Consider the following 64108-nt stretch of genomic DNA (forward strand, 5'->3'; position numbering starts at 1 on the left):
GTGTCGATGGCACCGTATCGTATGTCGCCGTCTGAATTGGCTGAACTGAAGAAGCAGTTAGAGGAATTGCTTGAGAAGAAATTTATTCGTCCTAGTGTTTCGCCGTGGGGTGCGCCTGTGTTGTTGGTAAAGAAGAAAGAGGGTTCAATGAGGCTGTGTGTAGATTACAGACAATTGAACAAGGTTACTATCAAGAATCGGTATCCATTGCCGAGGATTGATGATTTGATGGATCAGTTGGTTGGGGCATGTGTATTTAGTAAAATTGATCTGAGGTCTGGATATCATCAGATTCGTGTGAAAGACGACGATATTCAGAAGACTGCCTTTAGAACGAGGTATGGACATTATGAGTATTCTGTAATGCCGTTTGGAGTTACTAATGCACCTGGTGTTTTTATGGAATATATGAACAGGATTTTTCATCCGTATCTCGATAAGTTTGTGGTGGTATTTATAGATGATATCCTGATATATTCTAAGAGTGAGAAAGAACATGCGGAACATCTCAGAACTGTGTTAGAGCTGTTGAAAGAGAAGCAACTTTTTGCCAAACTGTCGAAGTGTGAATTCTGGTTGGAAGAAGTCAGTTTTCTTGGACATGTGATTTCTAAGAATGGTATTGCTGTTGATCCTACAAAGATAGCAGCTGTGTCTCAATGGGAAGCTCCGAAGTCAGTGTCGGAGATTCGTAGTTTTCTTGGTCTTGCAGGTTACTACCGAAAGTTCATTGAAGGGTTTTCAAAGTTAGCATTACCGTTAACTAAATTAACCAGGAAGGGACAAGCTTTTATTTGGGATGCAAAGTGTGAAGAAGGATTCCAAGAGCTGAAGAGGAGGTTGACTAGTGCTCCTATTTTGATTTTGCCGAATCCGACAGAATCATTTGTGGTTTATTGTGATGCGTCACTGATGGGTTTAGGTGGTGTATTGATGCAGAATCAACAAGTGGTCGCTTATGCGTCGAGACAACTCAAAGTGCATGAAAGGAATTATCCGACTCATGATTTGGAGTTAGCAGCTGTGGTTTTTGTGTTGAAGTTGTGGCGACACTATTTGTATGGTTCGAGATTTGAGGTGTTCAGTGATCATAAGAGCCTGAAGTATCTCTTTGATCAGAAAGAGTTGAACATGAGGCAGAGAAGGTGGTTAGAATTTCTGAAGGATTATGATTTTGGTTTGAATTACCATCCGGGTAAGGCAAACGTGGTTACTGATGCTTTGAGTAGGAAGACCTTGCATATGTCTATGCTAATGGTGAAGGAATTGGATTTGATTGAACAATTCAGAGACTTGAGTTTGGTATGTGAAGGTACTCCTACTAGTGTCAAATTGGGTATGCTGAAGCTGACTAGTGGTATTCTTGAAGAAATCAGAGAAGGTCAGAAAGTTGATGTGGAATTGATTGATAAGTTGACTTTGATTAATCAAGGCAAGAGTAGTGAATTCAGAGTCGACGAGAATGGTATACTGAGGTTTGGTGACCGAGTTTGTGTTCCTGATATTGATGAACTCCGAAAGCGTATTTTAGAAGAAGGACACCGTAGTGGATTGAGTATTCATCCTGGTGCTACCAAGATGTACCATGATTTGAGGAAGTTGTTTTGGTGGCCGGGAATGAAGAAGGAAATTGCTGAGTTTGTGTATTCTTGTTTGACTTGCCAGAAGTCAAAGATTGAGCATCAGAAACCGTCTGGGTTGATGCAACCGATGTATATTCCTGAGTGGAAGTGGGATAGCATCTCAATGGATTTCGTGTCGGGTTTACCGAGGACTTTCAGAAATTGTGAAGCTATCTGGGTCGTGGTAGACAGGTTGACGAAGTCTGCACATTTTATACCGGTGAGAATGGATTATCCGATGGAGAAGCTGGCTCAATTGTATATTGAGAAGATAGTGAGTCTCATGGTATTCCTTCAAGTATTGTGTCAGACAGAGATCCGCGGTTTACGTCTAAGTTCTGGGAAGGTTTGCAGAAAGCTTTGGGTACTAAGCTAAGATTGAGTTCTGCTTATCATCCGCAGACTGATGGACAGACTGAGAGGACAATTCAGTCATTAGAGGATTTGTTACGGGCTTGTGTGTTGGAAAAAGGAGGTACTTGGGATAGTTATCTGCCTTTGATTGAGTTTACCTACAACAACAGTTATCATTCGAGTATCGGTATGGCTCCGTTTGAGGCTTTGTATGGTAGGAGGTGTAGGACGCCGTTGTGTTGGTACGAATCTGGCGAGAGTGCTGTGATTGGTCCAGAAATTGTACAACAGACTACAGAGAAGATTAAAATGATTCAGGAGAAGATGAAGGCTTCTCAGAGTCGTCAGAAGAGTTATCACGACAAAAGGAGGAAAACACTTGAGTTCCAAGAGGGAGATCATGTGTTTATGAGAGTTACTCCTATGACGGGGATTGGTCGAGCATTGAAGTCAAAGAAGTTGACTCCGCGTTTTATTGGACCATTCCAAATTTCTGAAAGAGTGGGAGAAGTGGCTTATCGTATCGCTCTACCGCCGATGCTTGCAAATTTGCATGATGTGTTTCATGTATCTCAGTTGAGGAAATACATTTCGGATCCGTCCCATGTGATCCAAGTAGATGATGTACAGGTGAAAGATAACTTGACGGTTGAGACTTTACCTGTGAGGATAGAGGACCGAAGGCTGAAGCAATTGCGAGGCAAGGAAATAGCTTTGGTCAGAGTAGCTTGGGGAGGACCATCTGAAGGGAATGTTACCTGGGAGCTAGAGAGTCAGATGAAGGACTCTTACCCAGAACTTTTTACCTGAGGTATGTTTTCGAGGACGAAAACTCTTTTAGTGGGGGAGAGTTGTAACACCCGTATAATTTTAATATTAATTTAATTGGAATATTGAATTGATAATTAGAATTATAAAGATTTTGTGAAAATAATGAATAAATAATGGTTTATGGTATTTGGGCCATATGAGTAAATAGTAAAAGGGGGAGGGCGATTTTATAATCCTTTTACTAAATTATTATTATTTTTCATAAAACAATTGGATTTGGGAAGGAAGAAAGAACGTGAAAGAACAGAGGTTTGGAACGAGGAACGTGAAGGAGAACTGTAGAGGGAGAGATCAAGGATCAAGAACAATTGTCTAAGGTAAGGGGAGACTCTCCATTTAACCTCTATTATCGTGTTATGGATAGTGATGTCGATTAGGAGTATTGTTTGGATAATTGATTATGTATTCATGGATTTTCTGTTGTGTTCATCATTTAGATTGGATCTGTGGCTATTAAATCCCTAATAACTGAATAGATTTAGGGTATGATGAATGAATTCGTTCATAGAATCATATACTGTGATTGTTGGGTGAATTGTGTGATGTTATTATGTGAAATTTTCTGGTTTTGAAACCCAAATCGCAGGCTGTACAGGTGAAATCGCGAGGAAGACGAATGGGTAAGTTGCAGGTTTCTGTGAACTGCTGCCCATTTGCGTATGATACGCGTACGGTACGCGTATGGAGGGGATGATACGCGTATGATACGCTCCCCAAGTGTGCATCAGGTTGCACCATCTGCTCATACGCGTATGGTACGCGTATGGTGACTGGCAGGTACGCGTATGGCAGGCTGATACGCGTATGCTTGTGTTTTGTGTGGAAATGTGGTTCTGCCCATACGCGTATGATACGCGTATGGTGTGTGTTTTTGTGAAATTCTGGCTCTGCTGGTACGCGTATGGTACGCGTATGGCCAGCGTGACTTGCAAAGTTTTGCTGTTTTGTGATTTTAGGAGTTCGGTGATGAGTAACTTTTAAAATGCTGATCTGTTTGGAATGATGTTTGATTTATGATGATTAGAATGAAATAAATCGTATGATTGATTGATATATGATTTTATTTGAATGATGCAATTGTACATATATTTGAACATACTTGATGATGATGATGTATGATGATGTATGAGTAAAGATGATGCTACTCATAGTGAGATGATGATGTTGGTATGTTATATATATGTGTTTGCATGCATTCATAATCATAGTTGAGGGCTGTATCCTAAAGATGAGAGGATGCAGTGAAGGGTAGGATTCCCATTGTGTGGAATCTGTGCTGGCAGGGCCGTATCTGGATGATGATAGATCGGTCGGTGGATGATGTCCACTGGTGATGTTGGTACCACATGCATAGTGTCAGTTTCATACATGTGCATGATTGTTTATAACATGATTATATATGTTATATGATGACTTGTCTGTTTATCAGTGGATGTGTGGCTGATGATTGTCTGAATATGAAACAATTGGGTGAATGATATAACTATGAAATGTTATTATTTATGATGCAATAACATCGGTTAACTGTGATGAGACTCACCCTTACTTGTTGTCATTTTCAGATTGAGGATAGCGGCGCGACTTGGTGAGGATTAGCTCATAAGTCGGTTTTTAGTTATAGTGTCGGTGTCATGCTCTGGTAGATGTAACACTGGGAACGCGTTGTTTTGGGTTTGATTATAACTCTATTTTGTTTTGTTATTTGAAGTCTTATACATTAATGATGGATGTTTGACTTGACGAAGTATTTCCGCTGTGTAAAACATGAATTGATTAATGAGTTATGATATCAGGTGTTTTCAGTGAATGCATGATCTATATTGACGCGTGTTTTATTATTTATGTAATTGTGATGCCTCTCTACATGTTTACTCTGATTAATAATTGTTTAAATGCCGCGGGTTATTAGAGGGGTGTTACATCTAACGACCCAGAAAAAGAAGTTCCCTCCTTTGAGAAATTGCCAAATACCTTTTGTGATTCGGAATTATCCGCCATGGGTATAATTGCTTGTCCTATATTATCGTTAATAAGAGAAGGAATATGAGAATTTGAGGATGTCCCCATTGCAGAAGCGAATGAACTTTCAACTTTGGAATCAATCACTAAATCAACTATGTTATTACTCATCCAAACTAAAATATAGGACATGCCAAAGATAAAAGCTCGAGTTAGAATGATACATGACTATGAAATATTAATGATACTCTAAAGGAAGAAGGAACATAGACTTTCTATGGAAAGTAACTGTCAGTTTGAATGTTAAAGGGTGAGACAACTTCCAAATACTCATCTCATCATATTTATAAGCAACAACAATTGAAGGATCAAGACCAACTACAAAAAGAATTCACAAGATCAATGGTTAAATTTCCACTCACAAATACACGCCAACTCGAGTGCACTCAAATACTCTATAAACTACATTATACCACAGTTGGTCACATTACTAAACATGTCAGGAAAGGGTGATAAATCGTTTCAATAATGAAACCGCATTAAATGCACATGTTCCCCGTTACTTTTTCAAAACTGATCTTAGGCGTTTCAGTTCTAGTTTTACATCAGATCACGTCATGGAGGTCGGTCAATGATACTTATGGCTTCCCCTACCTCCTTGAGTGCTCGACAAAGCCTTTGGGCAACTATTCTGGACCGACCAAAAGGCATAATTGACCAAGGTCGAATCCATCTCAAATTTGCTCCATTTGAACCAAGATATAAAATCAGTTCACACACACACACTAAGAACAAGGCACAATCTCTGATTTCCAATTTCATTACACTCATCTTGAATCACGATCTGACTTGGACATTGGAGTGCTAAGGGAAGAATCGCCTTAGGTCAAGAAAGAGTGATGATCCTGCTAAAATAGAGTGATGGTTTAAAATCTTTACCTAAAAAGATATAGCTAAAGGCACAAACTCTCGCTATCTTGTATAAGAGTCTGAAGGATCTGTTTAGAGCTCTCAATTCTCTAAAAAGACTGGAAGGAGAACTAGCTATCCACATTCAAAGATGAATTAGTGAAAACTTCTAACAAGTATTTCAAATATGCGGAGAAACAAAAAGTCTTCCTTCACATTATATACGACCTGAGTCGAATAAACTTATTCAAAATGATCTAATCACTTTTTTATGACTTATCTAATTTCCATAACTCATATTTGGATTCTCTTCGACCTGAGTCGAATAAACTTATTCAAAATGATCTAATCACTTTTTATGACGTATCTAATTTCCATAACTCATATTTAGATTCTCTCCGATTTATTATCTCCTTCTGCCTCTTCTACTTTAATAAAAACCTTTGGATTAATCTTTAAGCCATAAAAAAATTTATTAAAAAAAATTGCATTAAACAATCGACGGAAACGACGGTTAGATTATCTAATGGTCAGTAATGGCACTAAAACGATGGCAGTAGAAGAAAAGCAGGTGGGGATCCGATTCCCCATAAGTCCGTTTCTCTCCCCCACACACAATAGAGTTGTCCCTCTTATCACCATTTCACCATCACTGCGCCCCCACCACTCCGAGTCCATCGCTACCACCGTCCACCTCCGACTTGCGACCACCACGCCTGCTCTCCCAATGACATACAACTCTCATATCTATCGTATTTCGTCTCTCATTTCTTCCTGGTAGCAACTTGCATCGCGCCACCCAGGTATCCACACGTCTCATAGCTTTTAACAAAACCCTAGATGTATGAATGAAGAATCCTGATCTTTTAGGGATGCATGTGATTCTGAATTTGATGGAATGCTATTTTCTTAAGGCCTTTTGATATACATAATATTTATATTCGTAATTGCCTAGTTCAAGAAACATGCAATTTTAGGTGATAGGGTTTGTTCCAGCAACTTCCAAGTGATGTTTGGAAATTGCGCAAGGGTTTTGAGTTCTGTTGAACTGTGAAATGAATTTCATGGCGACCCCTCCTGATGGAAGTGGAAAATAGTTTACTTCAGTTGCCATGTATAATTGGTTTCTTTTTGAGAAATGTTTGTATTATCAATTGAATGTTCTTTTCTTGAGGCCTTTGAAATTTACATAATTTTTTCCCCATACTTGCCTAGCTCTGGCAACATGTGTTTTTAGGTGATAGGTTTGTTCCTTAAACTTCCAAGTGATGTTGGGAAATTGCGCAAGGGTTTTGAGTTCTGTTGAACTGTGAAATGAATTTCATGGTGACCCTTCCTGATGGAAGTGGAAAATAGTTTACCTCAGTTGCCATGTATAATTGGTTTCTTTTTGAGAAATGTTTGTATTATCAATTGAATGCTCTTTTCTTGAGGCCTTTGAAATTTACATAATTTTTTCCCCATACTTGCCTAGCTCTGGCAACATGTGTTTTTAGGTGATAGGTTTGTTCCTTAAACTTCCAAGTGATGTTGGGAAATTGCGCAAGGGTTTTGAGTTCCGTTGAACTGTGAAATGAATTTCATGGTGACCCCTCCTGATGGAAGTGGAAAATAGTTTACTTCAGTTGCCATGTATAATTGGTTTCTTCTTGAGAAATGTTTGTATTATCAATTGAATGCTCTTTTCTTGAGGCCTTTGAAATTTACATAATTTTTTCCCCATACTTGCCTAGCTCTGGCAACATGTGTTTTTAGGTGATAGGTTTGTTCCTTAAACTTCCAAGTGATGTTGGGAAATTGCGCAAGGGTTTTGAGTTCCGTTGAACTGTGAAATGAATTTCATGGTGACCCCTCCTGATGGAAGTGGAAAATAGTTTACTTCAGTTGCCATGTATAATTGGTTTCTTTTTGAGAAATGTTTGTATTATCAATTGAATGCTCTTTTCTTGAGGCCTTTGAAATTTACATAATTTTTTCCCCATACTTGCCTAGCTCTGGCAACATGTGTTTTTAGGTGATATGTTTGTTCCTTAAACTTCCAAGTGATGTTGGGAAATTGCGCAAGGGTTTTGAGTTCCGTTGAACTGTGAAATGAATTTCATGGTGACCCCTCCTGATGGAAGTGGAAAATAGTTTACTTCAGTTTCCATGTATAATTGGTTTCTTCTTGAGTGATGTTTCAATTGATTATTTATTTTGAAATTCTACCTATCATTTTAGTAACGTTGTTGTATTTGCATAATAGAGATTGGAGCCACTGTGACATGTCAATTGTTAACCCATTTTAACTTCAAGGCCATATAATTATAATCTTTTTGAATGATGAATTTGCTATGTGATGTGATAGATGTATGTTATGAGTCGAATTCCATGATCAAATTTAATGGGTTTCTATTTTTTCTTACATTTATTTTCATTTTCGTAATACCTACCTTCATGCTCTTGATTTGTAGGAGCCTCTTTCTTTTGGGTCAAGCGGTACCATATAAGTTTCTCTTTGGAAAAGAAATTCAGAGCTGTAGAATTTGATCAGTTGATAAATATGAATTTAGTCAATCATGCATTTTGCTTGTAAAATCCAAATGATGTTGGGAAACTGCGCAAGGGCTTTGAGTGATATAAACTATCATATTTGTTATTATTAACAATGAAATGAATTTCATGGAAATCCCATCTGATGGCAGCAGCTACAAGAGTCTTTTACTTGAGTTTTTTTTTTTTTTTTTAAATGGAGTCAGTTTCATTAGATCACAACTTTTAGGCTTTGCTTCATAACATATGTATGAGCATTCTGATTTATGTATGACAACTATGTTGTATCTGATATCTAGAAATCCATGATGATGAACGGGTCTTCTGATTCTCCCACGCAGTCCTTCTATTTTCACATTGAATACGCTCCCACATATTTTATTTTTGTGATGAAGCAGTTATTCCCACAAATAGAATCTTCTTTTTTTGTTTGTTTTTGTATTTACACAAACACATTTACACACAAATATTCATATTATTCATCTAATTTCAGATTCATAAATGAAGCATATTGTAAAGATTTTGACGTTGGTAATTGCCATCACTGCTTTATGGATTGGCCTTCTACAAACTTCTATGATTCCACAAAGTCATACTTGGTTGGTAGGTTTCAGTTCATACAAATACTTTACTTTTTAATTTGGTTTTTGGTACAATATTGTTTTGGAGAGGTAAATCTTTTTTGTTTCCTAAGCTATTAAACTATACACCTCAATGAGGACTTATAATGTACTTGTATATAGCCTTTAAAGCGGGGATTTCCAGGAGATGGATTCAAACCTAAGCCTTACAAGAAAAGTTCTCTGATCCTTTCCAGCTTAACCCAATCTTTTGATGTTCTTTTTTTATATTTTGATAGAATTATAAACCTCATAATGCTAACAACCATACTTCTGTCCTTTATGCAGCTACCAATCTATTTTGTCGTGTCTTTAGGATGTTACGGACTATTAATGGTTGGAGTTGGTCTGATGAATTTTCCTACATGTCCTCAAGAAGCTCTGTTGTTGCAAAAGGTATTTCTACCTCTACATTAGTAATTGCATTGTTATATACTTAATAATAAATGCCATGCTATTTATAGTTCATATGGAGTATGTATGTTTGTAGATTTGTGTACTTGAAGTTTACTCTTCTACAATTGTTTGAAATAATTTCAGGACCGGAGTGTTAGACCTCTTATTAAGGAAAACTGATTGTTATGTTCGTGACAATAATTATATTATCATAAGCAGTTTAGTGGAAGTTATTATATCATTAGGACTTAGGAGTAGTCGCATTTTATTAATTTTGTGTGTTTTTGTTTAGAACAAATAGAGGAAGATAGGGGAGAGTTTATGATATTGGGAAGTTATTTAGTGGTTATTAGGAGACCCAACTCTCGGAGAGTTTGGGAAGGGAGTGTTCCAAGACTCTCGAAATCTTGGGAGGAACCGAACTGCTCGCTGTCTTTTTATGTGTGTAGTTTGTGTCAGTTTCTATAAGTTGTAATTGTGAATTGTAACCCTGTTCCAGAGCAGTTGTTGAATTAATAAACCAAAATTTTTCCACAGTTGTCTAACTTGGAGCAACAATTGTTCTTAATTTCCACATACTTAATTTGCATAAAAATTGTCTATTATTGAGGTTCATTCAGTTTCAGAATTATCTATTACTGAGAATAAAATGATTTATTAGAAAAGACAAGATATCCTTGCAATTTTAGAATAGAAGGAAAAAAATATCAGTCTTAAAAATGTGTCCTCCAAAATATGCAAATCACAAATTTCTAAAAATAACATATCGAAGAATTCTCCTCAGACATTCTAGCCTTAGTCTTTATAAGCACACTAATTGTTCTACCTGTCACCAAATTTTTGTTCCTTCATATTTCACTTATTTTTCAGGTTCCTTCTAATATGAGCCTTTTTTAAAGGAGGGACACGCCACAATATTTAGGTTGCAAGCACAGTTAACAATAGTGTTGACTTGTTTGTATTGACAATGGAATAGGAATAGAAGGGGGCATAAATGTTGTGGTGAGAAAAGTAACATGTGTAATGTTGCATAAACTGGGTAGTCCTTGGTAGCAGGCAACTCCTTGAGGTCCCGAGTTATTATTTTGTCACCAATATCCTTTCCCCCTTCCCTCATATTGAACATTTCGATCAGAAAATTTTATTGCAAAATCTGGACTTGACATATGAATACTCTTGCAAATGCAACTTTGGGTTCAATAAATTTTTATTTGTGGACCTAGATTATGATTCAAATCCTTTTTATCGTCTCATGCAAAAATGTCTGTCACAACCTGTAAGGGACCATCATTCTCAGTTTAATGGAATAAGGTTTCTTTACTATTAGAGTTTATCAAATCACAAAATGGAAATTATTCATAAATGAAAACTTAGAGAAAAGCAAGAACTGAATGCTCTGAGTTTTTCAGCTAATGATTTTGATTGAAATGAATTCAGTTACAAGATCAATTGAGGTCAGTCCTATATATAGGTTGCCTTAAGAAGGGGAAACCGGTTGAGGCCGATTAAGTAATTGACAGCTGTCAGTCAGCTAGTTACACTCTTAACAGCGTTAGTTACAAGCTAACAGAATCAATTAGAGGGAAACTATACAATGTGTGACAGTCTACACAAGCTCTCATGAGCTTTGATATAAGTTTACCTTCCTATCCTTTGGAGATGTAGATACAACCATCCGGGGACATATGAGAGGTGGAGTAGCCAATAAGGACACTCTTGAGACCTAAACTGAAGCTTGTTTTTATTGTAATGCTAATGCCTAAGAAGAGGGAAGCAAGAACAACCAAAACACTTACAAACACAAGCTCTCACGAGCTTGAGACAAGTTAACCTTTCTATCCTTTAATATGTATGGCACTGATTTGCAGACTAACTAATTCGATGTCAAGCCCCCAAACTCCTATCTGCAGGAATGGAATAAAAATGTGCGTAGTTCATGTGAATAATTGTGACAGCAAGTGACTGCATTTCGTTCTTTTCAGACCATCAAGGACCCAACTCACAAATATCATTAAAGAGGATCATTTTCTTGTTCCTATATGTCATTGTGCATTTTTGTAGTCTTTGTTTCCTGTGAAAAGTAAATGATATAATCTAATTGCAATCCTATTTCAACCAAGAAAGTGGACCAGTGTCCCCATGTTTCTCTGAACCTATTGAGTACAGACAGATATGCTTTTGCTTCCCCAAATCTTAACTCGGTTAAAAAGTACTCCAATTGTCATATAAATGCCAACCTTTCCTCCTAAATGATCCTTAAGCAGTTAAAGAATGCCAAAGAATGTTGCTTATTTTGTTGCTTATTTTCAGGACATTGTTGAGGCCAAGGAATATTTGAAGCAAAGAGGAGTTGATGTTGGCTCCAGCTGAACTGGTCTATAGATCTTCTCTGAAGTTTAGAATTAGCTGCTACCAGCAATTAATTATCTGATTCAGAGTTGGAAAGGATTTTTGGCATTTTACCTTGTACTCAATAGTAATGTACATGCAGTTTTGAATTTCCACTAATATATGCATATACTCTTTCTGTTACAATCAGTTGCTTTCTTTCTTCTACTAATAATTTGGTAACACACTTGGATTAAATCATTATATTGCTAACATTGGCTCTCATGTCTTAATAGCCATGTTTAGTGTCAACTACAATCTCAAGGTTTTTGCATCAGATTCGTTATTTAGCTCTATAACCCACATACTTAATATGCAAGCATAAAAAATATCATTATCATTGTCCTAGTGGTCTAAACTGAATTTCATTATTTAACTGATCTACAACAATTCTTAGGTTAATATACCTTTTCATCTGTAACTTGTGCTAATTTAGAGGTCAATTCTGGTGCCGTTTGTTTTAACTTTAAAAAAATATATATATTTCTTTGTATTTTAAAAAATGAATTTTTTAAAATTGTTTTTTGAAATATTATTAGTATTTTTTTATTTGTTTTTAAAATTTGAGTTATTAATTTTGGTATCCTATAAAACGAACATATATTATTAAAATATATTATTAAAGATCAAAACAAATTCAAATTGTAATTTTAAAAAAAATTATTTTTATGAAAAATTATTTGAAATAGTTTTAAAATTAAATAATTTTTTTGAAATTTTGATAAATAAAAAAGTTTCAATAAACTAATAAAATAACATTTTAAGAATAACTATTCAAATTAAATTTTATCTGAAATTTTAATAAAAAGTTTATTTGTGAATTTTTTTAACTAAAATTCTGTAACACAATTATTTTTTAAAAAACGAGTTCAACGTATGGCAGTTATAATAGAGGAAGCAGACATAAAATTTTAATCTTCCCCGTAAAAAATTAATAGGCATGTCCGTTTTTTCACCCATATATAATATGGGTCTATTTTCATTGACAAGAAATTAGCATAAATAACTAAATTAAAAGAAATGAATTACTTATTAAAATGCATAAATACAACATATTTTAATAAAAATCAACACAAACAAGCTTGTTATGTTACCAAAAAAAAAATATCAACACAAACAAGCTATTGTCATAAATAATGCATATTGCACTATTGATCATGTGCTACTCATTTTAAGCATTTGTTGCAAGGATGAGTGAGACGAGACCTTCAGATTTTTTTCAAACTCAAAACTTTAGACTGAAGAATCTAATAGTGCATACAATTATTTGTGGTACTATTACCTAATTATCTGAAACTTTAAATTCATACATTTGTACACCATGCAAGGGACACTCATGTTTTGTAACTAATGCCTAGTTGTCTTTTTCATTCATTTATAGTGTCCATTATTTGTTGGTATTGACCTAATGTAGAAAGTAGAAACATCTCATCCACAAATCATGCATTTTTTCAGTTATTGCTATAGGTTGCATTCACATCGTCGGTGCATTGGACCTCAACTTGTTTGTGGTTTTTTAGTTATCACTGCCAACCAAGAAAGGCATGTCTGCACTTGTTTCCGCTTAGGAACATTACATAATAAACATGTCTATTTGTGAGCCACTCTTGGCCTCAAAATAGTATTAATATCGAATGGTGCAAAATAAAAATGTGTAAAACTACATAAATTAAACAGGCAACATTTAGAGTTAAAAGCTAATCATCAAATTTAAATAATTTTAAGATGATTCAAACAACTGATATCAACATGGTTTCGTTTGATGCATGTAGTCACGCTATATATTATACAAAAGGGAATTGTTCAATACACCTCATGAATTACTCATTCACTTTTCCAAAATTCTAAATATAACCCTTAAATTTGGATTCTATAATCCGGACACACTTCATACATAACATCTTCTTTTTAGAACACACCAAAATTAGAGTTAAAAAATTTGAACTTTGGAATCCGTAACAGTAAGTTATGAGGATTGAATTTCGGATGTGCCTTAACACATCACACCTATGTCCAATCTCAAAGCCACACAATTTCAAAATACTTTGGATTTCAATGTCCAAATTTCCTATGGAGACTAAAATCAAGATGCTTCTCTTTAAGTATATGTGTCTTTTCCTCTCCCTTCTCATTTTTATTTCTTCAAACAAAGCAAAACAAAAGTTTCTCCTCATTTGCATTCTCAGAGTTTGTTCCATCATTTTCAAGTAATCTAAGAGTTTTTGCTTCATTGTTTTGAAGCTTAACACTTCTCTGAAGTTGTACTCTATTGTATTGGTAAGTTACTCATTCCATTTCTTTTTTTGATTTGACATGCATGTATTGCCTAAATAGTTAATAAGTATGATACACCAGGCTTAAATGCAATATATACGTCATTTTTGTTTGTCCTAAACTGCCTTTGCTTTAAAAATTTGAACATTAGAACTTAGGGTTTGTGCATGCGCTATTTCTGCATCGTGGTTTCTGGTTCAGTGCAGTCTGAATTTCAAAATCCAAATTTTTATTTCGAAGAATAAAATCCGGAGTTACTTGTTATCTATTTTTTGGATTGGTTTTTCTGTGACGGTTTTGCTCAGTTGTTTTTTGTACTCTATTATGACATAATTTTTCTTATTTAATTGTAGGAAAAGTGTCTGACAATCAAGAAAGACTAAGACATGGAAGAGTGATCCAATATGCTTCCATTTGAAGGAAGAAAGCTATACCTTCGCGTTCTACAGTTGAAGGGCCTTCGTTTGTTTGTGAGGGATTGTCTTCCTGAATTCATGTGTTTTCGGCATTGTCTTCTCGAATTCACATGTCTCATGCTGCCTCAAAAGTCTGTCCTGCTCCATAAGCCCCAAATGCCCCATATACTGTTATGCCCAATGGTTTCTCGAGAGACCCCTCAGAGCTTTCACAACTTCCCCTATATCCATACCATACTGCTTGTTAGGCACGTGTGGAAGGAGAGGTAACATAAATTTTTAATTATTTTTTTAAACATTTGTGTTATAATATTTGAACTATATGACTATGGATGTATTTACTTTTGAAGTATCGTGATACGTTAAAATGTATCATCCGTGGTAGAAAGGTTGCAAAGTTGGCGCAACCTGATGAACCATGGTTTCAAACTGTTGGATTTATGCGGGAGTGTATATGGCTATGTTATCATGGGTTATTGTCTGCTTTTGTGGAGAGATGTCAATCACATTTGAAGGTGTATCGTGCCTCATACATCTTGTGATCATGGAAAAATTATTAAACTACTCTAGAACTAGTAGACTTGACACGCTAGACACAATGGTGACTTATTTGGGAGCTGGTCCAAGAAATGCCCAACATGAGATAGATGAAACTAGAGGATGTCTTGATAGATTTTCATTCCCATTGGATTTGTATGAACACCACCTGGCTGCGACTATGGATGCCGACGATGATGATGCACGAGTTTTAATTCACATGGCATGTGCATTGAGGTCATACCTCTTGAGGATTCATGAGTATAACTTGGGGGTTTATTGTTTGGTGTACATCTATTCCAAGTTAGTTGAATGTAGTTTATGGAAGACTCGACAATCGACAGAAAAAAAATTGTCTATTTACGTTAATTATTTTGAACCATACTGATATTAATTTCATAATGCTTATGCTACACTGTTACTAATATTTCATCTTAACCATTTTCGGACATGGATCAACCATCATTTTTTACGCCTCTCCGGCTGGGCATGTGGAAGACTACTCTGAGACTTACCACATGCGTGCTCGATCTTCCCGTTCGAAGAAAATCAGGAGACCGAGCCATTCCAAGTTGCTCTTGATTGCATCGTGTCAGATGATACTTGCTTTATTCTGTATGGTAAGCACCGTGAGACACGACCCTTGGATGTAATAGCCTTGTACTTTGGATGTATGGCATATAGGTATCGACTTATGTTCATATATTTACCTGATGAGATTTTTTTGTAGAGTATTGCAATTACCTGGTTCTAGAGGATGTACGTCGTGTCAGCTCCTGTTCATGGAGTACGATATATAACTACATCCAATGAGTTTATAAAGTGTCACATCCGTACATGACACCAGATGTATAAGGGGATCCTCCGAGACCGACTCATCAGGGTATATTAGAGAGCATGCAAGGGCAGGCCACGTTGTTGATGTGTCTGTAGTTTAGCTATTGGGGGAGAGACAATAGCTAGAGGCGAGTTTGAGGAAGACACTCCTTAAATGACTACTCTACTTGTCATCTTAGTAGAGGCACAACATGTATTGCAATACAAGCAGCATAAAAGGAACATGGGCATTATATATATATATATATATATATATATATATATATATATATATATATATATATATATATATATATATATATATATATATATATATAGTTGTCTTTTGTCTTTTAATCTGTATATTTTGATATTTTGACATTTTAGCATTCAAGTATACCAATAGTTCTTCTATTTTAATCATATTATTAAATGACAAATTTGTATGGTTTATTGTTGGATTAATTTATAAATGACTTATAACGTAATGTTTAGTTAAAAAATATCAAATTTCTTCTAACTTATTGACAGAAGAGAAAAATACTATCACAGGGTTAATTCGAATATTAGAATTTGGAACTGTATTATTTCTATGGTAACGAAACTACGCAAGCAACGTTAATTGGAATATTGAAATTCAAACCATTTTTATTGGAAAAATGGGGGTGCCATTCCGATGAAGTGATTTGATATATAATAGGCTCATCCGAATTTTGAAATGCAGATGATACGAAGAGTATTTTGGAGTTTCTTTAAGGTGTGGGATCACTAGATGCGGGTATACTAAACAACAATGTACAAAAATGATATTTGTACATCTTGAAAGTTCAAAACACATGACAATTGATTTAGTATATTCAAAATCAGTGGTTCATGACATATTTGAGATCAGTTATAGGGTACACCAAGACTGAGTTTAGTGAAGGGTTAATGATTCACCCTATATCAGTTAATGATGCTTAATATCATAATTAATAAAAACAGTAGATGATTAATGAGTTATCTAATATGTGTACTCAGTAACCAAACTCAATACACCATTACATACACTGGACTATCTGTGAAGTACAAGAAGATATGAATGAATACCAAGATTTTTGGATTCTATGCTTTCCATTCTAGTAATCAATACCTTGCTATAAATTTCTATGGTGAGATGACTTTGATTGGTACCTGTTAGAATAAAAAATCAAATCCACATCATTATTATTAGGATATCATGTGTTATCTAATTTAGGCACCCAAAAAAACACAAATTCAACAACAACTTAAAACTATCCCTGTCAGTCATTTGAAAGAAATCTACATTTTGACATAAATTTCTTATTCACCACAACATGTCTATGCATATGTTCCATAAAAAATAAAAAGCATGTAAATATGGAAAACTAAAGGAAGAAACATATAAAGACACTATACTCTTCTTTTTCATTTTTAGTTATATAATAACTCTATGCACTAGATAATAAATATCATGATATAAAGTATCAATCAAAACATCCATCTTGGTGAAGGAGAATGAAAAGCAGTTTGCCTGGATCTTGTTGGTTGCTCCGAGCCGTTACGTTTCATGATCGACGATACCGTTGGGCTGAAATACTCGTTGCTTCTCTGAGAAGTTGCTCCTTGTGAATGCATCTTCTTTACATTCATGAAGCTTCTTTGATTTTCAACTAGCATCCCGCGAGCAACTTGACTTCTCTTTGCAGCACCCCATCTATTGTGACTTACGCAACTCTGACTCCTTCCCACTTGTTGGAAGTTCAACTCTCGAGGACTTGTATAGTTACGGCTCTCTGCGGTTTCTGCTGAGTACATAGTCTCTCCTTCGCTGGTATATCCGTCGTGCATTCGGGAAGCATCCACGGGTGAGGAACTAGATTGAACCTCACATAGAGCTCCGTTAACAGAACCTGTTGAGGAAACTTCAGTAACGGGAGTTCTTACTGGCATTCTGTCTTGGTTTTGTTCTCCTTTTGGCTGGTTTTCGTGCAGAGGTTCAGCGGGTTTCGGATGCGGTTCCTTTGACGGTTGCGAGGAAACTGGAGGTTTGGCAATCCTTGGGGGAAAATTGATGTCCAAAAGTTGTATTTGTGTATTTTCTTTCTTTCTGAGCGGCACAGAAGTTACTCTAGGTGATTCGTATATTTCTGGAGTTGGAATCCCTTGTATATGTGCAGCATTAGAGTTAGTAATCAAGTTTTCTTCTTCAGCAGTGTTGGCGACAGCACCCGAGCTTTGTCCCTGATCTCTTGTTTTTACGACATTGTTGTTTGATGAAGATGAGGTGCCCTCATTATCACCATCTGTCGATTTGAAAACTTGCCGCAAAGTGAAGGAAGCGCATGAATGTTCACTCCTAGGACCGTTCGACATCAACCGCATGAGCGGTAATTTCGGCTTGTTAAGCTCATCAAGGTTACCTTCCCAGTGCTGATTTAACCAATCACATATGACAGGAATCGGTATGCCAAATTGCATTGGGAGATCCTTCTTCCACGACGAGGTAGACGATGAAGAAGTCGAAGGCGATTTTGTATTCGGTGACGTCGATAATTTCATAGGATCACATATCATAAAAGCTAGATTTCCATTTACATCAAATCCTGCAGAACCTGGACTCCATATAATTCCATCGGTACAAAGTTTTATGAGATTGTCGGTCGCTATGACGACCTTCCCTTCACCAACAGTGAGCTCTTGTTTCTTTGTATAACCTAAAAGGTACACTACACTTCCTAGATCAAGATTTGTTTTACAACAGGTCTTCAAGTAGTGAGAGTTTTGACCCTGCGCGTTCGATTCCCCGTCGGCATCATCTAATCCCACTATTGTAAGATCTAATACAGAACTTGTAATGAAAAACCTGAAACCAAGTCAAAAAAATATCATGCACTTTAGACCACAATTATAGCGTCACTATAGCACTATAGCGTAGCAGAATTTGAACAAACCACTATTTTCTACGATCTGCGATTGACATCACTGATCATAGCAAGCGACAACAACAGATTGCAATAACTGTTAGTACATTATAAAACAAGGAAATATCTACAGTTATCGTAACTACTATTTCAGTCTGCTAACAACTGCTAGTTTGACTTTAAGCAGATTAAAGTTTCGAAATAAACACCTAAGGCTCCATACTTTTACAGTTGGTTGTTCTATTATAGGTAACCCACTTTTCAATAGGATGAGGTTGTAATATGCCAATATGCAACAAACAATTAATATAGTATAACAAATAACATGGATGACATGACACTTGTTTGCATCATATATAGAAATTACCTTCTGTGTATGCAATAAACTAAATCTGCAACCACATTTCCTAGATAATGTGAACAAATATTTGGCACAAGGATGCCACATTACATAATTACTATAAAAAGAAATAAGCAGCAAACAATTTCAAACTTAGCTGAACTGCAGGCATAAAAAAAGCAGATACATGAAGAAGCATGTGTTGGAGAATATGTTGTACAGTGATTAAGACAATAACAAGGATATTGTACATTCAAAGACAGTTCAAAAACAAACCTAAGATGTGTTGAGTTTTGTTAACTTTTCCACGAATGTTTTAAAAATCGAACCAGACGGTTCAACCTGTATAATGGTGAACGGACACTGTCTATAGTTTGGTTATTTGAGCTATTTAACTGTATGCTTTTTCTTCAATCTGTGCCTATGAAGCATGGACACCGGAAACACGACACTGACACTAACAGGTCAACCTGATAATGACACAGACACATCCATGCCTTTTTTTCAGACGTGTCGATGTTACAGAGATATACGTTGTTTAAATCAATTGAACCATGATCCAAAAGTCTCGCTGGTTTGGTTTTTAAGACATTGGCTCAACTTCCAAACATTTGGAAATGAATTTCACACCAACTTTATCAAATTAGCTGCATAGCTTACCAGATTCTAGAAACAGGATTAAACAATAAAGTCAACAAATTTCTACTCTTCTACCTCAATTGGGGTCTAATCCTCCACTATACTACCCTCCCTAATTTCTATTCCCACCCCCTAAAAAAACTATCAAATCCACAAAAATCAAAGCACCCCATTTCATTTTCTAAACTAAAAAAACAACATTTTCATCAACTAAAACAAAATAACATAAGCAAACACAAACGGGGTGTTACCTCTGAGGAACAAGAGTGGCCGCAACACCATTATGCAAGCGGATCTCAGAGCTACTCGCAGCAACAGCAGAAGGAAGATTAGCATGAGTTGTCAAAAGAAGGTTCCTATGAATAAGAAACCCAGTTCCAGAAACACCATTAACAACATTGGTGTTACTAATTGTAGCCAAAGCTTGGTTTTTTCCTGAAAAAATAGCACCTTTCATTCTCTCAGACTTACTCACCCCTTTACAAAAACACCATGATTCTCTAATACTACCACCACCCATGACCCTTTTTTAGGCTAAAAACAGTAATGGGTTGGTTCAAAAGCTTGGATCTAATCAATGTAGCATCTAAGTTTCAATGGAGTTCTCTAATGAGAACAAAGAAGAGAAGAGAGGGATAATGTGGAAGTGTAGAATAGAAGGAAAGAGAAGAATAAAGTGTAAGAAAATATGAAATTTGAGGTTAAAAAAAAAAGGAAGTTGAAGAGTTTTTGTTTGTTCCAAGTTATCTTAAGACATTGGATGTTTTGAAGACATTGAAAATGATGGTGATGATGATGAGATGAAGTGAAATGAAAATGGTTTCATTGAAAATGAAAAGAAAAAAAAAGACTTTTCTATTTTCTCTATATTTTTTCTCTTACATATTTGTACATAAGGTGTAAAATAAATGTTTAATGTAGAATTTTTCTCTTTCACTAAGTTAAATAGTATTTTTACTTCATATATAAAAGTACTAGTATCTTGAAAAGTTTACACTCTATACATTATTTATTCTTTATATTAAATTTAAGTGCTTTTATGAAGAATATTATTACAACTCTTACTTTAAATTAAATTACGGGTGTACAAAATATCTGGATATAATGTCCAAATCCAAAACCGTATCCAAATCCATTTTAAATATCGAGATATAATGAAATGAAATGGTTTTTAACCGGATTATTTTTAAATGGTTGGTTATCCAACCATATTTTATTTTTGGATCCGTTTATAATCCGGTTATTATCCAAAAGCCCAAAATCATCTGATCCCAAATTTAAACTACCAAATTCAATTGAATTTCAAACTTCAAAAGCGTGTTTTCACTGTTCATCTTCAACCTCAAGGACCATTTTCTTCTCAATTTCTTCACGTTTTCAGGTAAACTCATTTCCCCTAATCAGAACTCATCCTTTTTTCTTAATCAAAGCTTATCTTCTATCATTTTTTTTCACCACAGCTTCAATGTTTCGCTCAAATTTGTGACAAACCCTAATCCCAAATTTCACTACAAATTTGCTCTATTGTAAGTAAATTCTTCTATCCACTTCATGGGTTATGTTGTTCTGTGTTGTTAATTGTTGGTGGTTTATTTAAATTTGTTGTACTGTAATATTGAAAAGTAGCATAGATTGAAACTTGGTTAAAAAAGTAAAAAACAATGAAAGTGCAAGTGTGTGTAATAATGAGAAATAACCAAAGGAGTGAGTAACATGAATTTGAGGAGAGGAATCTAATGTGATTTTATTGAACTTGGAACAAAAAGTGAGGTTATGTGATGCATTTTTCCTTGTATCTAATGAAAGTTGTCAATGCCTAACACTCTTCATGCAGTCCTTCTAGAATCACATCCATTTGTTTTTGAAAAGAAACTAGTCCACCTATGAAGATTAGAATATCAACAAGTCCTGTAATATTGACTAAAACTCAGAGATGAGATTGACTTCTTTTCTTGGTAATGCAAAATTTGCAGCTGACTTGCTATGGCTTTAGTGCAATCAGTGGACACTGTAACCAGGATAGTCGTAGTTGATCCTGACCCTTTCAGGTTATATAAGCCACAGTTCCCCTTCTAGTATCACAACCTGTTTCAATGAGAAACCCAGGAGGAGTGTTGGATTAACCACAAATATGTAAAGCAGTGTCTTTTTAGACAGTGAGAATATATTCTTACCATCCAACTTAGCCAAAAAAGCAATAGATAGTGCACTACCTTAGCTTTGTAGGCCTGTCTTTTTTTCTTTCTTGATTAAGATACTAAAGTTCTGACTGTCTTTCCTTATACTTTAGTTCATCCGCTAGAGTTTTCTCCTCAAATCAAATCCTATAATAAATAGTAGACTGTTAATGCCAAGATGCTGAAATAGCGGTTTGCAAACCGCTACAGAATCGTGATTGTACCGCTTTCGCGCAGCCATGACACCACAAATAGAGGTCGTTATTCCCGCTATCGCGGATAGCGCTTAGCAGCCAACAGTGTCGCGATGAGGTCTGGTTCCTTTATGCTATGTCGTTATAGCGCGCTATCGACATCTTAGAAGAAAGCAAAATAGTTTGCATTTTCAACCAGCTATAAAATCGCGGCACTGGGCGGGTAACAACAAGTAGCAGTAGAAACTAGAAACTATAACCTGGGTAAACATAAATCGGTTGAACTCAAGAATGCACGTTAACCAGTTAAGTAAATAAAGCATTCAAGAAAAAAAACATAAAAGGAATTATGCTAAGCTTACACAAATGAAAAGAGTTTGACTTAATTTGATCTTTAGTTATAGGAACAACAACATATAGCTTACACAAAAGCGCATATATGAACCAGATGCACCTTTCTAGACAAATGTTAGTTAGTTTGCTAGCTATTAAAATTTATATGCTAAAAAAATGGAACAACATTTCTAGAAAGTCTTAAATAACACCTTAACCTATAATGAAAGGCCCAACCATCAACCAATTTGATCAGTATCTCCATCTGAACTAGTGTGCTACACTAAACTCATTATCAAAGGCATATATATATATAGCTTAAATTACTCCCAATGTCCTTTAAGTTATTTAATTGTAACAGTTTTATCCTTCATGTTATTTTCGCTAGAACTAGGTCCTTTATGTTATCAAATGTGTGCGCCATTATCCTTTTTTAACCGAGAAAATGTGTTAATTTTGGATGCAATTATTTTGAAGAATGTAAAAATGATGAGGTGCTTCCAAAAACACAACTATAAACATTTCTAAATGATTAAAATGAGAGAAAAATGAGGCAGATATCACCCAAAAGGACCAAGTTATTACAAAAAAAACTTGAAAGACCTAATTGTTACAATTATATAACTTAAAGGACCTTGGGAATAATTTAACCATATATATATATATATATATATATATATATATATATATATATATATATATATATATATATATATATATATATATATATATATATATATATATATATATATATATATATATATATATATATATATATATATATATATATATATAACAACTTAGATTTATGTTTTATAACCTACAAATATATTACACAAAACATAAGTAAATAACTAATCAAAAGGCTTAGTATAATACTACATTATAGTTGGTTTGCTAGCTATTAAACTTAGTATTGTGTGTTGTGTTTTATTTTGCAGTTTATATCAAAATGGATGGTGAATCTGAGCCAAGTCAGCCAACAAATTTATTTGCTACTCCTTCACCAGTTGTCCAGAACACCACTACTATGTTACCACCCGAAACTAGAAGTCGTAAAAATCGATCTGATGTTTGGAATCACTTCAAGCTAGATCCTTACTCGGAAAAAATAGCTATATGCAACTATTGTGATAAAAAGCTCAAGTATAATGGAACGAGTTCGATGGTAGCACATTTTAAGGCTTGCAAGAGTAACCCAAGTAATGATTTTAACAAGAGACAAAGAACACTTACACCCTCAATGAATGGTGATGGCCATCCTACTTCTTCCCCTTCAGTTCCTAGGTTTGATCAAGAGAGATTACGGTATTTACTCGTGAAATTGTTTATAGCTTGGGAGTTACCTTTCTCAAAAGTGGAGCATCCAGATTTCCATGAATTTGTAAGTGGCTTGAAATCAAAATTCAATCTTATATCACGTATTACACTTGCACGTGATACTTTGTTTCTATGTGAAAATTCTGGTATGACAAACTTGGATGTCAATCCTGATGTCAAGACATCTGACCTGTTATTAATGTAGCACCAGCGGAATACAAGTGTCGCCCTCAATTTTTTCTATCTCTCGTGTGAGAGATAAACGAACTGACTCTTCGTTTGCTTTTGAGTTTTGAAAATCAGAGAGTCGCCATCGACTTTTATTTTATCCAATTAAGGAAAGGTTTATAAAAGAAACAGAAAAAGACCTTTAAGAGATTTTGGGTTCGGGGGTAGGTTATACAAAGGGAAGGTATTAGCACCCCTTTGTATCCATGGTTATCCATGGGCTCTTAATTGCTTAGCTCACTTGTTTTGAATCATTTGTCTTGCCTTGAAATGCTTGTATGTGGTCTTTAAAATTCATTTTGTAAATTGACTTTGTAATTATCCTTGTGCGGATGTATACAAAGTGTTTTATCTTTCGAAAGATGTTTTTGAAAAAAGAGCTTTAACTTCGTAATGATCCTTGTTTGGATATATACCAAGTATTGTCTTTTTTGAAAGTTTTATTTTTGAAAAACAATGATATATGAGACATTTGTTGTTTTGATTTGAGCAAGCAATTAGGAGATCTACCCTAAGTTTATAAGGTCCTTTCCTATTTCTTTTAGAAAATTCTCCTTTGACCGGATGTAAACAAAAGTTTGGATTTGCATTTGAAACAATAGAATTTGATTTTTGAAGAGAGTGACAGAGGGATTACCCTAAGAGGTGCAAGTGTGATTGTGTTTTGATTCAGATATTTTTGTCTTTGAAGTAAGTGATCTAACGCTTCAGTTATTATCTTTTACATACACGCAGTTTTATATGTACAGGAATTAAAATGCGGGAATGTAAAATGCGGAAAGTAAATCTACGCTATCACATCGATTGTGCGAGAAATGTAAACTACGCTATTTACATGAATTTGACAACCTATACACTTTATCTAGGAATTTTAAATTGCAATAAGATAAAAGAAAGTATTTTTTGGATTTTTAGATGATTGATTTTAATTAGAATTAATGCAAAATTAATTTAATTAAAATGAAAAAAAAGGTAGAAATAAAATTTAAACCTAAAAATTAAGTCTAAAATATGTTCATATTGCTTATAAATTAATTTTAAAATAAAACTAATTTTTTGGATTTTTTGAAGATGTTTTTGAAATTATTAAGTCAATTAACATATAATTATGCAAATAATTATACAAATAATTAAAACTTAAAGAGAAAAATATTCTAAATATGTACAAAATTAGTCTATAATATATAAACCTAATTTAATAAAAAGAACAAATTTTTTCTGATTTTTTGATTGGTTGAGATAATTAAAAAGCAAATATATAAATATATACTAATTAATTAAACAAAATATTTTAATTATTAAAAAAATAAAATATTTTTGTGTAAAAAAAAAGATTATTTTATAAACCTAAAAATATTTTTTGTATATTTTTTTGATTTTTAAAACTATTTTTAAATAATTATTGAAAGAAAATTAAATAAAATAGAAAAATATATTAAGTGTGATCCTGTGTGATAATCAGTGGAGTCCATGATATGGATGTGCATTCGTGAGCATTGGATCTTGGATTAATGAAATTAGATGGCTGAAAAACATAGGGCACATGATAGGATAGTGGAACGTGAAGCACATGATTGGTCTGAACTTCAAAATACACACGCGCGCAAACCAACCACTCAGAGGACGCCACGTCTCTTCTTCCTCATCAGGATGGATCTTTTACACCGCTCATTTGCAGGTGCTGTAAAAAACTTCAACCTATTACACCTGTATAATAACGAATACAAGCAAAACGTGAAATAAATTTGGCGTGAGGCCATGGTTCAACTCGTCTGGTTCATACGAATTCAATGAGACCGCTTTGAACCTGTAATTTTGCCTAATTTAAGAAGCCCTAATTTTGAGATCATGAACCCTAAAATGGTAGCTTCGTGAATACTTAACCAAACCTTAATTAAATGTCCAGAAACAATCAGAACATCAAACCAAGTTCAAATATATGATTACATCGTGCTAAATATGCATGTATAATGAGATTTTGGTTAGTTTTTGTTTGTGCAAACCGTGAGCTATGGAGCTTGATTCTGAGTGCTTTGCTTGTTGAAAATGATTGGGATGTATTCAATGAAGGTTAGAGAACGTGTTTGAGTGTTTAGTTTCTATAGAAATGAGCTTGAATTTAAAATTCGAATTTCAAATTTTCTTCAAAATTACAAGTTGTTACAAGAGTGGTATAAGCATGGTAATGGTTCTGAATTCGTGTGTCTTGTGTTACTGAAACATGCTACTTCATTTATAAGCAATGAAGTGCTTAAAATTGAAGCTAAGAAGCATTGATTGCTTTGCTACTTCTTGGTCTCTCTTGCTCTAGGCCTGCTTTGTACTTCTCCTTGTTGCAGAAAATAAGCTATCTTGATGACTCATACAAGAGACAAAGCTTTGGATAATAATCTTGCACAATTTCTTTTTCAATTTAACTTTAAATGTAATAAAATTAAACCAAAAAAGAAATAAAAATGCTATGGGCCTTAGGTTGGTCGTGGGAGGCCCTTAGCATTGTTAGAATCATGTTTGGATCATGGAAACTTGGCCTCTTTTGAAAAAAAAAAACACTTTTGATGAATGTTGGTTTCATGCATTTTCCCAAAATATAGCCAACTTCAACATGGCATAAATCCCTCAATTTTTATCATATGAAGGTGTTCTTGTACTTTTTAGAAACCTCAAGATGTCGTCTACAAGCTACTTTGGAAACTTTTTTTCATTTGGAGAAGTTATCTTGATGTTATGGCCTATGACAAAAAACCACTTTTTGTTGACTTTGAAAATGACCTGTAATGTCTGAGCTCATATTTTTCAAATGGTGAATCCAATGACCATGGGATCAATTGAATTTGAAAGATAATTGAATTTCCTTCAAAACAAGCTTTGGTTGGAATTTTTTGAATGAACGAGGAGAGAGTTATGGCCGGTCAAAGTTCAGTTGACTTTTTAGGAGAAAACCCTAATTTTGAAACTTAGGGTTTTGTTGATTTTTGATCTTTTCTTGATGAATTATGATCAACAAATGATCAAATGATGAATCTTTTGACAAAATATGGATGTTGACAAAAAATTTCATTTTTGACTGTCTGTTGACTTTGAAGGATAGAAAAACACTTAGAAAGGGGGGGGGGGGGGTTTGAATAAGTGTAGTCTAAAAACTTGGACGATAAAAATAAATTGCACAGTTATTTTTATCCTGGTTCGTTGTTAACTAAACTACTCCAGTCCACCCCCACGGAGTGATTTACCTCACTTGAGGATTTAATCCACTAATCGCACGGATTACAATGGTTTTCCACTTAGTCCGCAACTAAGTCTTCTAGAGTATTCTGATCACAACTTGATCACTCCAGGAACAACTGCTTAGATACCCTCTAAGACTTTCTAGAGTTTCCTGATCAACACGATCACTCTAGTTACAACTGCTTAGATAACCTCTAAGACTTCCTAGAGTATTCTGATCAACACGATCACTCTAGTTCCTTACAACTTAATGTAATCAATTCTAAGAGTATTACAAATGCTTCTGAAAAGCTATAATCACAACTGTGATATTTCTCTTAACGTTTAAGCTTAATCTCACTAATATATTACAACAGCAATGTAGTGAGCTTTGATGAAGATGAAGTTTCTGAGCTTTGAATTGAACAGCGTTTCAGCAAGTCATTCAGAATAATTTCGTTCATAATTCGTAACCTTGCTTCTCATCAGAACTTCATACTTATAGGCGTTTGAGAAGATGACCGTTGGATGCATTTAATGCTTTGCGTGTTCCGTACAGCATTGCATTTAATGTTTCACGCTTTTGTCAACTACCTCGAGCCTTGTTCACGCTGTGTCTACTGACGTTGCCTTTAATAGCTTCCAACGTTCATTTTGTCAGTCAGCGTAGCCTGCCACTTGTACTTTCTTCTGATCTGATGTTTGAATATAGTATTTGAATATCATCAGAGTCAAACAGCTTGGTGCATAACATCTTCTTGTCTTCTGACCTTGAAGTGCTTCTGAGCGTGATACCATGAGAACTTCAGTGCTTCTGCTTCTGATCTCAAGTTCTTCTGATGCTTCCATAGACCCATGTTCTGATTCTGCCTTGACCATCTTCTGATGTCTTGCCAGACCATGTTCTGATGTTGCATGCTGAACCTTCTGAGACAAAGCTTCTGAGCGCTGATTTGTGCATACTCTTTATATATTTCCTGAAAGGGAAATTGCAATGTATTAGAGTACCACATTATCTCACACAAAATTCATATCCTTGTTATCATCAAAACTAAGAATATTGATCAGAACAAATCTTGTTCTAACAGACTTTTCGGTCAAATTGGTCGTCTGTTGACTGTTTGAGCTGCTGACTGTGCGTCTGAGCGAATTGAAGTTTGAAAATTTGTATGGTGGTACTTTGAGATATATGGAGGTCCATGAAATCCATTTGAGGTCTCAAAAAACTTGTTCTCCTGAAAAAAACAAAAACCCTAGTTAGGGACTGTTTGTGTAGGAGACAATTAAGCGTACCTGGTTTTTGTGCAGTGTTGAGTCTCTGCTGATCATGTGAGTATCAGAAGACTTCTAGAACAAAAATCTTGGAATTTTTAAATGCAAAAGATTGATTTGATTGATGGTACAAAATACGGAGAATTGCACTGGCAGCGGGTTTGATTGTCAACTGACTGTTCAGGCATTAACGTAGCAGTTAAAGTAAAAATTCAACAGTTAAAGTTAATTTTTTCTTTTTGTTTTTTGTTGTGTTAATGGTGAAAATTTATTTGCACAAGTTGTTAGAAAAACACAGACATAATAAATAAATAAAATATACTGTACGCGAACGAAATTACCAATAATAACCTTGAAAAATATTTAAGGCACAGAAAAATAAATATTTAACTGGCAGAAAACACACAAAATATTATCTGGATAATTAAACTACAGTACGACAGATAGTACGACATTTAATACTGACAGTACAAGTATTACATAATATAATGAACAGTACGACAGATAAACGGTACATTATTTGAAAGTGAAAGATACGACAAACTTTAAAAATGACGATTAAAAACCCATGCTATAAATAGCAACATATAGATGATCGGGAGTGTAAACAACCCAGGTCCGCATTTCTCAGGACTATGTGTCGCGGGGAAAAATCGTTGTCTTTTTTCGGGATGAGACACCTGATGCCTTATTTGGGCTCGAGTGCTCAAAAAATGATTTTTCTTTTGTACCGACCAAACTTTTTATTATTTCCAAAGGAGGAAAAGGAAAAAAGCTGCAATAACCTAAAAGTGGGGGGAGAGATCTTTGGGTAAGAGGGTTGGTTATACGAAGGGAAGGTATTAGCACCCAACGTATCTATAGTACTCTATAGGTTTCTTTGCTTTGTTTTTCATTCCATGTTGTTGAGAGGTTCTTGTGAAATAGGTGGGACCTAAGGTGTTTGTTTGATTATGCTCGCAAAGATCATCGCGATCCTCTGCATACATATCCCTTAGAGGGAATCAGAGCATCTGTAGCCCGGGGTCTACGGGTGCTAAGGTTTGAATGGTTTTTTGTTTGTTTTGCTCGCCAAGGATACGACCTTGTGCCTACGTATTCTCAAAGGGATGTTGAGAAAGTCAGAGCAATTGTAGTTCCCACTTATGCTAGTGGAAGCAAAGGAAAAGAGACAAATGTCATCTAAATGTTCGATGTATCTAATCTATATCATCACATACATCTGTTTGATTTTTGTTTGTTTAACCAGCCTTGTGGCAAAAACTTTCAATGAAGTCAGCCTTGTGACAAAAAGTTTTGATTAATCAGCCAGCCTTGTGGCAAAAGTTTCAATGAAGTCAGCCTTGTGACAAAAACTTTGATTAATCAGCCAGTATGGTGGCAAAACGGTTTGATTGATTAGTCAGCCTTGTGGCAAAAAAGAAGTTTGATTGATTAGCCAGCCTTGTGGCAAAAAGAAGTTTGATAGATTAAAAAAAGTTTGATTGATTGATTGTTTGTGATGATATAGAAGAGATACTCCTATCATAGAGATGATAAATGTCTAATCTCCTAGGGTATTTGATTTGGATATTTGGGATGCTTATAAGAAGCCCGTGGGTCCTTGTACGAAGCCCAAGAGGAGGCTATCCGAGGGTCCTTGCATTGTAAGCCCAAGAGGAGGCTATGGGAGGGACAATCCAGGGTCCTTGCATTGTAAGCCCAAAAGGAGGCTATGGGAGGGTCACTCGTTTGTACAAAGCCCAAGGGGAGGCGTGGTATAGTTGGTTTGAGCTCTTAGGGCGATTTCACCGGGAAACCATACTCTATGTCCTAACCTAAACTAGGGAGATTCTTTGCACGAAGCCCAATAGGAGGCTATGGGGAACCTAGTGTTGTACTAAGTTGAATAAGCATATATAACACAAACACAAATACATGAACAAGTATGAACAAACATGGACAAACATGAACAAGTATGAACAGTTATATATATATATATGACAAGGTGTGTGTATATAATGGAGTTTATGAAGGAAATATACCTGTAAGCATGATCCATTTGTATACGCGGGGGCTCGGGACTCATACTCGGGGAGAGGCCCTTTGAATTTATTCAAAAGCTATATAAACAGGTATTTACAAAGGGGCTTGGGACTTATACCTACATGGAGGCCCATGGTATTTTTGGGAAGATTTAAAGAAAACCTTCATTTTTGATTAGTTATTCAAAGTTAAAAAACAAATTGATCGAGATATGTACAAAAAAGTGTATGTACAAAAAGGATGTACGATGAAATACCTAATTTCATGTACGCGAATGGGACTTATACCTACGTGGAGGCCCATGTTTTATTTTATAAAACATGGTTGATTGTTTTATTTACAAACGCGTCGTTTGAAAAACTGTTTGAAAGTTGTTTTGAAAGAGTTTTCTGTACAAAGAAAAACTGTAAAAAGAAAGAGGAAAGGGACTTATACTCTCTAATATTCGAGAGGCCCCCATCGTTTTGAAAATGAGTTGAATGATTTGAAAGTGAATTGATTTGTGAAAGCAGTTGATTGAGTTTTAGGCTTACCTCGAAGAATGAGAAAATTGGATTTCTGAGTTTGAGGTGTTACCGTGATCCTCAGATGTTAGGCATCCACACCAGCAGAAAAGAACGTCAGATAAGTTCACAGCTTACAACATTCTTTGATCATCCAGTAATTGTTTATGGAATTCTACAGCAAATGAAAGACCAAACAAAACAGACAAATCCAAAAGACAACAGAGAAATAATCTCGAAGTCTCGGATGAAGTTAAAAAATTCAAGTAAAATGTGCAAAATAACCAAAGATAAATTAGACAATTTAAATGATTAATTACACTAAAATTATATGAGAATATCAAATTCAAAAGAAAATTAATTCTAAAAGAAGATATTTTTGTGGTTTTTTCATGAAGGAAGAAAATAATTAGAAAACATAAAACTATGTATGCATCTAATATATTTTTTTGGCATTTTTAATAAGAATTAGAAAAAAAAAACACACTTATAAACATATGAAAATATTAAAAACATATTTTTTGTCATTTTTAATAAGGATTAGAAAATAAAAATAAATCCTATATTAAAATAAAATATTTAGTTTTTCTATGAAAATAAAAAGAAACTAAAAGGAAATTAAAATAGGAATAAGAAAAAGAGAAGATTGGGCCAGGAGGTACCAAAGTCAGATTGGAGGTGCAGGCCCAAAGTGATATAAAACTGAATTAAAAAAAAAGGGCTGTGTGGACCGGACCGGGTCGGTTCATGAGGAACCCGGATCCGCCCATGTTCTTGATGCAAGCTGGGTTTGAAGAGAACCCTAAACTAACAGAGGCAGACTCTATTCTTTTCCTCTCTCAATCTCAACGCAAAGCAAAGAAGAAAAAAACATCAGTAAGTAACGAATTCTCTCCTCTTTCTCGACTTCGCTCATGGAACAAAAACCATAACTCAATCACTCTCTCTCGGTTTGCTCTCACTCGCGATTGCTCATGATGGTGAACAACAATAATTCGGCAGCTCCTTTCTCTTATTCTTTTGCTCTCACCGAACAAACAACAACAACAGCTCATCCTCTCTCTTTCGATTCTCTCTATGCTTTCGTTCCCTCTTGCTCGCGGCGGCCATGGAGGGGTATTTTGAGACTCTCGGTTTCTCTCACTTGCAGTAACAACAAAAGCAACTTGTTGTCTCTCTCAATCGGTACTCGCCTCTCACTCTTAGAATCAACGGCAACAAGCTTTTTCCTTTAATTCGCGGTTTGAACAGCAACAACACAGTTACTCTCTCTCACTCGCGATTCTCGCTCAAGTTCTATTTCGATTGCTCACTCTCGCCACGAATAACAACAGTTACAGCAAAAACTTCCCTCTCGGTTTTCTCACGGCAGAGTATGGGGAAGAGCTTTCAGAGGTTCAAACCTTATTCTGATTTCACAGGTATGTTCCAATTTCAATTTTTTCTCTTTTTACAAGTTAGCAACAAGTGTTTATGTCCTCTGTATTTTCGGTTTTCAGATGATACACAAGAACAACAAAAGCTAACAACAACAACTAACAGCAAATTTAAGGATAAATTTAAGGATGAAAGTGTAGTCGGACTTACCTACGGCAAGGAGGTCTTTGCCGGATTTGTTGAGGTACATCAATTCTGTTTTCTGGAAATAGCCATGATTGCTGCGTTTTGAACCTATGGCGAGGAGAGTTTCGCCGGATTATCGTTGAGGTATGTGTTGACTCCTCTATTGTTACTAACAATCTTAAATTGTTACTAACAATTTCTCTAACAACCTTGCTTGTTGTAGGCTTTTTGATGAAGGTGATGCCACAACACCTCTTTGGATATTAGGGAGACTTGAAGATGGACTTCAAGTTGGAAGCTTGAAGATGAAGATCTTCAAGTGAGGTATGAAGAACTACCTCTCCCTTCTTTGTAACTATGGAACTTTGTAACTTGGAAAAAAAGAGAGAAGTGAGAAAGCTAGTAGTATAGTAGCTTTGGTGTGTTTTTCTTCAATGAGAGAACTTCCTATTTATAGGCAAAGTAAAGGGAGTGTTTGGCATTTGGTAAACTTGATTGTAATCATTGCAAGAATCTCATAAGAATAAGAATATTCTTTATGACATTATTTCTTATGCAAGTGGGAAAAATCTCTCTTTGATCCCTTTTTCTCTTGAATTGTTCTTTAATCTTTTTTTTTTTGAATTATTGAACTTTTGCTAATCTCACCCCTTTTTGTTTTCTTTTTTCATGTGACATGAGCATCATTGAGGAAAGCATGAAGAAAATTGAATTTGAAGAATGAAGACTTTGAAGATTGAAGAATTCAAGAAAGTCTTTGAAGCTTTATTTTTCTTTTTCTTGTAATTCCAATTCATTCCCACTTTCAATTGTATGATCTTTGTATTATTGAAAATGAATGGAATTTTGAAATGATGTAATTCTTGAATTTTGGATAAAGTCCCTTTTGTAATTCATTTGAAAATTGGAACTTTTTCATGTGAAGAACTCCATTTGTAAATGCTTGAATTTCTCTTTAGAATTCTTGAATGAAGTTTGAATTTGAATTCCTTTGAAATGTTGAAAATTTGAATGGTCCTTTTTCAAAAGGAAATGGTGGAATATCCTTGAAGTATTGAACTTTTGGATTCTTGAATTTATGGTTTTAGAATTATACTTGAAGCAATTCTTTCAAAATAAACTCAAAATGGATAATGTCTTCTCTTTTTTTTTTTGCAAACCTTGAAGAAATCCTTATGGATGATTTTGAACCTGTTCTAAATTCCAAGCAATCCATGTGAAACACTTTATTTCATCAATGACAAATCCATATGCCAATTCCTTGAACAAATTCCAAACTAATCTCTTGAATCGCACAAATTGAAAATGGCACACTTCAAATGAACACAAAATTATCTTGCAATGAACGAGTGAATGAATGGATCACATTGAGTTATTGGAGGACCTTGAGCCATGGTTTAAGTTGTAGCATCATGTCCTGATTAAAAAGTCAGTTGTTCAGTGAATTAGGTCAAAAAACCCTAATTGTCGACCTGATGAAATTGATGACTGTAGGTCTTGAATTGAGATGCAATTTCCATTGGATGTTGTCATAGGGATTATTTGAAGATGATTGAAACCTTTGATTGACTTCCTGGGGGTTTTTAGGGTTTCCCAAATGTGATCCCTGATTTTAGTCCCTGATAGTTCAAAAACCCTAATCTGATGATTTGAAATTTCACTGTTGATCAATCCTTGTGTAAGAGATGTTATGAGCCAATGGATTAGGTCAAAATGATGCACTTGGGGTCTTGATATCATGTCCCAAGTCATTATGTCAAATTCTGAGTAAAAGTCAAGAGTATGTTGTCTTCAGTCAAAACCCTAATCTGATTGATTCAGAGCCTTTGAGCTTGTTGAAATGAATCTCTGAGGACCAAATATTGATTGTAGATGAAGATGATTCATTTGAGATGAAGGGAGAACAAAACCCTAATTGACTGTTTCTTGCACTGATGAGTGATCTCTTGATTAAACCCTGCTGAGCACAAGTAACAAACACAAGCTATGCAATTTGTTAGAGATGCAAATGATGCATATGCAAATGATATGAGGTGGTATCTTAGGTAAAAAATTGGGGTATGACAGATGCCCCTATTTAAGTTTCTTCAACCTGAGACATGAAGATTGAAAATCTTCGTTTTGATAGGGTGGAAGAGACTTAAATATCAGAAGACGCGAATTTTGGACCTAAGATACCAAAATTGCGAATGATGCAAGGATATCTTTACCGAGGGGATATCAAGAACTGACTCCACTAGGGACAAGAGATTGGGAAGGATGTCTCAATCCGTTTTAGGAAGAGAATCCGTTTTTTCTTTTTGGGAAAGCAAGTGTATGCTTCACCGGGGAATGATAGCTTTGTAAGAAAAACTTACCTATCAACATTACCGACTATCAGCACAGGGATAGACTTGTTAATAATGTGACGGTGAAAGGTATGAAACTGTATTACCGACTATCAGCATGGTGATAGACTTGTTAATAATATAACCAGAACAAGAGGTTACCGACTACCAGCCTCGTGATAGTGGTTTTGAAGACTTGATCAATTATCAGTCGAGTGATAAAATGATCCTGGAGACTTTGTTAGGGAAATTACTGGATATTCAGCCTTGTGAACAGTAATAAGGCCCTGATTGTCAAATGGTCTTCATGATTGATTTCCTAGAGAGGAAAAATCTTTTGAAAGAAACATAAACTGCTCAGATGATGAGGCTATTGTTTATGGTCTGTTTTTCTCGACTCTTTTTGGTGGAATCGGAATTTGAATTTTTGGTAAAGACAAAGTTCTAACCATGAATGAATTGGAAAGAAACAGTCAAACAAGACTTCGTACCCATAAGGAATGAACTCAACTGGGGATTTTCTCCTTTGTTTTGAGAGGAGAAGCTAAAGCAACCTTCTTCCACAAGGAATGATCTCAGTGGGGAACTGGAGAAAGAAGATGTTCTTTCTGCTTATGGGTGACAATCTATTTGGAGAGATGACACGCCCATACCTGCTTCTTTTTTTCTTCTTTTTTTTTTGCTCTTTTTCTCTCTTTTTTGCTTGGGATAGATATATCCTGAACAAGTGAATATTGAAAAATGAACGAGTGCATAAATGATGCAAATATGTATGAATGATGAATGTCATGAATGTAGCATGCATGCTGACGATACCGACAGACAAAAGAGCATATACTGGAGAGGGACCGACGTCGCAATACAACCAGATACTTGGCAAATGTTCTTTCCAACACGGTGTAGATAACACAGGTGATGATAAATGGTACTTCATGCTTTCAACTTCTCTGGGGAAGATGATCATCTTTTCTTATTGAGATGGAAGAACCTTTTTACTGGAGATGGAAAATCTTCGTCACTGGGGATAAAAGACCTTCTTCACTGGGGATAGAAGAGCTTTTCCTATCATAATCTTTGATTCATCCCATGGAGATAGCTGTTGATGTTCCTTCTGTTGTTCACAACTTAAAGGAAAGTTTCGCTTTTATTTTGAAAAAGAGAAGTAAATTCATTTAAAACTTTTTTTTCTTTTTTTTTTTCAAAAACGATTAACACAATTAAAGCGTCATTTTGCAAGCTAAAAGAAATTAGAGATTGCAAACAAATGGGCACAAGGCTCAAATTTGTTCAATAGGATGGAAATCAGCTAAAGGCATGATTCCATGGAGTATTTACAAAAGTTGGAAATGGTAATTATGCGGAAAAGGCTACATTGAAAGCAATAACCACTATTTCCCTAACAACTTTGAGTTCCAACTGTGCTTGTCGCTTCAGATTGGCGATGATTTGATTGAAGATCCTTTGATGAAAGACTCCTCAGGTGACGAAGTACGGACTGATGCTGTTACTTTGTCATAAATCCCTAATTTTTGCCTAGATTGCCCTTTCAGGTTTTCAATCTACCAGGATGAATTTTTTCTGTTTATTGTCTCTAATTTTTGCCTGGACCGCCCTTTCGGGTTTTCAGTCCACCGAGACGCTCATTTTTGCCTAAGTCGCCCTTTGCGGGTTTTCGACTTACCGAGCTGTTCTTTTGTTCTTTTTTAGACAAAGTATTTCTTGACTGCATCAGCATTCACAGGATGTGGGAGTTCATCGCCATCCATGGTTGTGAGAGTCATGGTGCTTCCAGAAAATGTTCTTTTGACAACATACAGGCCTTCGTAATTAGGAGACCATTTGCCCCTAGAATCTGGTTGAAAAGACAAGATCTTTTTAAGCACGAGGTCGCCTTCTTGAAATTCACGAGGTCGAACCTTTTTGTTGAAAGCTTGTTTCATCCTTGCTTGGTATAACTGTCCATGGCACAGAGCAGTCATACGTTTTTCTTCAATTAAATTCAACTGATTGTATCTACTTTGACACCATTCAGCCTCTGATAACTTAGTCTTTATGAGGACTCTCATTGATGGTATTTCAACTTCTACGGGGAGCACAGCTTCCATGCCGTATACTAGAGAAAAGGGAGTTGCCCCTGTTGAAGTACGCACTGAAGTACGGTACCCATGTAAAGCAAATGGCAGCATTTCATGCCAGTCTTTGTAAGTGACGACCATTTTCTGGACGATCTTCTTAATGTTCTTGTTGGCAGCTTCAACGGCGCCATTCATTTTTGGTCTGTAAGGAGAAGAGTTGTGATGCTCAATCTTGAATTCCTCACACAATTCTTTCATCATCTTGTTGTTCAAGTTCGAACCATTGTCAGTAATGATCTTACTTGGAATACCATATCGGCAAATGATGTTATTCTTGATAAACCTCACAACCACTTGTCTTGTAACATTGGCGTAAGATGCTGCTTCGACCCATTTGGTGAAGTAATCAATCGCTACCAAGATGAAACGATGACCGTTTGAAGCTTTTGGTTCGATCATTCCAATCATGTCGATACCCCACATGGAGAAAGGCCATGGAGATGAGAGAACGTTGAGTAGTGTCGGTGGCACATGGATCTTATCTGCGTAGATCTGGCACTTGTGACATCTCTTCACGTGTTTATAACAGTCAGATTCCATTGTCAACCAATAGTATCCTGCTCTTAAGATTTTCTTGGACATTGCATGCCTGTTTGAATGAGTTCCAAAGGACCCTTCATGCACTTCATGCATTAACATGTCTGCTTCGTGTCTATCCACACATCTGAGCAAAACCATGTCGAAATTTCTTTTGTATAACACATCTCCATTCAGGAAGAAACTGCCAGAAAGTCTCCTTAGAGTTTTCTTATCTTTGTTTGATGCCCCAAGCGGGTACTCTTGAGTTTGAAGGAAGCGTTTGATGTCGTGGAACCACGGTTTATCATCGATGACTGCTTCAGTTGCAAACACATAGGTAGGCCTTTCAAGGCGCATAATTCTGAATTTAGGCATATCATTCCAATGATTGACTTTGAACATGGAAGATAGAGTAGCCAAGGCGTCTGCCATTCGATTCTGATCTCGAGGTATATGATGCAATTCAACCTTGTTGAAGAAAGTCAACAGACGTCTTGCATAATCTCTGTAAGGAATCAAGCCAGGGTGGTAAGTTTCCCATTTGTCTTTGATTTGGTTGATCACAAGGGCTGAATCTCCATATATGTCTAGGATTTTGATCCTTAGGTCAATGGCTTCTTCGAGACCCATGATACAAGCTTCATATTTTGCGATGTTGTTGGTGCAATCAAATAGCAATCTGGCAGAGAATGGGATATGAGTACCCTTGGGAGTGATGATGATTGCCCCAATTCCATTGCCAAAAGCGTTTACTGCTCCATCAAAAATTAGGCCCCATCTTGATCCAGGATCAGGACCTTCTTCAGGTAACGGTTCGTCACAATCTTTCATTTTCAAGTACATGACATCTTCATCAGGAAAGTCAAACTTGAGAGATTGATATTCATTAATTGGTTGATGTGCCAAATGATCGGCGAGAATGCTTCCTTTGACCGCTTTTTGAGCACGGTATTCAATGTCATACTCGGATAACAGCATTTGCCATCGGGCAATCCTTCCTGTTAAGGCAGGCTTTTCAAAGACGTACTTGATCGGATCCATTTTGGAGATTAACCAAGTAGTATTGTTGATCATGTATTGGCGGAGACGTTTCGAAGCCCAAGCCAAAGCACAACATGTTTTTTCGAGCATGGAGTAACGAGACTCACAGTCTGTGAATTCCTTACTTAAGTAATAGATGGCATGCTCCTTCTTACCGGTTCCATCTTGCTGTCCAAGCATACAACCCATGGATTCTTCCAACACAGTAAGGTACATGATTAGTGGTCTTCCTTCAAATGGAGGAATCAATATTGGTGGATCTAACAGGTACTCTTTGATACTGTCAAACGCTTTCTGGCAATCTTCAGTCCATACAACCCCTTGATCTTTGCGGAGAAGCTTGAAAATTGGCCCACAAGTAGCAGTCATTTGAGAGATAAATCTGGAGATATAGTTCAATCGTCCGAGAAATCCTCTTACTTGCTTTTCAGTTTTTGGTGCAGGCATCTCTTGAATAGCTCTGACTTTGTCGGGATCTACTTCAATACCTCTTTGGCTGACAATGAAACCCAAGAGTTTTCCAGATCTAACCCCAAAAGTACATTTGTTAGGATTCAAGCGAAGCTGATATTTCCTTAGCCGTTGAAACAACTTCAAAAGGTATTCAATATGTTCTTCTTCTGTGCTGGACTTGGCTATCATGTCGTCCACATACACTTCGATTTCTTTATGCATCATGTCATGAAAGAGAGTAGTCATTTCCCTTTGGTAAGTTGCTCCTGCATTCTTTAATCCAAATGGCATCACTTTGTAGCAAAAGGTACCCCATGGGGTGATGAAAGATGTCTTTTCCATGTCTTCAGGAGCCATCTTAATCTGATTATAACCGGAGAATCCGTCCATGAAGGAAAAGACGTTGAACTTAGCGGTGTTATCGACCAGCATGTCGATATGAGGTAATGGAAAGTCATCTTTTGGACTGGCCTTGTTCAAGTCACGGTAATCAACACACATTCTGACTTTGCCATCTTTCTTCGGAACTGGCATTATGTTGGCCAACCATTGAGGATACTCAGAGGTGATTAGAAAACCTGCGTCGAGCTGTTTTTGAACTTCCACTTTGATCTTGTTAGCCATATCAGGATGAGTCCTTCGCAATTTCTGCTTAACTGGCGGACATTCTGGCTTTAATGGCAAGTAATGCTGAACAATATTGGTATCCAACCCAGGCATGTCTTGGTAGGACCAGGCAAACACGTCAACATATTCTTTGAGAAGGTTTGTCAACTTACTCTTGATATCAGTATCAAGCAGCGATCCAATGGTCACTTCTTTTTTGTCTTCTTCAGAACCCAAATTAATCTTTTCTAGAGGCTCTTTGTGAGGCAGAATGGCTCTTTCCTCGTGCTTAAGTAACCGAGAGATCTCGTCCGGGATCTCCTCTTCTTCCTCTTCTTCGGCTTCGAACACAGGAAACTCAAAGTTGGGAGAGGGCATAGGGTTATTGCATTCAATGGGTTTATCAATAGTAAATCTGCACATGTGATTTATATTTATTTCAGAAAATTTATGAATGCAGGAGCGTATGCAGATTTTTTTTGAAAAAGTTTTTTTTTTTATTTTGGTTTTTTAGGATTACCATTTCCAGAAAAAAAGCAAAAATAAAACATATAATGTAGGGAATTCAAAATGACGCTTTATTTATGATTCATTTTGAAACAAAGCCCTAAACACAAACTCATTTGCCTTGGGCAAGACAAAGAGGGAAACTTTTAAAAACAAAGCCCTATACACAAAGTTATTTGGGCGGAACATTTAAAAGCAAAGCCCTATAAAACATCTCTCTGCTTTGGGCAAGGCAGGAGGTCAAAATAACAGCGAAGTGATTACTTTGAGCGGCGAACAACATTCGGAACGTCGACAGCTTTCCAGTAGCAACGAACTCCTCTGTGTATTATGTATTCAGGAAAATTCTTCTCAGAATTATCTCCAGTATTGACATTGACCGCTGGTCGAGCAGGATTTGAAGGTCCTGGCTTGTCAACCTTGTTCTTTGTAGAGTTGAAACGGTCTTCTTCCACTTCTTGAAGAGCATAAGACGAGTCACAATCTTCAGAATTTTCAGGATGTATTTCCCAGTCTTCAGGATGAAGAGACTCATTGTCAGCGACACTTTCCGAGTCAGTTGCGGGACCATCTTCCCCTTCATCTTCAAAAATGGCATTTATGTGATAATAACCATCTTCAGGATTATAAACCTTGGTAGATGCATTAAATCCGAAATCTTCAGTAATTTCAGGCTGCTGAGAAAATTGACAGGGCTGATAAGCCTCTTCTGGTTGACTATTATATTCACAGGAATCTCCCCATCCAATTGGTTGGATATCTTCAATCGAAATCTTTGAACTTTCAGGTGCAGTGTATTTCACCATGTAATCAAATTTTCCACTTGGTTGTCCCAAGGTATCCCAAATTTCTGCAGGAATAGGCTCAGTCTCCTTGTCTTTAGATTTCTCTGAAGGAGAATATGGTTCTTCCTGAGATATATATCCCGAGTCATTGAGATAACATTTCCATTCTTCTTCAGGATCGGGTAAACCTTCTTCGATGCATTCTTCTATAAGGACATTAACCTCTTGAGGAATTGGGTTAAGGAATCCTCCACTAATGAATGTTTCTTTGATCGGACGAAGGGTTTCATCCTTCTTGGTGCAGTTTGAGAACATTGGTAAACATCCGAGACCTGCTCTGGTTTCATTCTTGGTAGGGATCACAACTTGCCCCCAGCCAGTGGTAGTTCCATCTTTTACCACTTTTACTGCCTCTTTGTAAGAAGAGATTGATGCTTTCTTTTTGGAAGATTCGTCTTCTAAAGAGAGACCTTGGAACTGAGTTCCTTCCACATCGTCAGCACTGATAAAAGAGAAATTGGATAAATGACTCACCATTAAGGCTTGTTCTCCACTTATTGTTACCAATTTTCCATTTCTTACAAATTTTAACTTCTGATGGAGCGTAGAAGTTACTGCCCCTGCTTCATGGATCCATGGTCGTCCTAACAGACAGCTATACGCAGCTTGGATGTCCATGACCTGAAAGGTGATTTGAAATGTATGTGGACCAATTGTCATGGGAAGGTTGACTTCGCCAATAACATATTTTCGCGATCCATCAAATGCTTTGACTACTACACCACTGAATTTCATAGGCATTCCTTGGTAAGACAAGCGAGCAAGAGTCGTTTTTGGCATCACATTCAAGGAAGATATGGTGTCTACCAACACATTGGACAAAGAGTCTGACTGACAGTTCATAGAAATGTGCAAAGCAAGATTGTGATTTTTACCCTCCTCAGGGAGTTCTTCATCACAGAAGCTTAAATTGTTACAAGCTGTTATGTTAGCTATTATCCCATCAAAGTGGTCAACAGTCACATCATGGTCTACAAAAGCTTGATCCAAGACTCTCATCAGGGCTTCCCTGTGGGCTTCAGAGTTTAAAAGCAATGAAAGTATGGAGATCTTCGAAGGAGTCTGCATAAGTTGATCCACAATCTTGTATTCACTTCTTTTGATAAGCTTCAAAATTTCATCAAAGTCAGGATTGACATTGGTTCCACTGGATTGACCAACATCAGTGTTTGGATTACTGACAGGAGTTTCCACAAGATTCTCTACTGGTGTATTGACAGGATTTTGCCCGGTAACAGGAGCAACAGGCTGCTTTGGAGGTAGCGGAGTATACACACGTCCACTTCTTGTTACACGACTTACATCAGCAATGTTTACAACAGATGAGAGAGTAGGCAAAGGAACTTCTTGTCCGTCCTTTATCATTGTGGCATTGTAATTGTATGGAACTACCTTGTTAGAGTCATAAGGAACTGGTCCAGGTAGACAAATGATCAAAGGAGCAATAGGAACCTTCGGCTTGTTGTAAGTAACTTCCATGCGCTCAGGCATGTTGAAATGAGGAACGATGACGTTAACTGTAGGCATTTCCGAGTTGATATCTGAGACTAAAAGCTCATGCGGATAACATCATATCATGTTAACTTCATTTTCATCCCTATTTCTGTAGATCTGAATAGTACCATTATCCAACAGAACTTGGAGATCTCTTCTCACAATCGAACATCCGTGAGGATCTACACAACATATGCTACAAGAACCGTAGTGATGCTGGCGAAAACTCGGCCCTCGACAGAGAGTGGCGTGCATTTGTACCAAATCTGCTCTTGAGAAATTGATATTATAGACTCGGTATGGACCAGGACATCCGTACACCATGTTTACAACATGCCCTCCATGATTGGGCAACGGATTTGCTTGCACATTTGGATTCAAATTTCTGAAAGAGAGGAGATTAGATCTAACCAACCTCTGGACTTCATATTTCAAAGCTATGCAATGCTCAAGATCATGGCCAGGTGCTCCTTGATGATAAGGGCATGAGACCTCAGCTTTGTACCACCATGGGAGTTTCTCAGGTACTGGTGGTGGTGCTCTAGTTTGAACGAGACCTTTTTCAATCAAAGCAGGGTACAACTCTGTGTAGGTCATTGGAATCGGATCAAACTGTGGAGCTCTTTGCACACGATTCTGATTATTGTGAAACTATTGAACCTGTGGTCGAGGCTGTTGTTGTTGAAACTGCGGGGTAAATCCCGGATTCGGCGTTGTATTAACGACTGGCGCAATAGCAGCAATCTGTCGTGGACGATTGACATTCCCTCTTGACTTCCCTTGGGATACCATGTCAACACTTTGTTCCTTCTTCTTTGGGAAACCACTTCCGAACTTTTTGGTTCCACTTGAAGATCCACCTTCTTTAGTTAGACGTCCGGTTCAGACTCCTTCTTCTAAACGCATCCCCATGTTTACCATTTCGGTGAAATCACTTGGAGCACTAGCAATCATGCGTTCATAATAAAACGGACTGAGAGTATTCAAGAAAATCTTTGTCATCTCTTTCTCTTTCAACGGTGGATTAATCTGAGCAGCAGTTTCTCTCCATCGTTGGGCATACTCTTTGAAAGCTTCATGGTCTTTTTGAGCCATGGATCGAAGCTGATCTCTGTCTGGAGCCATATCCGAGTTATACTTGTACTGTCGGACAAAGGCCTCACCTAGGTCATTGAATGTTCGAATATTAGTGCTATCCAAGCCTGTGTACCACTTCAGTGCGGCACCAGTCAAACTGTCTTGAAAGTAATGGATGAGCAACTGATGATTATCTACATAAGTAGACATCTTCCTAGCATACATCACAAGATGGCTTTGTGGACAAGAACTACCTTTGTACTTCTCAAAGTCAGGGACCTTGAATTTAGCAGGTATTTGTACACCGGGAACCAAACATAGCTCCTGGGCATTCTTTCCAAACAAATCTTTCCCACGGATAGCTTTAACTTCCAGCTGCATCTTGTTAAACTGCTCTTGGAGATCTCCCACAAGATTACGCTGATTTATGCTATCATCCTGATCATGATAAATCTCATTGCCACCATATGGAACTGTGTGAACCGTAGGGGTCGGAACTGTCATAGTGGGCTGAGAGAGTGCCATAGTGATTTGGGAAAAAGTTACCCCTGAATGTGGAATAAACGCCGAACCCTGTGCAGCAGGCGCTTCAGTTGTAGCTGTTTGAACCCCAGAGAAATTATGGCGGAATCCTGTACCAAAGCTAAAAGGCGGGCCCCAACCTTCTGGCATGGAGAAAGATGGAATGTTGAATGCAACCGTAGAAACTGGAGTAGTGACTTCAGATGTTACCGTCGCTTGACTGTTAGGTGGCGGCGGTTGATTCTGTGCGGCCATTAAGGAGTCAACCAGAGTAGTGAGACTTTCCAACTTTTCCTGAAGAGTGGTCACCGTACCACGAAGCTCAATATTCTCTTGTTCAGAGTGTTCCATTACTCTTCTTCTATTTGAACGAGTATTGTATCTGTGATCTGATTGCGAGCGCAGTCGAGAAACTTTGAGACGCGAAAGCTTGACGATCTATTGGAGAAAGATCCAAAAGATGAGACTCTATACAACAGACTCGATATGCAGAATGATGTATGCAAAAAGAAATTTTATGATTTTTCCAAACATTTTAAAGATTATTTCCTTGCAAACATTGGAACACAAACTATTCTTTTATTGAATAAATGGGAAATGTTACAACATTGGAGCGTAGCTCCTTACAAAAGCAAATGATAAATAAAAAAGCTAAACAAATCCTAAGCATCTTCATCAGACGAAGAACCAAATGCATTGTGCAGCTTGAGCTTCATGATTTCTTTCCCATAGTAAGCTTTCAATTCGGCCTTTTCAGTCCTCAGCTTGTCAACAACATTCTTCCAATCATCAGGAGTCGGAGCGTTGCTTGCTGAGGCTTCAAGATTTTTCTTGCTTTCTTTGATGTACCTCTTGATTGCAGCATCTTTCTGACGAATCTTCTCATCTTTACTCATGAGCCATCCATCTTGATAATAGAGAGTTTCTTCGTGATCTTTCACTCTTTTCTTCAACTTTCTATTTTCCACCTCAGTGCTACGAAACTTTTCTTCCCAAGCATCTTTTTCTGTCCTCATCTTAGCCAAAGTGTCTTGGTATTCCTCCATAGTGGGAATGTTGGGTCGTTGAGATACTGCAGGAAACATGGGTTTTTCATAAGCATAAGGCATTTGAAACTCTTTTGCTCTTTTCTTTACCCAGCAGGTGTAGGCGTCCATGGCAATGCAATTTCTTTCCTCACCTTTTTCTTTCCATCGAACGTCGTACCAAGCTCTCACCATTCTTGCTTTCAACCTTTGAGGATTATTCCCTTCTCGGTAGAAGTATCCTTCCACTGTGGGACCAATGGGTTTAGTTGAATTTGCATACCCGAGTTGTCGTCGGGCTAGGACCGGGTTATAGTTAATTCCTCCTTGTGTACCAATGAGGGGTACGTTGGCGAACTCTCCACAACTATCAATGGTTTCCGTACCACAGCGAGCCAAGGTATACCAATGAATATCATTATTAGTAAGAGACATAAGTCTTCGAGGCCAACGCAAACCTTCTCGGTTTTCCGTGAAAGTAGGAGACTCAGGTAAGTGTGAAACAATCCATTTGAACAACAAAGGTGCACAACATACAATGATTCCACCGCCTTGGCGATTCCTATGATGGACAGAGAAATACATGTCACCAAGCAAAGTCGGAACAGGATTTCCAATCAGGAAGATCTTTATGGCATTGATATCAACGAAGTTGTCGACATTGGGAAACAGAACCAACCCATAGATGAGCAAGGCTAGTACAGCTTCAAAAGCTATCATGCTACCAGTTTCGATGAAATCAAAGGCTTTCTTTATTAGGAAGTGTGAGGTTAAACCCGGGAGGTTTCCTTTGGTAGTCCAATTACTCTCTACTTCGGACTTTTTCATGTGGATACTTGCTGCAATGACGTGTGACTTAGGAATGGCTTCCAAACCATTGAAGGGTATTTTGTCAGACACAGGAATACCCAAAAGATTGGCATATTCTTCCAAGGTCGGTACCAACTGGTAGTCTGGAAAGGTAAAACAACGGTAGACGGGATCATAGAACTGAACCAGAGTTTTGAGAAGTCCTTCATCAACATGAGTGTTCAAAATAGGCAAAAGCTTTCCATAACTTTTCCTAAAATTAGAAGGATCTTGTACAGAAGACGCTAATTCTATCAGTCTTTCTACATCAGGCGTTTTGAAACCGTACTTTTTGGTATACCTTTTTTCCATAACTTAATCCTATAATGTTTGCAAAGAAAATTCTCTAAATTTTTTTGGAAAAATCATGTTTTTTATGGAAAAAGATGGGTTTTTTTGCATGGATGTATGAATGCATGGATGCGTGGATGCCACATATTCAAACATGGTAAAGCAAACATGGTGCGACAAACATGATAGCGCAAACATGGTAATTCAAACATAACTCTACAAACATGGTAACACAAACATGGTACACACAAGTTCAACGGTCCAGCGTCACGAGCATGAGGTCAGAGAACCAAACATGGGATAGTTCTAGTTAATCACCTGCAAAACATGTTCTACTGATACGTCAGAGTCTACATTTTTCTTTCGGATATTACCGGCTTTCCACAATTAAACTCATGAGCCAGCAATATTCTCAAGAAAAACTCGTCTGAGTGTGGTTCTCCGCATGACAACTAATCCAAGTCTTCACCTGAATAGTTTCTGCACCACAACCTAATAAGGCCAGGATGGGTTGGGGTTCTACGGCCAACTCAGCTTCTACAGTTCAATGAAAGTAATAATGTCTTCGCTACGAAACATGCTAAACATATATTACCAACAAGGAACCTCCACTGAGCGGAAGGATTCTCACGTGCGCCTGCACATGACTATACCCTCCACCTAATTTCTTATGTGTACTTAATCCGGGTTAGGATTTGTCCATAATGTATCACTTGTAACAGAACCACACAAGTAACAGAACCAGAACCACACATATAACAAAAAATGAAATGAAAAATATAGAAAATAGAATTTACCCTTCCTTTGGAAACAATAAAAAGATGGTCCCCAGTGAAGTCGCCATTTTTCTGTCGCGGGGAAAAATCGTTGTCTTTTTTCGGGATGAGACACCTGATGCCTTCTTTGGGCTCGAGTGCTCAAAAAATGATTTTTCTTTTGTACCGACCAAACTTTTTATTATTTCCAAAGGAGGAAAAGGAAAAAAGCTGCAATAACCTAAAAGTGGGGGGAGAGATCTTTGGGTAAGAGGGTTGGTTATAGGAAGGGAAGGTATTAGCACCCAACGTATCTATAGTACTCTATAGGTTTCTTTGCTTTGTTTTTCATTCCATGTTGTTGAGAGGTTCTTGTGAAATAGGTGGGACCTAAGGTGTTTGTTTGATTATGCTCGCAAAGATCATCGCGATCCTCTGCATACATATCCCTTAGAGGGAATCAGAGCATCTGTAGCTCGGGGTCTACGGGTGCTAAGGTTTGAATGGTTTTTTGTTTTGTTTTGCTCGCCAAGGATACGACCTTGTGCCTACGTATTCTCAAAGGGATGTTGAGAAAGTCAGAGCAATTGTAGTTCCCACTTATGCTAGTGGAAGCAAAGGAAAAGAGACAAATGTCATCTAAATGTTCGATGTATCTAATCTATATCATCACATACATCTGTTTGATTTTTGTTTGTTTAACCAGCCTTGTGGCAAAAACTTTCAATGAAGTCAGCCTTGTGACAAAAAGTTTTGATTAATCAGCCAGCCTTGTGGCAAAAGTTTCAATGAAGTCAGCCTTGTGACAAAAACTTTGATTAATCAGCCAGTATGGTGGCAAAACGGTTTGATTGATTAGCCAGCCTTGTGGCAAAAAAGAAGTTTGATTGATTAGCCAGCCTTGTGGCAAAAAGAAGTTTGATAGATTAAAAAAAAGTTTGATTGATTGATTGTTTGTGATGATATAGAAGAGATACTCCTATCATAGAGATGATAAATGTCTAATCTCCTAGGGTATTTGATTTGGATATTTGGGATGCTTATAAGAAGCCCGTGGGTCCTTGTACGAAGCCCAAGAGGAGGCTATCCGAGGGTCCTTGCATTGTAAGCCCAAGAGGAGGCTATGGGAGGGACAATCCAGGGTCCTTGCATTGTAAGCCCAAAAGGAGGCTATGGGAGGGTCACTCGTTTGTACAAAGCCCAAGGGGAGGCGTGGTATAGTTGGTTTGAGCTCTTAGAGCGATTTCACCGGGAAACCATACTCTATGTCCTAACCTAAACTAGGGAGATTCTTTGCACGAAGCCCAATAGGAGGCTATGGGGAACCTAGTGTTGTACTAAGTTGAATAAGCATATATAACACAAACACAAATACATGAACAAGTATGAACAAACATGGACAAACATGAACAAGTATGAACAGTTATATATATATATATATGACAAGGTGTGTGTATATAATGGAGTTTATGAAGGAAATATACCTGTAAGCATGATCCATTTGTATACGCGGGGGCTCGGGACTCATACTCGGGGAGAGGCCCTTTGAATTTATTCAAAAGCTATGTAAATAGGTATTTACAAAGGGGCTTGGGACTTATACCTACATGGAGGCCCATGGTATTTTTGGGAAGATTTAAAGAAAACCTTCATTTTTGATTAGTTATTCAAAGTTAAAAAACAAATTGATCGAGATATGTACAAAAAAGTGTATGTACAAAAAGGATGTACGATGAAATACCTAATTTCATGTACGCGAATGGGACTTATACCTACGTGGAGGCCCATGTTTTATTTTATAAAACATGGTTGATTGTTTTATTTACAAACGCGTCGTTTGAAAAACTGTTTGAAAGTTGTTTTGAAAGAGTTTTCTGTACAAAGAAAAACTGTAAAAAGAAAGAGGAAAGGGACTTATACTCTCTAATATTCGAGAGGCCCCCATCGTTTTGAAAATGAGTTGAATGATTTGAAAGTGAATTGATTTGTGAAAACAGTTGATTGAGTTTTAGGCTTACCTCGAAGAATGAGAAAATTGGATTTCTGAGTTTGAGGTGTTACCGTGATCCTCAGATGTTAGGCATCCACACCAGCAGAAAAGAACGTCAGATAAGTTCACAGCTTACAACATTCTTTGATCATCCAGTAATTGTTTATGGAATTCTACAGCAAATGAAAGACCAAACAAAACAGACAAATCCAAAAGACAACAGAGAAATAATCTCGAAGTCTCGGATGAAGTTAAAAAATTCAAGTAAAATGTGCAAAATAACCAAAGATAAATTAGACAATTTAAATGATTAATTACACTAAAATTATATGAGAATATCAAATTCAAAAGAAAATTAATTCTAAAAGAAGATATTTTTGTGGTTTTTTCATGAAGGAAGAAAATAATTAGAAAACATAAAACTATGTATGCATCTAATATATTTTTTTGGCATTTTTAATAAGAATTAGAAAAAAAAACACACTTATAAACATATGAAAATATTAAAAACATATTTTTTGTCATTTTTAGTAAGGATTAGAAAATAAAAATAAATCCTATATTAAAATAAAATATTTAGTTTTTCTATGAAAATAAAAAGAAACTAAAAGGAAATTAAAATAGGAATAAGAAAAAGAGAAGATTGGGCCAGGAGGTACCAAAGTCAGATTGGAGGTGCAGGCCCAAAGTGATATAAAACTGAATTAAAAAAAAAGGGCTGTGTGGACCGGACCGGGTCGGTTCATGAGGAACCCGGATCCGCCCATGTTCTTGATGCAAGCTGGGTTTGAAGAGAACCCTAAACTAACAGAGGCAGACTCTATTCTTTTCCTCTCTCAATCTCAACGCAAAGCAAAGAAGAAAAAAACATCAGTAAGTAACGAATTCTCTCCTCTTTCTCGACTTCGCTCATGGAACAAAAACCATAACTCAATCACTCTCTCTCGGTTTGCTCTCACTCGCGATTGCTCATGATGGTGAACAACAATAATTCGGCAGCTCCTTTCTCTTATTCTTTTGCTCTCACCGAACAAACAACAACAACAGCTCATCCTCTCTCTTTCGATTCTCTCTATGCTTTCGTTCCCTCTTGCTCGCGGCGGCCATGGAGGGGTATTTTGAGACTCTCGGTTTCTCTCACTTGCAGTAACAACAAAAGCAACTTGTTGTCTCTCTCAATCGGTACTCGCCTCTCACTCTTAGAATCAACGGCAACAAGCTTTTTCCTTTAATTCGCGGTTTGAACAGCAACAACACAGTTACTCTCTCTCACTCGCGATTCTCGCTCAAGTTCTATTTCGATTGCTCACTCTCGCCACGAATAACAACAGTTACAGCAAAAACTTCCCTCTCGGTTTTCTCACGGCAGAGTATGGGGAAGAGCTTTCAGAGGTTCAAACCTTATTCTGATTTCACAGGTATGTTCCAATTTCAATTTTTTCTCTTTTTACAAGTTAGCAACAAGTGTTTATGTCCTCTGTATTTTCGGTTTTCAGATGATACACAAGAACAACAAAAGCTAACAACAACAACTAACAGCAAATTTAAGGATAAATTTAAGGATGAAAGTGTAGTCGGACTTACCTACGGCAAGGAGGTCTTTGCCGGATTTGTTGAGGTACATCAATTCTGTTTTCTGGAAATAGCCATGATTGCTGCGTTTTGAACCTATGGCGAGGAGAGTTTCGCCGGATTATCGTTGAGGTATGTGTTGACTCCTCTATTGTTACTAACAATCTTAAATTGTTACTAACAATTTCTCTAACAACCTTGCTTGTTGTAGGCTTTTTGATGAAGGTGATGCCACAACACCTCTTTGGATATTAGGGAGACTTGAAGATGGACTTCAAGTTGGAAGCTTGAAGATGAAGATCTTCAAGTGAGGTATGAAGAACTACCTCTCCCTTCTTTGTAACTATGGAACTTTGTAACTTGGAAAAAAAGAGAGAAGTGAGAAAGCTAGTAGTATAGTAGCTTTGGTGTGTTTTTCTTCAATGAGAGAACTTCCTATTTATAGGCAAAGTAAAGGGAGTGTTTGGCATTTGGTAAACTTGATTGTAATCATTGCAAGAATCTCATAAGAATAAGAATATTCTTTATGACATTATTTCTTATGCAAGTGGGAAAAATCTCTCTTTGATCCCTTTTTCTCTTGAATTGTTCTTTAATCTTTTTTTTTTTGAATTATTGAACTTTTGCTAATCTCACCCCTTTTTGTTTTCTTTTTTCATGTGACATGAGCATCATTGAGGAAAGCATGAAGAAAATTGAATTTGAAGAATGAAGACTTTGAAGATTGAAGAATTCAAGAAAGTCTTTGAAGCTTTATTTTTCTTTTTCTTGTAATTCCAATTCATTCCCACTTTCAATTGTATGATCTTTGTATTATTGAAAATGAATGGAATTTTGAAATGATGTAATTCTTGAATTTTGGATAAAGTCCCTTTTGTAATTCATTTGAAAATTGGAACTTTTTCATGTGAAGAACTCCATTTGTAAATGCTTGAATTTCTCTTTAGAATTCTTGAATGAAGTTTGAATTTGAATTCCTTTGAAATGTTGAAAATTTGAATGGTCCTTTTTCAAAAGGAAATGGTGGAATATCCTTGAAGTATTGAACTTTTGGATTCTTGAATTTATGGTTTTAGAATTATACTTGAAGCAATTCTTTCAAAATAAACTCAAAATGGATAATGTCTTCTCTTTTTTTTTGCAAACCTTGAAGAAATCCTTATGGATGATTTTGAACCTGTTCTAAATTCCAAGCAATCCATGTGAAACACTTTCTTTCATCAATGACAAATCCATATGCCAATTCCTTGAACAAATTCCAAACTAATCTCTTGAATCGCACAAATTGAAAATGGCACACTTCAAATGAACACAAAATTATCTTGCAATGAACGAGTGAATGAATGGATCACATTGAGTTATTGGAGGACCTTGAGCCATGGTTTAAGTTGTAGCATCATGTCCTGATTAAAAAGTCAGTTGTTCAGTGAATTAGGTCAAAAAACCCTAATTGTCGACCTGATGAAATTGATGACTGTAGGTCTTGAATTGAGATGCAATTTCCATTGGATGTTGTCATAGGGATTATTTGAAGATGATTGAAACCTTTGATTGACTTCCTGGGGGTTTTTAGGGTTTCCCAAATGTGATCCCTGATTTTAGTCCCTGATAGTTCAAAAACCCTAATCTGATGATTTGAAATTTCGCTGTTGATCAATCCTTGTGTAAGAGATGTTCTGAGCCAATGGATTAGGTCAAAATGATGCACTTGGGGTCTTGATATCATGTCCCAAGTCATTATGTCAAATTCTGAGTAAAAGTCAAGAGTATGTTGTCTTCAGTCAAAACCCTAATCTGATTGATTCAGAGCCTTTGAGCTTGTTGAAATGAATCTCTGAGGACCAAATATTGATTGTAGATGAAGATGATTCATTTGAGATGAAGGGAGAACAAAACCCTAATTGACTGTTTCTTGCACTGATGAGTGATCTCTTGATTAAACCCTGCTGAGCACAAGTAACAAACACAAGCTATGCAATTTGTTAGAGATGCAAATGATGCATATGCAAATGATATGAGGTGGTATCTTAGGTCAACAATTGGGGTATGACAGATGCCCCTATTTAAGTTTCTTCAACCTGAGACATGAAGATTGAAAATCTTCGTTTTGATAGGGTGGAAGAGACTTAAATATCAGAAGACGCGAATTTTGGACCTAAGATACCAAAATTGCGAATGATGCAAGGATATCTTTACCGAGGGGATATCAAGAACTGACTCCACTGGGGACAAGAGATTGGGAAGGATGTCTCAATCCGTTTTAGGAAGAGAATCCGTTTTTTTCTTTTTGGGAAAGCAAGTGTATGCTTCACCGGGGAATGATAGCTTTGTAAGAAAAACTTACCTATCAACATTACCGACTATCAGCACAGGGATAGACTTGTTAATAATGTGACGGTGAAAGGTATGAAACTGTATTACCGACTATCAGCATGGTGATAGACTTGTTAATAATATAACCAGAACAAGAGGTTACCGACTACCAGCCTCGTGATAGTGGTTTTGAAGACTTGATCAATTATCAGTCGAGTGATAAAATGATCCTGGAGACTTTGTTAGGGAAATTACTGGATATTCAGCCTTGTGAACAGTAATAAGACCCTGATTGTCAAATGGTCTTCATGATTGATTTCCTAGAGAGGAAAAATCTTTTGAAAGAAACATAAACTGCTCAGATGATGAGGCTATTGTTTATGGTCTGTTTTTCTCGACTCTTTTTGGTGGAATCGGAATTTGAATTTTTGGTAAAGACAAAGTTCTAACCATGAATGAATTGGAAAGAAACAGTCAAACAAGACTTCGTACCCATAAGGAATGAACTCAACTGGGGATTTTCTCCTTTGTTTTGAGAGGAGAAGCTAAAGCAACCTTCTTCCACAAGGAATGATCTCAGTGGGGAACTGGAGAAAGAAGATGTTCTTTCTGCTTATGGGTGACAATCTATTTGGAGAGATGACACGCCCATACCTGCTTCTTTTTTTCTTCTTTTTTTTTTGCTCTTTTTCTCTCTTTTTTGCTTGGGATAGATATATCCTGAACAAGTGAATATTGAAAAATGAACGAGTGCATAAATGATGCAAATATGTATGAATGATGAATGTCATGAATGTAGCATGCATGCTGACGATACCGACAGACAAAAGAGCATATACTGGAGAGGGACCGACGTCGCAATACAACCAGATACTTGGCAAATGTTCTTTCCAACATGGTGTAGATAACACAGGTGATGATAAATGGTACTTCATGCTTTCAACTTCTCTGGGGAAGATGATCATCTTTTCTTATTGAGATGGAAGAACCTTTTTACTGGAGATGGAAAATCTTCGTCACTGGGGATAAAAGACCTTCTTCACTGGGGATAGAAGAGCTTTTCCTATCATAATCTTTGATTCATCCCATGGAGATAGCTGTTGATGTTCCTTCTGTTGTTCACAACTTAAAGGAAAGTTTCGCTTTTATTTTGAAAAAGAGAAGTAAATTCATTTAAAACTTTTTTTTCTTTTTTTTTTTCAAAAACGATTAACACAATTAAAGCGTCATTTTGCAAGCTAAAAGAAATTAGAGATTGCAAACAAATGGGCACAAGGCTCAAATTTGTTCAATAGGATGGAAATCAGCTAAAGGCATGATTCCATGGAGTATTTACAAAAGTTGGAAATGGTAATTATGCGGAAAAGGCTACATTGAAAGCAATAACCACTATTTCCCTAACAACTTTGAGTTCCAACTGTGCTTGTCGCTTCAGATTGGCGATGATTTGATTGAAGATCCTTTGATGAAAGACTCCTCAGGTGACGAAGTACGGACTGATGCTGTTACTTTGTCATAAATCCCTAATTTTTGCCTAGATTGCCCTTTCAGGTTTTCAATCTACCAGGATGAATTTTTTCTGTTTATTGTCTCTAATTTTTGCCTGGACCGCCCTTTCGGGTTTTCAGTCCACCGAGACGCTCATTTTTGCCTAAGTCGCCCTTTGCGGGTTTTCGACTTACCGAGCTGTTCTTTTGTTCTTTTTTAGACAAAGTATTTCTTGACTGCATCAGCATTCACAGGATGTGGGAGTTCATCGCCATCCATGGTTGTGAGAGTCATGGTGCTTCCAGAAAATGTTCTTTTGACAACATACAGGCCTTCGTAATTAGGAGACCATTTGCCCCTAGAATCTGGTTGAAAAGACAAGATCTTTTTAAGCACGAGGTCGCCTTCTTGAAATTCACGAGGTCAAACCTTTTTGTTGAAAGCTTGTTTCATCCTTGCTTGGTATAACTGTCCATGGCACAGAGCAGTCATACGTTTTTCTTCAATTAAATTCAACTGATTGTATCTACTTTGACACCATTCAGCCTCTGATAACTTAGTCTTTATGAGGACTCTCATTGATGGTATTTCAACTTCTACGGGGAGCACAGCTTCCATGCCGTATACTAGAGAAAAGGGAGTTGCCCCTGTTGAAGTACGCACTGAAGTACGGTACCCATGTAAAGCAAATGGCAGCATTTCATGCCAGTCTTTGTAAGTGACGACCATTTTCTGGACGATCTTCTTAATGTTCTTGTTGGCAGCTTCAACGGCGCCATTCATTTTTGGTCTGTAAGGAGAAGAGTTGTGATGCTCAATCTTGAATTCCTCACACAATTCTTTCATCATCTTGTTGTTCAAGTTCGAACCATTGTCAGTAATGATCTTACTTGGAATACCATATCGGCAAATGATGTTATTCTTGATAAACCTCACAACCACTTGTCTTGTAACATTGGCGTAAGATGCTGCTTCGACCCATTTGGTGAAGTAATCAATCGCTACCAAGATGAAACGATGACCGTTTGAAGCTTTTGGTTCGATCATTCCAATCATGTCGATACCCCACATGGAGAAAGGCCATGGAGATGAGAGAACGTTGAGTAGTGTCGGTGGCACATGGATCTTATCTGCGTAGATCTGGCACTTGTGACATCTCTTCACGTGTTTATAACAGTCAGATTCCATTGTCAACCAATAGTATCCTGCTCTTAAGATTTTCTTGGACATTGCATGCCTGTTTGAATGAGTTCCAAAGGACCCTTCATGCACTTCATGCATTAACATGTCTGCTTCGTGTCTATCCACACATCTGAGCAAAACCATGTCGAAATTTCTTTTGTATAACACATCTCCATTCAGGAAGAAACTGCCAGAAAGTCTCCTTAGAGTTTTCTTATCTTTGTTTGATGCCCCAAGCGGGTACTCTTGAGTTTGAAGGAAGCGTTTGATGTCGTGGAACCACGGTTTATCATCGATGACTGCTTCAGTTGCAAACACATAGGTAGGCCTTTCAAGGCGCATAATTCTGAATTTAGGCATATCATTCCAATGATTGACTTTGAACATGGAAGATAGAGTAGCCAAGGCGTCTGCCATTCGATTCTGATCTCGAGGTATATGATGCAATTCAACCTTGTTGAAGAAAGTCAACAGACGTCTTGCATAATCTCTGTAAGGAATCAAGCCAGGGTGGTAAGTTTCCCATTTGTCTTTGATTTGGTTGATCACAAGGGCTGAATCTCCATATATGTCTAGGATTTTGATCCTTAGGTCAATGGCTTCTTCGAGACCCATGATACAAGCTTCATATTCTGCGATGTTGTTGGTGCAATCAAATAGCAATCTGGCAGAGAATGGGATATGAGTACCCTTGGGAGTGATGATGATTGCCCCAATTCCATTGCCAAAAGCGTTTACTGCTCCATCAAAAATTAGGCCCCATCTTGATCCAGGATCAGGACCTTCTTCAGGTAACGGTTCGTCACAATCTTTCATTTTCAAGTACATGACATCTTCATCAGGAAAGTCAAACTTGAGAGATTGATATTCATTAATTGGTTGATGTGCCAAATGATCGGCGAGAATGCTTCCTTTGACCGCTTTTTGAGCACGGTATTCAATGTCATACTCGGATAACAGCATTTGCCATCGGGCAATCCTTCCTGTTAAGGCAGGCTTTTCAAAGACGTACTTGATCGGATCCATTTTGGAGATTAACCAAGTAGTATTGTTGATCATGTATTGGCGGAGACGTTTCGAAGCCCAAGCCAAAGCACAACATGTTTTTTCGAGCATGGAGTAACGAGACTCACAGTCTGTGAATTCCTTACTTAAGTAATAGATGGCATGCTCCTTCTTACCGGTTCCATCTTGCTGTCCAAGCATACAACCCATGGATTCTTCCAACACAGTAAGGTACATGATTAGTGGTCTTCCTTCAAATGGAGGAATCAATATTGGTGGATCTAACAGGTACTCTTTGATACTGTCAAACGCTTTCTGGCAATCTTCAGTCCATACAACCCCTTGATCTTTGCGGAGAAGCTTGAAAATTGGCCCACAAGTAGCAGTCATTTGAGAGATAAATCTGGAGATATAGTTCAATCGTCCGAGAAATCCTCTTACTTGCTTTTCAGTTTTTGGTGCAGGCATCTCTTGAATAGCTCTGACTTTGTCGGGATCTACTTCAATACCTCTTTGGCTGACAATGAAACCCAAGAGTTTTCCAGATCTAACCCCAAAAGTACATTTGTTAGGATTCAAGCGAAGCTGATATTTCCTTAGCCGTTGAAACAACTTCAAAAGGTATTCAATATGTTCTTCTTCTGTGCTGGACTTGGCTATCATGTCGTCCACATACACTTCGATTTCTTTATGCATCATGTCATGAAAGAGAGTAGTCATTTCCCTTTGGTAAGTTGCTCCTGCATTCTTTAATCCAAATGGCATCACTTTGTAGCAAAAGGTACCCCATGGGGTGATGAAAGATGTCTTTTCCATGTCTTCAGGAGCCATCTTAATCTGATTATAGCCGGAGAATCCGTCCATGAAGGAAAAGACGTTGAACTTAGCGGTGTTATCAACCAGCATGTCGATATGAGGTAATGGAAAGTCATCTTTTGGACTGGCCTTGTTCAAGTCACGGTAATCAACACACATTCTGACTTTGCCATCTTTCTTCGGAACTGGCATTATGTTGGCCAACCATTGAGGATACTCAGAGGTGATTAGAAAACCTGCGTCGAGCTGTTTTTGAACTTCCACTTTGATCTTGTTAGCCATATCAGGATGAGTCCTTCGCAATTTCTGCTTAACTGGCGGACATTCTGGCTTTAATGGCAAGTAATGCTGAACAATATTGGTATCCAACCCAGGCATGTCTTGGTAGGACCAGGCAAACACGTCAACATATTCTTTGAGAAGGTTTGTCAACTTACTCTTGATATCAGTATCAAGCAGCGATCCAATGGTCACTTCTTTTTTGTCTTCTTCAGAACCCAAATTAATCTTTTCTAGAGGCTCTTTGTGAGGCAGAATGGCTCTTTCCTCGTGCTTAAGTAACCGAGAGATCTCGTCCGGGATCTCCTCTTCTTCCTCTTCTTCGGCTTCGAACACAGGAAACTCAAAGTTGGGAGAGGGCATAGGGTTATTGCATTCAATGGGTTTATCAATAGTAAATCTGCACATGTGATTTATATTTATTTCAGAAAATTTATGAATGCAGGAGCGTATGCAGATTTTTTTTGAAAAAGTTTTTTTTTTTTATTTTGGTTTTTTAGGATTACCATTTCCAGAAAAAAAGCAAAAATAAAACATATAATGTAGGGAATTCAAAATGACGCTTTATTTATGATTCATTTTGAAACAAAGCCCTAAACACAAACTCATTTGCCTTGGGCAAGACAAAGAGGGAAACTTTTAAAAACAAAGCCCTATACACAAAGTTATTTGGGCGGAACATTTAAAAGCAAAGCCCTATAAAACATCTCTCTGCTTTGGGCAAGGCAGGAGGTCAAAATAACAGCGAAGTGATTACTTTGAGCGGTGAACAACATTCGGAACGTCGACAGCTTTCCAGTAGCAACGAACTCCTCTGTGTATTATGTATTCAGGAAAATTCTCCTCAGAATTATCTCCAGTATTGACATTGACCGCTGGTCGAGCAGGATTTGAAGGTCCTGGCTTGTCAACCTTGTTCTTTGTAGAGTTGAAACGGTCTTCTTCCACTTCTTGAAGAGCATAAGACGAGTCACAATCTTCAGAATTTTCAGGATGTATTTCCCAGTCTTCAGGATGAAGAGACTCATTGTCAGCGACACTTTCCGAGTCAGTTGCGGGACCATCTTCCCCTTCATCTTCAAAAATGGCATTTATGTGATAATAACCATCTTCAGGATTATAAACCTTGGTAGATGCATTAAATCCGAAATCTTCAGTAATTTCAGGCTGCTGAGAAAATTGACAGGGCTGATAAGCCTCTTCTGGTTGACTATTATATTCACAGGAATCTCCCCATCCAATTGGTTGGATATCTTCAATCGAAATCTTTGAACTTTCAGGTGCAGTGTATTTCACCATGTAATCAAATTTTCCACTTGGTTGTCCCAAGGTATCCCAAATTTCTGCAGGAATAGGCTCAGTCTCCTTGTCTTTAGATTTCTCTGAAGGAGAATATGGTTCTTCCTGAGATATATATCCCGAGTCATTGAGATAACATTTCCATTCTTCTTCAGGATCGGGTAAAACTTCTTCGATGCATTCTTCTATAAGGACATTAACCTCTTGAGGAATTGGGTTAAGGAATCCTCCACTAATGAATGTTTCTTTGATCGGACGAAGGGTTTCATCCTTCTTGGTGCAGTTTGAGAACATTGGTAAACATCCGAAACCTGCTCTGGTTTCATTCTTGGTAGGGATCACAACTTGCCCCCAGCCAGTGGTAGTTCCATCTTTTACCACTTTTACTGCCTCTTTGTAAGAAGAGATTGATGCTTTCTTTTTGGAAGATTCGTCTTCTAAAGAGAGACCTTGGAACTGAGTTCCTTCCACATCGTCAGCACTGATAAAAGAGAAATTGGATAAATGACTCACCATTAAGGCTTGTTCTCCACTTATTGTTACCAATTTTCCATTTGTTACAAATTTTAACTTCTGATGGAGCGTAGAAGTTACTGCCCCTGCTTCATGGATCCATGGTCGTCCTAACAGACAGCTATACGCAGCTTGGATGTCCATGACCTGAAAGGTGATTTGAAATGTATGTGGACCAATTGTCATGGGAAGGTTGACTTCGCCAATAACATATTTTCGCGATCCATCAAATGCTTTGACTACTACACCACTGAATTTCATAGGCATTCCTTGGTAAGACAAGCGAGCAAGAGTCGTTTTTGGCATCACATTCAAGGAAGATCTGGTGTCTACCAACACATTGGACAAAGAGTCTGACTGACAGTTCATAGAAATGTGCAAAGCAAGATTGTGATTTTTACCCTCCTCAGGGAGTTCTTCATCACAGAAGCTTAAATTGTTACAAGTTGTTATGTTAGCTATTATCCCATCAAAGTGGTCAACAGTCACATCATGGTCTACAAAAGCTTGATCCAAGACTCTCATCAGGGCTTCCCTGTGGGCTTCAGAGTTTAAAAGCAATGAAAGTATGGAGATCTTCGAAGGAGTCTGCATAAGTTGATCCACAATCTTGTATTCACTTCTTTTGATAAGCTTCAAAATTTCATCAAAGTCAGGATTGACATTGGTTCCACTGGATTGACCAACATCAGTGTTTGGATTACTGACAGGAGTTTCCACAAGATTCTCTACTGGTGTATTGACAGGATTTTGCCCGGTAACAGGAGCAACAGGCTGCTTTGGAGGTAGCGGAGTATACACACGTCCACTTCTTGTTACACGACTTACATCAGCAATGTTTACAACAGATGAGAGAGTAGGCAAAGGAACTTCTTGTCCGTCCTTTATCATTGTGGCATTGTAATTGTATGGAACTACCTTGTTAGAGTCATAAGGAACTGGTCCAGGTAGACAAATGATCAAAGGAGCAATAGGAACCTTCGGCTTGTGGTAAGTAACTTCCATGCGCTCAGGCATGTTGAAATGAGGAACGATGACGTTAACTGTAGGCATTTCCGAGTTGATATCTGAGACTAAAAGCTCATGCGGATAACATCATATCATGTTAACTTCATTTTCATCCCTATTTCTGTAGATCTGAATAGTACCATTATCCAACAGAACTTGGAGATCTCTTCTCACAATCGAACATCCGTGAGGATCTACACAACATATGCTACAAGAACCGTAGTGATGCTGGCGAAAACTCGGCCCTCGACAGAGAGTGGCGTGCATTTGTACCAAATCTGCTCTTGAGAAATTGATATTATAGACTCGGTATGGACCAGGACATCCGTACACCATGTTTACAACATGCCCTCCATGATTGGGCAACGGATTTGCTTGCACATTTGGATTCAAATTTCTGAAAGAGAGGAGATTAGATCTAACCAACCTCTGGACTTCATATTTCAAAGCTATGCAATGCTCAAGATCATGGCCAGGTGCTCCTTGATGATAAGGGCATGAGACCTCAGCTTTGTACCACCATGGGAGTTTCTCAGGTACTGGTGGTGGTGCTCTAGTTTGAACGAGACCTTTTTCAATCAAAGCAGGGTACAACTCTGTGTAGGTCATTGGAATCGGATCAAACTGTGGAGCTCTTTGCACACGATTCTGATTATTGTGAAACTGTTGAACCTGTGGTCGAGGCTGTTGTTGTTGAAACTGCGGGGTAAATCCCGGATTCGGCGTTGTATTAACGACTGGCGCAATAGCAGCAATCTGTCGTGGACGATTGACATTCCCTCTTGACTTCCCTTGGGATACCATGTCAACACTTTGTTCCTTCTTCTTTGGGAAACCACTTCCGAACTTTTTGGTTCCACTTGAAGATCCACCTTCTTTAGTTAGACGTCCGGTTCAGACTCCTTCTTCTAAACGCATCCCCATGTTTACCATTTCGGTGAAATCACTTGGAGCACTAGCAATCATGCGTTCATAATAAAACGGCCTGAGAGTATTCAAGAAAATCTTTGTCATCTCTTTCTCTTTCAACGGTGGATTAATCTGAGCAGCAGTTTCTCTCCATCGTTGGGCATACTCTTTGAAAGCTTCATGGTCTTTTTGAGCCATGGATCGAAGCTGATCTCTGTCTGGAGCCATATCCGAGTTATACTTGTACTGTCGGACAAAGGCCTCACCTAGGTCATTGAATGTTCGAATATTAGTGCTATCCAAGCCTGTGTACCACTTCAGTGCGGCACCAGTCAAACTGTCTTGAAAGTAATGGATGAGCAACTGATGATTATCTACATAAGTAGACATCTTCCTAGCATACATCACAAGATGGCTTTGTGGACAAGAACTACCTTTGTACTTCTCAAAGTCAGGGACCTTGAATTTAGCAGGTATTTGTACACCGGGAACCAAACATAGCTCCTGGGCATTCTTTCCAAACAAATCTTTCCCACGGATAGCTTTAACTTCCAGCTGCATCTTGTTAAACTGCTCTTGGAGATCTCCCACAAGATTACGCTGATTTATGCTATCATCCTGATCATGATAAATCTCATTGCCACCATATGGAACTGTGTGAACCGTAGGGGTCGGAACTGTCATAGTGGGCTGAGAGAGTGCCATAGTGATTTGGGAAAAAGTTACCCCTGAATGTGGAATAAACGCCGAACCCTGTGCAGCAGGCGCTTCAGTTGTAGCTGTTTGAACCCCAGAGAAATTATGGCGGAATCCTGTACCAAAGCTAAAAGGCGGGCCCCAACCTTCTGGCATGGAGAAAGATGGAATGTTGAATGCAACCGTAGAAACTGGAGTAGTGACTTCAGATGTTACCGTCGCTTGACTGTTAGGTGGCGGCGGTTGATTCTGTGCGGCCATTAAGGAGTCAACCAGAGTAGTGAGACTTTCCAACTTTTCCTGAAGAGTGGTCACCGTACCACGAAGCTCAATATTCTCTTGTTCAGAGTGTTCCATTACTCTTCTTCTATTTGAACGAGTATTGTATCTGTGATCTGATTGCGAGCGCAGTCGAGAAACTTTGAGACGCGAAAGCTTGACGATCTATTGGAGAAAGATCCAAAAGATGAGACTCTATACAACAGACTCGATATGCAGAATGATGTATGCAAAAAGAAATTTTATGATTTTTCCAAACATTTTAAAGATTATTTCCTTGCAAACATTGGAACACAAACTATTCTTTTATTGAATAAATGGGAAATGTTACAACATTGGAGCGTAGCTCCTTACAAAAGCAAATGATAAATAAAAAAGCTAAACAAATCCTAAGCATCTTCATCAGACGAAGAACCAAATGCATTGTGCAGCTTGAGCTTCATGATTTCTTTCCCATAGTAAGCTTTCAATTCGGCCTTTTCAGTCCTCAGCTTGTCAACAACATTCTTCCAATCATCAGGAGTCGGAGCGTTGCTTGCTGAGGCTTCAAGATTTTTCTTGCTTTCTTTGATGTACCTCTTGATTGCAGCATCTTTCTGACGAATCTTCTCATCTTTACTCATGAGCCATCCATCTTGATAATAGAGAGTTTCTTCGTGATCTTTCACTCTTTTCTTCAACTTTCTATTTTCCACCTCAGTGCTACGAAACTTTTCTTCCCAAGCATCTTTTTCTGTCCTCATCTTAGCCAAAGTGTCTTGGTATTCCTCCATAGTGGGAATGTTGGGTCGTTGAGATACTGCAGGAAACATGGGTTTTTCATAAGCATAAGGCATTTGAAACTCTTTTGCTCTTTTCTTTACCCAGCAGGTGTAGGCGTCCATGGCAATGCAATTTCTTTCCTCACCTTTTTCTTTCCATCGAACGTCGTACCAAGCTCTCACCATTCTTGCTTTCAACCTTTGAGGATTATTCCCTTCTCGGTAGAAGTATCCTTCCACTGTGGGACCAATGGGTTTAGTTGAATTTGCATACCCGAGTTGTCGTCGGGCTAGGACCGGGTTATAGTTAATTCCTCCTTGTGTACCAATGAGGGGTACGTTGGCGAACTCTCCACAACTATCAATGGTTTCCGTACCACAGCGAGCCAAGGTATACCAATGAATATCATTATTAGTAAGAGACATAAGTCTTCGAGGCCAACGCAAACCTTCTCGGTTTTCCGTGAAAGTAGGAGACTCAGGTAAGTGTGAAACAATCCATTTGAACAACAAAGGTGCACAACATACAATGATTCCACCGCCTTGGCGATTCCTATGATGGACAGAGAAATACATGTCACCAAGCAAAGTCGGAACAGGATTTCCAATCAGGAAGATCTTTATGGCATTGATATCAACGAAGTTGTCGACATTGGGAAACAGAACCAACCCATAGATGAGCAAGGCTAGTACAGCTTCAAAAGCTATCATGCTACCAGTTTCGATGAAATCAAAGGCTTTCTTTATTAGGAAGTGTGAGGTTAAACCCGGGAGGTTTCCTTTGGTAGTCCAATTACTCTCTACTTCGGACTTTTTCATGTGGATACTTGCTGCAATGACGTGTGACTTAGGAATGGCTTCCAAACCATTGAAGGGTATTTTGTCAGACACAGGAATACCCAAAAGATTGGCATATTCTTCCAAGGTCGGTACCAACTGGTAGTCTGGAAAGGTAAAACAACGGTAGACGGGATCATAGAACTGAACCAGAGTTTTGAGAAGTCCTTCATCAACATGAGTGTTCAAAATAGGCAAAAGCTTTCCATAACTTTTCCTAAAATTAGAAGGATCTTGTACAGAAGACGCTAATTCTATCAGTCTTTCTACATCAGGCGTTTTGAAACCGTACTTTTTGGTATACCTTTTTTCCATAACTTAATCCTATAATGTTTG

At 37.3% G+C, this 64108-nt stretch overlaps 2 protein-coding genes across 5 annotated transcripts; one reads left to right on the forward strand and one right to left on the reverse strand.

Annotated features, from left to right (window-relative positions):
* The first annotated feature begins 6142 nt into the window (after positions 1-6142).
* LOC131609228 (dolichol-phosphate mannose synthase subunit 3-like) lies at positions 6143-11824 on the forward strand. 3 transcript variants are annotated; one of them, XM_058880902.1, is made up of 5 exons: positions 6143-6478; positions 8129-8153; positions 8701-8810; positions 9116-9223; positions 11534-11824. In XM_058880902.1, the coding sequence occupies exons 3-5, from the start codon at positions 8709-8711 to the stop codon at positions 11591-11593; spliced, it is 270 nt and encodes an 89-aa protein (XP_058736885.1). In that variant the 5' UTR covers positions 6143-6478; positions 8129-8153; positions 8701-8708; the 3' UTR covers positions 11594-11824. The 3 variants fall into 3 exon arrangements, with proteins under 3 accessions (XP_058736885.1, XP_058736884.1, XP_058736883.1); XM_058880901.1 differs by lacking the exon at positions 8129-8153 and having other exon boundaries at positions 6144-6474; positions 8698-8810; XM_058880900.1 differs by lacking the exon at positions 8129-8153 and having other exon boundaries at positions 6150-6478.
* Positions 11825-16307: 4483 nt separating this feature from the next.
* Positions 16308-20351, reverse strand: LOC131609229 (uncharacterized). 2 transcript variants are annotated; one of them, XM_058880904.1, is made up of 3 exons: positions 19809-20351; positions 17189-18520; positions 16308-16827 (listed from the first exon to the last, which is right to left on the reverse strand). In XM_058880904.1, the coding sequence occupies exons 1-3, from the start codon at positions 20075-20077 to the stop codon at positions 16791-16793; spliced, it is 1638 nt and encodes a 545-aa protein (XP_058736887.1). In that variant the 5' UTR covers positions 20078-20351; the 3' UTR covers positions 16308-16790. The 2 variants fall into 2 exon arrangements, with proteins under 2 accessions (XP_058736887.1, XP_058736886.1); XM_058880903.1 differs by lacking the exon at positions 16308-16827 and having other exon boundaries at positions 16876-18520.
* Positions 20352-64108: the final 43757 nt, after the last annotated feature.

The sequence above is a fragment of the Vicia villosa genome, linkage group LG6 (assembly GCF_029867415.1).
Source record: "Vicia villosa cultivar HV-30 ecotype Madison, WI linkage group LG6, Vvil1.0, whole genome shotgun sequence".
NCBI classification, from domain to species: Eukaryota; Viridiplantae; Streptophyta; class Magnoliopsida; order Fabales; family Fabaceae; genus Vicia; species Vicia villosa.

Coding starts and splice junctions, on each gene's coding strand:
- LOC131609228 (XM_058880902.1), top strand. CDS start 8,709: ATGAAGCATATTGTAAAGATTTTGACGTTGGTAATTGCCATCACTGCT. Junction 8,811..9,115: donor CACAAAGTCATACTTGGTTG/GTAGGTTTCAGT, acceptor TCCTTTATGCAG/CTACCAATCTATTTTGTCGT. Junction 9,224..11,533: donor AAGCTCTGTTGTTGCAAAAG/GTATTTCTACCT, acceptor GCTTATTTTCAG/GACATTGTTGAGGCCAAGGA.
- LOC131609229 (XM_058880903.1), bottom strand. CDS start 20,077: ATGGGTGGTGGTAGTATTAGAGAATCATGGTGTTTTTGTAAAGGGGTG. Junction 18,521..19,808: donor GCCACTCTTGTTCCTCAGAG/GTAACACCCCGT, acceptor ACTTGGTTTCAG/GTTTTTCATTACAAGTTCTG.